Source organism: Epinephelus lanceolatus, chromosome 22, assembly GCF_041903045.1.
Source record: "Epinephelus lanceolatus isolate andai-2023 chromosome 22, ASM4190304v1, whole genome shotgun sequence".
Lineage (NCBI taxonomy): Eukaryota > Metazoa > Chordata > Actinopteri > Perciformes > Serranidae > Epinephelus > Epinephelus lanceolatus.
Genome location: NC_135755.1, coordinates 29,731,448 through 29,795,922, shown reverse-complemented (window position 1 = coordinate 29,795,922; position 64,475 = coordinate 29,731,448). Strand labels below are relative to the sequence as shown.

Below are 64,475 nucleotides of genomic sequence, written 5' to 3'. Positions count from 1 at the left end.
TAATATCTCAACAAAATACTTATTTTGTGAGTATCACACTCGCTTGTTTTCGGCACCCCCGAGGCATGGATACTAATGACGTCAGATTCTGGGTGAGTCGTTGATCTCTACTGATTGGTTAGGGAAAAATCAAATTCCCTCCCCCTTGTAAATCGCCTTCAATGGAAGCCATGTCAGACTGAAGGTTCTGGGAGCTTCAGTCTGACACTCAGGCTAAGAGGCAGCCTCTGTGTCTGAAAAATGAAGGCTATGCAGGAGTACCAAAAGCTGCAGCTCCTCTAATGGCCACTTGGGGCTGGCTCCAAGAGCGAGTCAATCCCCATAGACCTCCATGTTAAAATGTCCAACTTTACAGCAGAAATAAACATGTTTACAGCCTGATACAAAAAACAATTTTGGTCTCTATAGTTAATTTCCTTGTTCATGGCAGCTGTATGGGGGTTGAATTTTTATATAGCTCACCTGTTTAAATGTAGTTAAGGCTTAAAGTTATGTGAAATTAGCATGTGAGTGCTATCCGCTGATAAGTTGCTACCACAGCGACAACACCTTACCATGGTGTAACCCCAGATTCACAGAGTTTAGGCATAGCCGTACCTGTTGTTATTTCAGTGTATTTTCAGTTTGTGAAAGTTAATTGTAACATTTTGGTCGCCTAAAAATATTTTGTTCAGTGTTTAGTTGTACTAAAAGACCCTCTGAGGAGTTGGATTCAGTTTTTCTGGTAAGTACACGCTTGTTTTAGCTAGCTAAAATTAGCATTAGCATTCATATTATCACCAATAACTATAGTTGTAAATACACTATGCTAACAAAGCTAGCAGCTTTTAGCCCCTTTTCCACCGCAGGAACTTTTATCATTTACCCGGGATTTTGAAAAACCTCTGCACGTTTCCACCAAAATTACCCGGGTAAAAAACTTTCCCTCAACCCCAGACTTTTCCTGAAAAATGTACAGAGTAGGGGGGTAGGACTTTTCAGATTACCTGGAATTCCTGGGGGGGGCTGTTTCCTGAAGAATGCTGCACTTCCTGGCACGGGCAGCCGCTGCAAACTTTATTTCATTTCTACAGGCTTCATTTCGTTTGTGTTTTGATTAAGGATGGGTACCGAAACCCGGTACTACCTGGTAATTATCAAAGACCATAGTATTGATAAGCGCTAACAGTATCGGTTCTTTTGTGCCAGCTCTGAACTCCTCCACATACACACACATCCACACATGCACCGACGCGACACGGTAACCGGTGAACAGCTGAGTGGCCCCGGTGGAAACGAAATGAAGATAACTCGAAAATGACTCGAGCTGACGGCAGCTGAACATCATTACTGTAAGTGCAATTAAACCTTAGTGGGTAAGAAACCAATACTTCATCAATACATGTGTTCAGCGAGCATGAACATGTAAACATGTAGACAGTGATATTCAATATGCTCCGTCCACAGTCTCTCATCCACCGACACTAACGTTATGTCTTACACAAGGACAGCACGCTAGTTCAGCTGATAGTGAATTGTTACTAATAAGCTGAAATGAAGCTGTCTGTATGTAGACTAACTTAGTTTGACACTTATCTTAAAATACTTTTGAACTGAGCTGCTGGCTGAGACAAACAGCCCCAACTCTCTACCAGCATTGTTACCAGTAAACAAGCTTGCAGAGCTGAAGATAGGGCCCATGCTGAATCATCTATGTCATCTCGCTAATCTGAATACATTTTCTGGAACTTTGAGATGCGGTGGAAACGCAAACCACACAGACTACCAGGAATTCTTTTACCCAGGTAAATAAGTTCCTGGAAATACAAGTTCCTGGAAATGTTGGTGGAAAAGGGGCTATTGTTAGAGTTATCTCCCCCGTCTTATTCAAATATGGTCATTTCTGGCTCAAAAAACAAACCAAACAAACAAAACAATATGGCAACTGCTAAAATGCCAAACTCAAAGCTTCAAAATTGGATTCCACAAACCAATGGGTGATGACATGGTGGCTATCTCCATTATTTTATACAGTCTATGGCCTCCATCAACTCCTTAGAAAACATGTCTGACTGCTGTTTGTTGCTGAGTAGCTACCAAACAGCAGAGAAGTCCAGTGCCCTTACCCCCAAGTAAGTCAGCCTTAGCCTGGACCTGTTCCAGCCCTCAGATAGGGCATGTAGTAGAGAGTGGTGAGAGAATTGCTTGTCCTCACTGTTATCACTACAACGCCAGGCTCACTGGCACTGGCACACCGGAACTTGGCCTGGAAAGCTTACAGATTGTGGTAAACCACCACCACATGTGCTACATGCCATTTTCATAACTTTGCACTGCCCTTTCAACTCTCTGGCGCTGCCATGGGAAGGTATGCCTCATAGTTTCATAACCTCTACAATGATGATGATGATAATGATGCTCATACTCAAGGGATGAGGGTTATTATTCATTGTTGATCAGTAGGGAAATGGGCCGGTTAAATAGTTAGCAGTGAGCAGGTGGATGTGGGAGTCAGATGACTGGATCAGTTGAAAATGGCTTCATTGCTTACAATCATTGCTTTGTTATAATTACGTCTCTTTATGCTTCCTTTTAAATCACATTCATTATGAATTATTTCCAGTGGTGTAGTGGAGGGTATACACAGATATACAGGGTATACCTACCTCTTTTTCTGGTTGTTTACAGAATACCCACCTATCAGCCAAAAAGCCGTTGAAATATATAGGAGAGTATACCCACTTCCCTCTCGGTAACCTACCCATCTACCTAGAAGTACACACTTAACCTCATCATCTACCACTACACCAAGGAATATGTCTTTCATGAAGGCAGCATGATATTTGCTATACTATCAGCAGAGATGGGACCAAGTCATTGTTTTGCAAGTCGCAAGTGTGTCTCAAGTCTTTGCACTCAAGTCCCCAGTCAAAATTGGCAAGTCATTGCATGTACACCTGTAATTTTTGATTTTGGCGTACTGCAGTTCATTTTGTGTTGACAACCGTAGTTTTTGTGCACAAACAAAATTATCTTTGGTATTATTGTTTTTCAGATCATGCTGAATAACGATAGTTCTTCGTTGTTCTCTCCTGCAACTTGATTGGATGTGACTGTGGGATTGTTTTTAAAAATGAGCCCAGTTAGTGACCCTGACCCAGGGAACCCACTGGTTGTTACTGGCTGAGGACGTTAAATTGTTGGTACTGTAATATGAGGCTTTCTCTGGCATCAGAATTGCTTTCAGGATAAATAAAGTTTTATTGAATTGAATTAGGGCGGCACTGTGGTGTAGTGTTTAGCACTGTCGCCTCATAGCAAGAGGGTTCCTGGTTCAAGGAATTGAGTTTGCATGTTCTCCCCGTGTCAGCGTGGGTTTTCTCCGGGTACTCCGGCTTCCTCCCACAGTCCAAAGACATGCAGGTTGGGGATAGGTTAAATGATGACTCTATATTGCCCATAGGTGTGAATGGTTGTCTCTCTCTATGTGTTAGCCCTGTGATAGGCAGGCGACCTGTTCGACCTTATCCTCAAGAGGATAAGTGGTTACGAAAATGGATGGATCAATTGAATTAATTCAAGCAAAGGGTATAGAGAATTAAGTGTCAGTTTGTTGCGTTAATGTTAGTTTATTCAGGAAATGAACAGAAATGAAGAGATTTGTGGCACACTGTCAAAATAACATACTTTTTAAGCTTTGGGCTTGGTGGAAGGTATCAAGTATTTTTAAGTCAAAAGGCTCAAGTCCAGGCGAAGTCACAAGTCACTGGTGTTGATTTTGTCAAGTTGAGGCCAAAGTCATCAAGTTTGTGAGCCAAGTCTGACTTGAGTCCAAGTCATGTAACTCAAGTCTGCATTTCTGCTATTCAGCAAGATTTCTGACATAAAATATAATATTTGAAATTCTTATGGTATATCTGTGTTATCAGCAAGTTATTTAGATGTACTGATATACTGATATTATTTATTCTCAGTAGCCTGTAATATTATAGAGATGCTCATTCTGTCTTCAGATAACAGGGAACAGATTTGTCAGCCAGTTTTCTGTCACAGGTGAAACTTCAGCAATTAAAAGCTGAACAAAGAAGGTGGAACATTCACACCCACATAAGGATCGACACACCCACCCTGGCTGTGTGTCACAAAAATGGGAGAACACACACATTATTGGCTGTTACAATAGCATCAAATGAATGTATAGCATCGCTTGTAGAGAAGAGGAGTGTTACACAGTATATTGATTATTGGGATTTTAATGGAAAACCCTACAAAGAAAAGTCCAGGTGGTGAGCATCATGGCCAGCTCTGAGAGGGTGGTGGTGGGAGGGACAGAGAGGGAGAGGACTGAGAACTGCTGCTGTCTCCACTCTGCCTCTATCGACTTTAACAAGCAGAAAAAGAACATTTTAAAGAACACAGCTCTGTGATGATGGACAGAGAGGAGGAAACCGACTGCCATGTTGTGTCTGATGTGACACGCAAGCCTGAAGTAAGAGTGTGTGAGGGGACAGAGGGAGCCAAAAAAACTCAGCTGCCGTTCCATTCCATCTGAAGCCACAGAAGTTGACAGATCGATGAAGAAAAGCTGAGAATGTGAGTGTTGGTGAGTTGTTTTTGAAAGAGGAAAGCCAGGGGAGCGGGTGGGAGGAGGAGGAGGAGGAGGAGGAGGGAGAGGGCAAGGTTTGGAAGGGATTCCACACAAGGTTGTCATGGAGATAGAAACGGGAGACTAGAGCCTCACAATTCCCAATTAGTCACAAACACATGGCCACAAACACACACCTGCAGCATGCACACACACACACACACACACACACACACACACATCTGCATAATACACTCTCCAACTGACTTAGGAAAACTCACTCTTACTCACACTTCTGGTAAGATGTCGCGTGCGCACACACACACACACACACACACACACACCCACACCCCTCACCTTTTACTTGCTCACACATGCACAAATTCATGCATTTGTCAGCCAAGCGTTGGGAAATCGCACCTGTCTCATCTATTTATGTATGTGTGTGTGTGTGTGTGTGTGTGTGTGTGAGAGATTCTCATTTGTGCTCTGTCCTCTCTGTGTTGGAGGGCTGTGGCACTCCTTGCTACTCTCCCTATTTTTAAAAAATATACTTTATTCTGAGAAGCGTTAAACTTGATTTGTAGTTGTACTTTAAGTGTACTGTAGCTGTGGAGCTGACACATGTAACCGCCACTTGTTGGATACAACATGGGGTCCACACAAACTGTGATTGACTGCTTGTTTTCTCTCCTACGTGTTTCTGATGCAGGTACAGATGGCTGATAGTGAAGACAACATTAAAACACTATTCCTCCACTGTGACAGTGTTGAACTCGTGATGGACAGTTTGAAAAAGGGATCAAAATCTTTTCAAAATAAACTTAAACCTTGGTAAAACACCTCGTATTTCTGTTCATTTCCTTGTGCAACAAAACATCATGGTTTGGCTTGACATTTACACGGGAAGTGAACACTGGGCTTCTGGGTGAAAGTCCAGGGTCTGTAGAACCCATCCCCCATCATAATGAGAATGGGCTGGAAACCGGCACTATTCACATGAGTTGAGACTTTTCAACTTGCATGAGAAAATCATGTGACGCTGTGTTGCTAGATGCCTTTCAGCTTTGAGGTCAGGTTGAGATTCTCCTGACGTTACTGAAAATCACAAATGAAGGACAAAGTTATTGTCGCTGACTGCGGGGACCCAACTCTACCACTCAATGTCAGTACTGTACAGAGACAGAACAAAAAAGGGCTCGGAGAAAGTGAGTGAACACAGGACTACGTGGTAAATTCTGAAAATATGTATTTGTAACTTGTGTATGGTACTTTGATGAGTTATTTCATAGCAAAATGCTCTGAGTAATTAAAATCGGAAGGAGAGAAGTGGTAATGCACTGCTGGGGAGATTATAAAAACCAATAGAGTGTTGCTGTCTTGGTTCACGCTGGCTCAGCGCACGGAGCTCCCGTGTTTACAGTGTTCACATTACTTGATTCCAGCTAACGGTTATCTGTTATTACAAATCAAGTTAGCTGTTAGCTGCCTTCCCCAGATCATTAGCACAACCGAGGACAAATACTTGCCAGCTGCAAAATACTCCCAAACACTCCAGTGGGTGTATTAACGCAAGTCACTTGAGGCGAAAATGCGCTTTGCGTACAGTGTGAACACAGCATTACACTAGTAGCAGTTAATGTTGCTTGTAGCCTCCAGAGAAGAGGTGCTAATGATACACAACAGGTGGACGTAATATTTTCAGTAATGGATCCAATTACAAAGTTCTAAATCTTGCTTTTGACAGCATCTGCTTTCTAGAACATATTATGGTATGGTTAAAGTTAGGGAATATCATAGTTACGGCAAATAAACAATTCAGGTCCCAAGAAAGTACCACAGTAGCCAGAACTATAACTATAATATTATTACTTTCAATAATGTTGTTGTAAGCTACTGTCATTACCTGCATCTCTCTCTCTCTCTCTCTCTCTCTCTCTCTCTGTCTCATTGTGTCATGCGGATTACTGTTAATTTATTATGCTGATCTGTTCTGTACGACATCTATTGCACGTCTGTCCGTCCTGGAAGAGGGATCCCTCCTCAGTTGCTCTTCCTGAGGTTTCTACCGTTTTTTTCCCCGTTAAAGGTTTTTTTTGGGGAGTTTTTCCTTATCCACTGTGAGGGTCATAAGGACAGAGGGATGTCGTATGCTGTAAAGCCCTGTGAGGCAAATTGTGATTTGTGATATTGGGCTTTATAAATAAAATTGACTGATTGATTGATTGAAGAAAGTCTGAAAAGAGAGTGGTTAGCACTTTCACCTCACAGCAAGACGGTACTGGGATCAACCCACTGGCCAGCTGACAAATGAAAAAAAAATATACATAGCATCTTCTAGGTGTTGCCAAACAGACACACCCTGAGCCACAGGACCTCCTCTCCACCATGAAACTTGGAAAGTGGACAGACAGCACAAACCTTAGCAGTTGCACAGACCCAACTACTCACCTGAATGACTAAGAGCCATGGTTCACGCACATTTTCATAGACAAAATGTTAAAGCTTTTCCATGACTTTTCAAGGACCTATAAAATATATTCATTTATTTCTTGCTCCACTTGCCCAGCATTTTTCAAACATATCAGATTCAAACTCTATTCAAACATACTTTCAGTTAGTTGGCATACATGATATTTATATCCATGGGAATTACCATGAAAGATTACTGTAACAATTTCATTACACACAACAAAATCCCCAGACTTTTCCAAAACTTTCAATATTCTTTACTAATTCCATGACTTTTCCAGGCCTTGGAAAAGTGATTGTAAAATTCCATGACTTTTTCAGGTTTTCCATGAATGTGGGAACCCTGTAAAGCACTTTATTTGGCAACCCAATCAGCAACATAACAACCACTTTTCGTGCCACTATCTTGGCAAGAAATGCAGCAATGTCTTGGTAAAAAACAACCATTTTTTATGGCATAATGCCTGGCAGAAAATGTAAAAATGTCAAGGTAAAGAAACATCTGCTTTTGGTAGCACTTTCCTGGGTGGAAACACATCAACAGGTCGCTGAAGACACCCATGATTGTGACTAAAAAGCCGCTAAAAAACACAGCAATGACTCACTGATAAACAACCAGTTTTGTTGTTTGTTGGTCTCAAACAGTGGTCTGCAGCTTGGCAGCCATCTTAACTAGGTGTCACACCAACCACCGCCTGATAACAGCCAGCTTGTATACTACTTCATTTTAGAAACGCTGATATTATCATATCATATGAAATGTACATATTTAATGTATATATGGTTTGATGAAACGTACAATGTCAACATTTTCTGCTGGCCATTGACATGCACACAGACACAATTACACAAACGCAACACTATCTTAGATTTTGTAGTTTTTTTAAAATGAGATTTTCATTATTGCAGTTTTGTACTTTGTTGCATATTCATTGTGAATGTTTAACCACACAACAAAGCCGAGGTCATATTGTGCATTGTACTGAGGGCGGGAGGAGTGGGGGAGTTATTGATGAGTTAGTAATGGGGCCCACTGGCTCATTTCAGCCATGTGCATTATTCCATGGTAGAGCTGACAAGTGATGTAATGGTAAAGATTATATTTGAGCTCCTATGTGATCATCATGAGGCAAACAACTACAAAATATTTTATTGTAGATTCAGGAAACACTGCTTCTTTATTAATAATTAACTAATAATTCTCTCTAATATTTAGGCCTAAATTATACGGTTTACACGCTGTATGACTTAACATGGCAGGTTACACGGATGGATCTATCTACTACGTCACTGAAGCCAACTTCGGAAGGAGCTGAGTGGACTTGGAGACAGCGTGGTCCCTGTACTTTCAGGGAACACTGCTGTCTACAAAGACTCTGGAGGACAGCAAAAGAAGAGGTCTATATCTCCAGACCAACAAAGATCTTCCTCATTCTCCCGCAGCTCTAAAGTAATTCTGTGTGCCATTGTGGCTGAATCAATACCCGTGTATAGGGACATGTCTTCAGCACAATCCTCTCAAAAGAGGGTCGGGTGTCTGAAAAGCTTGGCTTTAAAGAAGAGACAACAAGCATTTCATTTGCCTTTAGTTGGACAAATAATAATGTTGTGGTTTTTGATTGAGTCAGCTAGTTCACTCTGTAAATGGAGGAGGGATAAGTTGTAAAAAGTAGTTGCGATGTATTTGCATACTTATAAAGTAAATAAAGTGATGACAAATGTAATGCATTATACAAAGACAGGAGAACTATGAAATATGCCAGTCATGGATGCATATAGAGAACTAGATACATTGTTGGAGGCAGGGCCTTAGTTGTGCATTTCTTGGATATAAAATTACCCAGATCTTCCAATGCACTAGAGATGCTCGCTGCCTGAGTAGCTAACTTTTGGTTTAGACCTCAGCTAACCTAAACAGGATAAAATTATTTAATTGTGCGGCTCTTCTAGATTTTTGAAATGTTATCGGATAGAATGGATCAGATTCCAACAGGAAAACAAATCATTTCATGGGGGTTCTGATATTCAAAAAAATGTATCCACTGATTCACAGACATGTCTTCTCAATGTAAGTCTATTAAAAAAAGGTATTGTTGGGCCCCATGGCATCATGTGATGGACCTTGACATTGTAATTCCACAGTTTGGCCACTATGCCAAAATGCAGCCTGGTCTCATCGAAATATGTGAAATGGACATAACAGTGGTGGGCACAAAATGTGTTAAAATGATGCGCTGGCAACTAGAAAACAGGGCCAATACAAAGTCAATTTTGTGGTGAAGACTGCAATAAAGCCACTGTTGGTGAATGATACCTGAATGCCTTGCTATCCTTCCTTCAGTGGAGTGGTTTGGCCTGCTAGAAGCTAGTTACCAGCTAATAATGAGTCAAGCTAAAATTAACGCAAATAAGCTTGAGTGCTCCCAAGTACAATTAGATAGCCGATAAGCTGTCACTGAGAGAGGTAACACTTGTCATGGCTGATACATGAGTTAAGCATAAAGAGCCAGAAAGTCTGTGTAGGGCAGGTGGAAGGGTGGTGGAAAGGTCAAACAAACATGGACTTTCAACCAGGAAGATGCTGTTCATGTCCCGTGTGAAACCAAAAGTCAAAATAGTTACATGACTTTACAGACTTCACGTAACTATGAAAAGTACATAAGTTTATGTTACTTACATCTTGTATAGTTATTTTAAGCAAAACCACAATCATTTCCTAAACTCCAATTTTTTTTTGTTTTCTAAAGCAAACCAAGTGTTTTCCCTTACCATAAACCGACCCAAACTGCAGCCAAACTGCAGCTTTTCACTCTGTTGTCATACACACACAGGCCCAAAATACACACACATGTACAAACAGGACAGAGCGAGGTGGCAGCCTTTGGACAGGCGCCCTGAGCAGTTGGGGGTTCCAAGGCTTGGTCAAGGGCACCTCGGCAGTGCCCAGGGGGTGAACTGGCAACTCTCCAGCTACCGGTCCAGACTGGTCCAGACGGCAACTTGAACCACTGACCCTCCAGTTCCTAAGTCAAGCTACTGTAGACTACACAATAAACTTGGCATTGTTTTCGCAGTGCCAGCACATGATTTAAACCCATTTCGTGCTCACCACCATGTAAGGCACTGTTAAGAAGTCGTGTCCATTTAAAATTTTCTGTAAAACTGTGTTGCAAATTGGCTTTAAAGACCGGCGTTGTTCTTACGGGCTTGATGACAGTGAACCAAGGTATGCCCCACCATTATAAACACAAGGCCTAAAATGGTAGCTTCCTTTTTAGATTACGACCCAAGCAAAATGGGAAACTGTAGAGAGGCATTATGTCAAAATGTACTTTTAAAACATTTAAACTGGCTGAATTCTGGGCCACTAGGCACAAATGTAAAGTAGGCAGCAGGCCGCACTGTACCTGATGGGCTCTTAATCACAATAGGATACACACACAATGCAGAATTGGAGGAAGTTGAGGTCAACAGGAGCCCTGAAGGGGTTACTCTGGCCTCATTATAAAGACAACTGTTTGCTTTTGTAATGGTCTACATTACATTTAAGTTTTAATCACTGTTTTTTTTTTAATTCTTATTTTAAGCTTGCTTTCTATGGAAATGTATATTTGCAATAAATGGAAAATCCACAGACTTTCATCCACAGACAAAAATTGGATTCTCCAAATGCCTTTAATTGCAAAATACAATGTGATTTTATTAATGACGGAAGTGATATAAATGTTATATTACTTTCTATATATTTTGTTGTTTCAACTTATTTTTTTTAATGTAGCTTAGTTAATTTATATATTTAACTAGAACTTGTGTTTTGTTTGTCTGATGCAGTACAGCAACAGAATAAATATATTTGGTTAAATAAAAGCAGTGATTTTTTAAAAACACGCTCTGTTGGTGGAGAACTTTGATTAAATGTGAGCCGTCTCATCAGGTAGTTGATGATAATTGAATGTTAAGACACTTGTCTCCCAGGAATGCCTCCCCTCTCTCCACCACCGTCATCAACAAGTGTCTCGCGCACCCTCGGAGCCTTTTCAGTTGCAAATGCATGCGCACACACACACACACACCGCAGCTCTGCGCTCTCCCATTGGTCCACAGCCGGCTGACTGCACGAGAATAGGGGAACTTTTGGAGTGAACGGGCAGATGAGTTCAGTGTGTGAGTTGGCCGACTGACAACAAGTGGTTTTCCGCTGAGAACTATTTCACAGCTCGGAGGAGAGGCAGCTGCTCAGTGTCTTCAGTGTGTTTCACTAACAAAGTAATGACTGACACTACCGCGCTCAGCTTTTAAGAGAAACCTGCTCGTCCGCTGCGGTGTTTGTGTGTCCCGGATGAGTCGTGAGTAATTAGTTGATTTGCATCACCCGGCGCTCCCGGTTCAATCTGCAGGGAAACCTGGCCACAAGTCGCCAGGTGGACGGCGACAAAGGCTGCTGAGTGCTCAGCGTTTCAACTTCTCTCTAACTCACCATAACTTTCCTACACCTGTCCAACATGTACAGCATGATGGAGCACGAGCTGAAGCCGACCGGCCAGCCACCTTCTCACCAAACCACCCAGGGAATGTCACCGGTCACGGGCAACATGACCGGGAGCATGGGCAGCAACGGCAACTCTCACCCGAGCTCCAAAACGGCGTGCGCACCTGGAGTGGACCCCATGGATAAAGTCAAGCGGCCCATGAACGCGTTTATGGTGTGGTCCAGGGGACAGAGGCGCAAAATGGCTCAAGAAAACCCCAAAATGCACAACTCAGAGATCAGCAAGCGGCTCGGAGCGGAGTGGAAACTCCTAACCGACGCCGAGAAGCGGCCTTTCATCGACGAGGCCAAGCGGCTCCGCGCGGTCCACATGAAGGAGTACCCCGACTACAAGTACAAGCCGCGCCGCAAGACAAAGCCCCTGCTCAAGAAGGACACTCAGGTGGGCAAGTACCCGCTGTCAGCCGGGAACCTGCTGGCGGCGGCGCAAGGCCAAGGTGGCAGCCCGAGGATGGACAGCTACGGCTGGGGTCCCACCGGCGGGTACGCCGGCATGCAGGGCGAGGCGCTCGGCTACACGCAGCAGCTCCACCGGTATGACCTGTCAGCTCTCCAGTACCCACCTGCGATGACGGCGGCGCAGACGTACATGAACGGAGCCAACTCCTACAGGTGAGTGTGTGGGGGCCACAGGAAGTTTTGCGGACAGGTGTAGCCTATAATAGTGTCCACTTTAAAACTAAGATTTGCGTAAAAACTTATATGGAGTTGACGCATTTGGCACCTTTTTAATAACGCTACTATGGAGGCCAATAAAAGGCCAACACTGCTGAATTTGATTGTGGTTTTCATGTATTTAATTTCATTGTTTAATAGGCTTGCCAATTTTGATTAAATCTTACTAGGCCTAGATGCCTAATAAAAAGAGATTAAAAATCCCGAACAAGGTCTCCAACATGTACCAGCACATCCACCTGCGTCACACACAATCTGGCGCAAATTTTTAAAACAAATTCTATTAAAATGTACCGTCTGAACACAAGGCACCAGTAATTCATTGACCTGAAGATGGCTTCCTCAATAAAATGAAACGGATAAAAATAGTGTCTGTGCTTTTAAATGACAATCAGAGAGAGCATGCGCAGAGATGAAATACCAGTGAAGTTTATTTTATTTTTCCAAGCCACTGCCTCTGCAGTGAAGTCAAGAGCAGTTCAAAATGCAGAACCCTTTTCTACTTCCTTAATGAACATTCACACAATTGTTTTTTAGTTTTTAGCCAAAGTTTGTGACTTGATGGTTAGTTCACAAACTAAAAAGCAACAATAAAGCTTTCACTTCTTTAATTCTTTGTTTTTTTTGACAATATCTGATTAGAGTTTGGACAAATGTGAAATAACACAAACTAAAGTGATCAGAAACGGTCTAAAAATCCACCCTCAGTCTACAGAGTGGCTGATGTGAGATGGCACTCAGAAGTGAGACTTTAATCAGGTGGAAATGTTGAGATAAAGTACATTCAGTCCCATTGAGTCACTGAGGAACACGGCCTACGATGGAACAAGAGGCTTCAGTCTGCTGCCTACTTGTTATGCGTGTGACGCTCTGCTCTGGGCTGGGTCCTGCCCGGAATGTTGATCAGGATGACTTGACGGTAGGAAGGACGGCTCTGTGTGTGGTCCTCTACCCACAATCCCCCATTCCTGCTAAAGCATTGTCCCACTTACACTTCTGGGGTCTTTGCCTCCTGCCTTCAGGTCTCCTACCCCCCCCCCCCCCCCTCCCCATCCCCAGAAAGTACAAAGACTTTGACAAATGTGAGGATGGATGGAATTTTTTTCCAGTATCTGATCATTGGGTCCATTTTTGACTGATGACTCTACTTCAGTGTGAACGTTTCAGACATCTTTGTTCTCCAGCAGGTGGAATCCTTTAGAGCTTCCCCTGAGAGATGTTTTGATGCGTGTTATCAGCTCGTCAGGAGCTTTGAGCCATGTTTGGAGGCCAAACTTGTCGATGCCCGTCCCGTCCTGTACTGAACAGTAACAAACAATATTAGCAAGTTTTTTAAGTGAGAAAGAGATCGGTCAGAATCTCTTGTCAGCTGAGACTCAGAAAACTTGGATTGTGAGTTTGAGGTCATGGCACAACAACTTTTAAATTCAAATAGTATTTTTTAAACAAATTTCACTTTTTTTGTTTTTATATAATATAAAACTCAGGGCAGGGCCATATGGAGAAAATCAAATATCGCAACATTTTTATCAAATACCTCGATAGCAATATTGTGACGATATTTTAGGATAGACTATCGGTGCTTTCACAGAATATTTCCACAATGAGACTTTTGATAATTAACCATCAGTAATGTGGATATGATGACTAAGTGGCTAGAGGCAATTAATAAAGCAGTCCAGAAAATTACAGCACTTTACTGTAATTCCTTTAAAACCAGTAAAAGACAACACTCAAGATATGCCAATATCACAAATCTAAGATTATTTCTAGTCTATCAGGATATTAATAAAATATCGACATATTAAGACCATCTGAATTGGATGGGATGTTGTGTGTTGGCAGGTGTCTCCACAGCAACACTAAAGTGACACATCTCCATGACTCTCCCCTCAGTCATTTGGGCATAATGAAGTCCTGTTCTCCCATTGTGTCTCCTGTTGTCCTGACTCTGTGTTGACCACATGAACGATTTTATTTTGGCTGTCTGATGTCATTTTTTTGGTCCTAAATATGAGGATGTAGCTGACATGCTCCAAGGCTCTATTACTCCGAGCATGTTTCAAGTATTCAAGTAGAATCATCCCTCCACCCATGTTTGAGTGTCTGGTCCTGGTCATATTGTGGTGGTAGTAGAGCAGCTCTAATGTCCTGTTCTCCTATATTGGTTTATTTCTCTCAGTTAGCCTTTAAGTTCTTATTCTTAAGACTTGTGTAAATGTTTTCATCACCTGATGATGTTTTGTCAAGACTCATCACTGTACCCAACGATGAATTCACTTGTCCTGTGGCAAACTAAAGTTTTTGTGCTCAGACTGGTGAAAAGCAGAGGTGCCTGACTGTCATAGTATTGTGGTGGTGGAAAAAAGTACGATTACAAAATACGAATAGTGAGTGATACACAAATGACTTGAAATTGTACTCAAGTAGATGCAACTTTCCTTAACGTTTGAGAGAAACTTAAGATTCTGCTTCAGTTTAGATTAGGATGTTGATGACAGTGATTTTACATCAAAAAAGTAGCTTCAGTGTTGTTTCATTTAGATACGGTTACAGATCGATGTGTTTAGCCTGTTGTTTTGGCCAAAGCACTCAGAGCTTCCTTCCCCTTAGTTCATTAGTTTAATGCTGCTGATTTGGGACAGTGGTTGTCTTCTTGAGGATTTAAATATTTAGTCTATATTTTCAAGTTTATTTTAATCTCATAAAACAAAACCAGGTGTCAAAAATTGGAAATGAGTTTTGACCTGCTTCAGCATTTATACTTGCAGCACATTAGAGATCCACTGCACATGGCACATTCTCTACTGCAAAAGCGCAGGACAGGGGCTTGATATTGTGTGACTTAAGTGCAGCAAGATGAAAGACAACTTATTACTGCAGCAGAGTATCATAGAAATCGAAAGTCATGGGAGAAGTTTTTGAGATAAGTCTGACTTCTACATTTATATGGTGCATGTATGGTCTGATTTCTCCCGTTAATCAGGCGTCTAGATTTCAATTTTAACTCGTGTCATCTTCTCTCCTGCAGCCCCATGTCATACAGCAGCAGTCCCCAGCAGCCCAGCCCCGTCACCATGTCCATGGTGAAAGCAGAACCAGTGTCCCACTCGCCTCCGACGGGAACGCCCAACCACCACCGCGGCCCTTTGCAGGGCGACCTCAGGGACATGATCAGCATGTACATTCCCGGACCAGGAGGGGACGCCGGCGACCCCACGGCAGCACAGAGGGGCTACACCAGTGTCCAGCAGCACTACCTCACCGGAACCGTCCCACTCACACACATCTAGGACTGGAAGTGGGAGTCGTGGGGGCGGGAGGGTTATCTGAGTGGGAGGAACAGAAATGCTCACGATGCACAGCTGGCGGGACGGGAGATGGAGTCAGGTGTTGGGATGGGGGGGGGGGGGGGGGGGGGGGTACTTCAGACTGGCAAAGCAAAGAGACAGAAAACGTGAAGGAAAAACCACTTTTCCCCGCATTCAGTAGTCTTACAGTCCCAAAAAGCTGTTCTTCTACCTCTTTGGTGCCACATGAGTTACACACACCCACCACCACACGTACAGAGCGGAAACTCCTCCCTGCCCTCCACCCTCCAGCAGACTTCTCTCCATGATGGCTGCAGTGAAGACAGGGGCCACGTCTGTTTATTGTGTACATATAAGGAAATGTCTTTCTGTCTTTTTTTTTGTATTTTAGAACTTATCCATAATGAGTCAAAAGACCCCTTTAATACCACTCTAAACACTTGCGACACTGGCACTCATGACACTTCCGCCATACCCAGTAGGTGCCGGCAGACTGGTCCAGTTAGCAGGTTTAGTCTTCCACAGAGCCAGTGCCCGCCGCCAACACAGATGACCTGCTAACCTGGTCGACGGATCACAATCTCTCAGCCGGTGACGGACGAATCACCTGAGCTGAATCGCTCGTCGTCGTCCTGATGTGCGAGCGGAGCTGGAGAGCAGCTGGGTGCCGGTGGGGATCATGGGAAGGAAATGCACAACATGAACGACAGAGCTGTTTTTTTTTTATAAAATGAACTCTTTGTGCCTTGACTTTGGTTTAGTACTCTTGTGTTTTTTATATTTTATTTTTAACTGATGAAATCTTGTTGGATGACACGGGAAACACCTGTTGGACAATCAGCACCGCATCCACGGGAGACAAACAGAGCACACTGGCTTCTTTGATCCGTGGTGTCGCTAAGAACGGAGAACCATGCTGGTACATTTCAGCAGGTCTAGTGTCCTCGGCCACACCACGTCACTGCTGTTTCTGCTGCCTGTATGAGTTTTATTCGCTATATTTAGTTTTAGATTTGATCTTTTGATGTAAATGATGCGTTGTTCTGGCAGCATCCTGAGTTGTCACTTTGCTCTAGGCAAGATATTGTTTTTAGGCTCTTTTTTTCCAGTAAGTGAATGAAATTATATATGAAATGCTACATTTCAATTGTTTTATTCCAAATAGCAGATTAAGACTTGCAAGTGACGTCTTCCACAAAGTGAACTGGATTGACAAAAGCCTGTCCAGGCATGTTTTTTTTAATGACCTGTTAATTCTTTGTGTTTATACTACCAGTAAAGAGAATGTATCAAAGTGAGTTTCACATTCCAGCTTTTACCTGTGGGTAACTCTATCATTATATAAAGTAACAAGTGCTTTTAATCGTGGTTCTCTCAATCTGACAGTGCTGTCATTTGTCTATTTTTCTGTCTTAGCCTGCTGTCTGGTTACTAGTGCTGCTATGGACCTAAAGGGAACTTTTATTTTCAGCCTACAGAAACTGTGAATATTGAATGTGGTAGATGATTCAGACAGTTTTAACTTTGAAGCATTCCATTACTAACTCGACATGCACTGGAAACAGATGCCTGACTTATTTTTTTTTAATGGAAAAAAAGGGAGAGCAGTTTTATTAAAGTAATGCGTGAATGTTTACATTGTTACCCAAGTGTTTAACTTTTATACTGACTCGTATCTCTATTTTTTAGAATGAATTCTCTTGTATGTAAATGCTGCCATATGCTAGAGTTACTGTATGTAGCATTCATGTAAATAATGTATACATTTTTAGGCTCTTATACTAAGAGTCTTGATTCCTTTTTTATTAAAAAAAATCTTTTGTTATGGCATTCATGACAATATTAATAAAAAGTACAAATCCTTTTTTCATTAATGATGTCACGGTAAATGTTTGTGTACTTTTAGTTCAGCTGAAGAGTGAAAAACCTTCTCACACCACAACAAAAATACATTAATTGGCCACTTTATTAGGTACACTTGTGCAAATTAATTCAACAGCTTTGCCACAAATGTGGCCTTTTCAAAGCTTAGAATCATTTGACAAAAAATCTAAGTCCACATCCACTCAATAGTTTTTATCTGAAGCTTTCATCAGCTGATGGTGTCTAATAATCTGAATAATGTTCAGTTGTTCAACTCTAAGTTGTCTATTTGTGGTCTACAGGTCATAATACAGGTACATGCATTATATCGAGAGGTGTTTTGTGCATTCACAGGGTGTCTGCAGGTCTTTAAAAAAGTCTTTAAGTGTCTTAAATTCAATTAGTATTGGGCCTTAAAAATCATTCAGTAGTCTTGAATTTGAATTTGTGACTGCTTAATTGCCACAAACATCTGATCTTTTTTCATTTATAAATCTAATTTTGTTTTGTCAGAATTAGTCAAGCTGTTCTGTGTCAAAGTCCATATCTCTAAAATTACAAATCCTTAAACCTAACACTGCAATCTGATACCCATATTCCTATATAAAACTGACCTTCTCATGGAACCACATATACTTGTTAGCCTTATACATACCTGCAATGCTTGAATAAGTAATGATTTGTCCAAAAATGTATCTTTATCTTCTTTTGTTTTATTAGAAATTATCTTAAAAAGGTCTTAAAGGGCATTGAATTGAAGTGTCTGACACCTGTTGACACACTGAGTCATTAACATACATGAGGAGGCAGAATATTAGAAACAACTTTAAGCACACACAGAATGCAGTCCATCCTGCAATACTCACTACAAACTCAATAACACAGAGTTGACAGCATCCATCAAAACTGAACATTATAATTTTTATAAAGATACAATTTATGGCTGAGCCATTGTATCACAGGTGGACCTAATAAAGTGGCCACTGAGTTTAAGTTGTGCATATTTGTTGGCTATACCATTATTGTTAGTTTTATCCCATGAAAAAGCATTTAGTTGACGCAAAGGATTTGACAAACCAGGCTGTTGTTTCAGATCTGAATTAATTCTTAGCATTGCATTAATTCAATTGACAACTACTTCTGCAAACTTTCAGCTACAGAAACCATTCAGATGTCAAAACATTATGCCTTTTGAAGACAATTATGCTTGTGTTCAATGTTTTTCTACTTTTTATTCTATTTAAAGTATGGAGCATTTCAATTTGGCTTCTTATTCTGCCAGTTTTACATTTTAACTCCATGTTTTTCAACAGTGAAGTCAGTGTGTTTGAGCTTTCATGTCTTTCACTTTGTTTAATCTTTCTGCCTTTTCAGCAGTGCCTTTAGATTCAGCTGTCAGCGTTCACACGCATTTCAGCAGGAAATGCTTTTCCCAACTTCCGTGTGATATAAAAATAAGTTACAAAACTTTTTTGCTACAAATGTTTAAATCATCCCAACAAACATCAAATGTGCTATATATATATATATATATATATATATATATATATATATATATATATTTATTTATTTATTTTTTTTATTTTTTTTTTTTTTTTTTTTTTGCTAAATTGTGATTATTAGTGCATGGTATCCACTTGGAAGTGCAGGTTGATTTGAAAAGATGAATGCAGACTTGTGTGGTTAATTACAAGACAGTTTTTACATCCCACAGAAATGAATGAAAGTCAATAGTAGGGCAACTATTTAAAATTCTAAATCAGATCAAGATGAGGATCAAACTGATTAATGTAGGGCTAAAGTATACATGGTTTTGAGTACATTTCTCCATATAGTCTATTTATTGTTTTTAAATTAAATGGGCAAATTGAAGATGTATTTTTTCTGATATATTTCTCACAGTTTATTATTATTGATCCTATTAGCCTAATCTGCCCATTCTCAATCTAACAACGGGCTTTACAATCTCCTCAGGTTATGTGCGTGTCACCAGATGAGTTTTGCTGTTTCTCAGCTGTTGCTTCAAACATGACCTCACCCATCCGCATCATTACAGAAAATAAGAATGGCATACCAGCAATCAAAACCGACCTTTTTTTTCACTTTCACAGCGTCTTCACAGGCGGAGCCGTCAGCTCTGCCCGGGGCCGCTCAGAATAAACCTGCGGACAAAAGTGAACATTAGCGGGGGAACACGGGTGTCTTGCCGGGGTGGGAAGATGTGATGTGTGAGGGTGAATGGGGGGCGGCAGTCTATAGTGCCTGGAATGATTTAAAGCTCGATTATTTACTTTCTTATCTTTGCCCTCTTTTAAAATTCACTTTCCCTGTCGCCCCCTCCTCCTCCCTTTCACTCCCCTCCTCCCCCACGTCTCTCCACAGAGAAAGCGGGTGGATGGCCCATTCGTAATTGGCCGTGTCGGAGGCGCATTGTCCGAGGCTTTTCAGGCCGCAGGTGCATATAGTAAAGCCGGAGTCTCCGCTCCTCCCCCGGGCGTCTTTGTTCCCTCTCCCCGCTTCCCCCACTCCCCCGCCGGGCAGAAAATTAGGGCTGCTTTTTGGGGCTTCGTCCTCTGGCTTAACCCTTTCACCGACCGCCGCCTTTCTCATGGAAATGGGAGAGAACCCCGCACCGGCTAATCGGTCACTGAGGGGAGGGGATAGGAGGGAGAGGAGGGGGAGAAAAGATGAGGGCACCAGGATCAACCGGAGGAGGAGGAGAACAGATGCAGGGGGGTCGCTGTAAAACCAGTAGCTTCTCAAACTATCTCTGAATGTGATCAGAGTTCACAGGTTATGATGATGATACGGTACATTTTAGTTAGGTTAGTATTTCATTATGAAACTTGTCTACAGATGGGATAGTCATGTGTGTATGTTAGGATGATAACCCAGCTGGCATTGTCGTGTTTATTCACAGTTGGATCAATGTAATACACCATGTTGAATTACTGTTAATTATGTTCTGATTCTGAAAGATGACTCAACATTGATTTCACAATGTTGTTCTATAAACTTTAAATGTTGTTTCAAAATTCTTTCTGAAATTTCAGTGCTGATTCATGAGAATTTTGCGAACTTTTTTTTTTAGAAACATCACAATTAAACATTGTTTCAATATTGCTTTAATGCTGAGACAACAACTGACATAATTTCTACCACATTTCAGCGTTGAGGATCGGTCATGTGTGGAAATTATGGTAAAATCATAGTTTTACTTTTATCCAGGCCTGTTACAACACAGTCTCACAGAAATATATGTAATGGAGACGACCTCTTAACATTAACATTACATGGTAGTGGGCATGAAATGTGATAAAATATTGTGCTGAAAGCACAAAAACAATGCAAAAGTTTGTAGAGAACTGTCAGTTTTGTTGCAAAACATTTCCAGTTACGTCAGGTTACGAAGAAAGAAAGTTGCTTGGTTGGGTTTAGAGAACCAAAAAAACATAGTTAACTTTAGGAAAACATCATGGGTAGGGTCAAAATAACTACGTAGGGATCTTAAGTGACGTAAACCCTTTTTCTTGCGCAGTTACACAAAGTACCCACGTAAAGTAGCTACTTTGCGTAGTTACGTAAAGTCTGTAGAGTTGTGTAACTACATTGAGTTTTGGTTTCATGGGAAACATGAACAGCAGTCTCCGGGTGGTGGTGGGACTGAGAATGAAATATGTTACAATTACTTGCTGAAAACACAAGAACAATGCCAAGTCTATTACGAATAGTTACAGTTTTGTTGTGAAACAGCTGCAGATATGAGAGGTTTAGGAAAAAAAACACTTGGTTGGGTTTGGAGAACAAAAAACAGACTAGCTATTTTTAGGAAAAGATCATGGTTTTTGTGAAAATAATTATGCAGGAGTCTTAAGTGAGGTAAACCTATTTACTTAAGTACTTGCATACTTGCATAGTTATGTAAAGTACCCACGTAAAGTATTTTGCATAGTAAAGTAAAGTCTGTAGAGTTGCCTAACTACGTTGAGTTTTGGTTTCACTCGGGACATGATAATGAGCTGACAACACAAAAACAATGCCAAGTCTATTACATACAGTTACAGTGTGTTGTGAAATGGTTGCAGTTATGTCAGGTTTAGGGAAAGAAGGAACACTTGGTTGGATTGAAAAACAAAAACATTACTTGGTTAAGTTTAGAGAAAACATTGTGGTTTCGGTTAAAATAACTGTATGGGCTATAAGTACCTTGTAAAGTACTTTGCGTAGTTATGTGAAGTCTTTACAGTCATGTACCTATGTGACTTTTGGATTCACACGGGGCACAGACAGCGGTCTCCTGATTGAAAGTCCATGTTTGTTTGACCCATCCACCACCCCTCCCACCTGCCCATATGCTGACTTTCTCACTGTTTATACTCAATTCCTGTGTCAACCATGAAAAATAGATCCTCATTGACTTTGCATTGGCATTGTTTACTGGTCACCATGTCATGCAGTGTTCGGACTTTGTGCTCATTTCATGTTTTTCTTAAGAGACCAGGCTCACTATTAGATATACTATTCCTTCCTGGACCCCCAGAACCTCTTATGGAACTTCCTGAGTCCCTCAAGAATCCCTTAAACCTCATTAGGAGCCTTTGAAACAATTTCAAGGACTCATGAACCATATTGACACAAAGAAGGGTTCTTCAAAAAAAGTTTTAACTGGGGAATCAATGTAAACCAACTTAAAACCAATCTTTGCAAAGAACCAGCGTGGGTGCAGTTGATTTGATTTTGTTGTAGAATTATTTTTTTTAGATTGTACTAAAGCATGGAGATATGTGGAACATGTACTTTGTCAATAATTAAAAGTTCTAACAGCATCCTTTAACCTGTTTTGGTGTACAGCGTATTTAAATACAGGTTGAATTTGGCAGAGTCCCAAAGCAACGCTTCTCGCCCTGTAACGGAAGTTAGTGCGTATATGTGGGTTGTTTTGGCTGCGGTCCATGGGTGGGGAGGGATGGGGTAGGGAGAGGAGTGGGTGGAGATGGGGGTGGAGGGAGTGTCAATGGAGGGATTTTCTGGTCCAATACATCCCATCACTTAGCAACAAGCAGTGAGGCTTCAACAAGTGGTTGCCATGGATTTCCTGAGAGTGACTTAAAAGTCTCCACAAAGAGCTGTGGTCAGCCCGTGTGTGTGTGTGTATGTGTGTGTGTGTGTGTGTGTGTGAGTGTATGCCTGAGAATCAGGTGGTGGTTACCAACAGGGTTTTTTAAGGGCCAGTCGGCATTTACTGTGGTGACACACAATCTAGTCATAACCTCCATGTTTCTGCAGCGATTGGATTTGAATCCCTGCTCCGCTCCTGCGAAGTTAATTTATGCTCGCTCACTGGCAGGTCAAGCTCTCATTCACTGGCTGCTGTTGTCTCTTTCTTCAATGAACATTCCAACAAGTAAGAGGAGGAATTAGGAATTATATCAACACAAAAAGACAGGAATGAGTTTGGCAACACTGCTCCAGGAAACCACCACTTCAAAAGCAGTCATGGAAACGCTGTCTGGATTTTAATGTATAGTACCTGCTGCATTCCTGCAGGAGCCCAGACACAACTCTTATCTGCATGCATAGCAGGGCCAACACCCTCTTATATACATACTCATTCACATAGAGATGTAAATATGTGAACTAAAGTGGTTTGGATTGTAAAAATGGAAAAAAAAAAAAAAAGCTATCAAAAACCTAAAGTAGTCTCAGTAGATGCCCATGTAGAGCTGTTCATACACACCCATTTGTATTTTATCCTCGTCATTGTTGCATGTATTTGCATGGTTCTTACATAAACTTGTTACCTCACAACTGGGAACTCAAATCCTGCACCCTTCCAACCCATCCCTTTACAGTTATTTGATGCTGAACAAAGTATGCAAGAGCAAGCCAATTTGCAAAGATATACCAGCCTCCAGTTATGGGTGTCCACAGGAGGAGTTATAGTTGTTGACAAATACATTAATAAACACATATGTGAGGCATAAACCATTTATTAATCAATCATATACCTCTTATACTGTACATGTTAAATGGGGGCATAAAGTAAAATGTCAGAGTCTGTTGTAAAAGGTAAATAGACAAGGTTTTTGTTTTCAGTTATGAAGTAAATGTTGATTGCATATTGTAGTGGCAATAGAATAATGACATCATCAGTGTTTAGATTGGTTCCCTATAAGCCTCACTTTCACTCTGCAATTCTCTTTGCCACTGAGTACGATCTCTCGGAAAATGAACGCTCGAGTTATGGCATTAACATTTGTGAAGTCTAGAACAGTGGTTCCCAACTGGTAGGTCGCAGGTCCATTCAGAATGTTCATAACAAACACGCATTATTTTTAAGAACAGCAAATTTCCCAATCAGAGCTTTTATTCTGAAGTGTCATTTCCTATAATATAATGGTGGTCATCAGCTTATCATGCTGACATTTAATGCATTTAAGGACTGCTTTTTTCATCAGTGTCTGAACCCGGAAGTCACTGCCCAAGAGCCGGATTTCGACTACTTCAGAGTGAGACCCAGTTGCATGGCCAAACGCAAACATGACGCCTTAAGTTATTAAATTGTGTGGACTTTGAACTAATGATTAAGGAGAAATCTGGATCCCGTGGCTGGACCAGTTGGGAACCACTGGTCTAGAAGAGCTGCAACATTAAATCATTTTATCCCTATTCAAGTTGGTAAAGCTTATAGTTAGGGCTGGCTCAGACTTGCCTTGGACCAGCCCCTAGTTAGGCTGATACAGGCCTAGTCTGCTGGGTGACCCTTCTACAATACACTGAGAGCCTTCTCGTCTTCTCTCTCTGTATGTCACTAACTTGCCTTTTTTTTCGGAGCCTTTGTGCTCCGCCGTCTCGCAGGTTCCCTCAAATCACGGCTACACCTGGATCGTGTGTCGTGGTTACGCTGCTGCTGTGGTCCTGCCTGATGTCTCCTACTACTGCTATTATTATGATCATACTTATACTATTATTATGTAAATGAGTTATGTAAAAATTCACCCCCCATGCAGTTGTCTTAAATGAGGAAATAAACTGTAGAGACCAAAACCATTTTTTCGACCAGGCTGTAAACATGTTAATTACTGCCTCAAGTTACCATTAGAGGAACTGCAGTTTTTGGCACTTCCACACTGGCTTCATTTTTCAGCCTCGGGGGTTGCCGCTTGGTAGCCATCCACAGTCACCAAAGAGTATCAAATTTTGTCTGTTTCCACTTTAAAACAATAGTCAGGTGTCCATGTGAACATTTAAACAGGCTTTGCTTGCTGTAATTATTCCTCCCATACTGGACATTAAAAGATCCATTATTCCTAAAGCTTCCAAAGGTCAGCTGAAGTTTACATGAGGCCTAAGCAGAGTGAGTCACACAAAGTGAGTGGGTGTCGTCCAAAGTTACAGCCTTTTTAGCACTTAATTCCCTCTTTTGTTACTATCCTTAAACTGCAGCTCAACAGGAAAACACTGCCCTGGGAAAGAAAGAGTGCTAGCTATTAATATAATAGCATATGTTTGTTTTTTGTATGTGGGTACATTTAGAGCTACTGGAAACCAAAGTCAAATTCCTGGTGTGCCCAAACATACTTGGCTAAAAAAGGATTTGGAATCATAAACCTCAGATCAAAATGCTCTCAGATCTGAAGGCTTTTCCCATCGTCCTGTCTTTGTGAGGACACGTGGCCCTCATACATACACTCAGAAACATGCACACCCTCCTCCACAAGTGGTTGGGTGAGCTACAGTGCTGTTTACTGGCACGCAGGTGAAGAGGTGGGTGGCTGCTGTTTTGGCAGCTTGCCACGTCAGTTGTAATGAACGTCACCCTGAACACGAGATCAACTACATTTTTGAGCGTGCAGCTGGTGGCATGCAATACCTGGGTGGGACTGAGAGGGCACGCACACGCACAGAGCGAGGCTGAGCGGTGCTAAAGGTACGATAAGGATCATTGTTTTGACTAAAAAAGCAGAAGTCACATCCTCCAACAGAGGAGGGAGGATATGCACAAACAACAATCTTCTACTAAAAATACATATTTTGTTCGAGTAGACTTTCAACCACAGAAATTTTTACTGAAAAATGTGTTAGAGTGAGCAGTGGGCCACAAAAGACAACACACTTTGGGGTGAGATTCAAAACTGAACCACTCTTTTTAGAAATGGGAGTTTCCTCACATCAGTCTCTGATTCAGACAGACCACCATGATGGCCAGCAGGGCTGTCAGCACATACAGGCCGACTGCCACTAATAGAGGGAAGTGTTTGCTAAGCCATGAAAGACTGACTGACAGGTAACTCTAATGAGGTGTGTGTGTGTGTGTGTGTGTGTGTGTGTGTGTGTGTGTGTGTGTGTGTGAGTGCAGAAGGTGTGGAGAGGCACACCCTGAGGTGAAGAGAAGGTGGATATGTGGGAGGAGAGGCTGAGTAAAGAAGCAGGAAAGCCTGTGTTTTCTATATTTGTGTAATTAAATATTTAACCAAATATAATTAATGTGACCATGGGTGTTTGCTACGTTCATGAGGATCCACAGAGACAGAGAGTAGTAGCATTAGTATACATGGCGGTTTTGAATTAACAGAAACCCAAAAACGTTCCCTGTGGTCTAACAAACACACAGCATTTCCTCTGATGGCAGGGTTTTTTATCGTTGGTTTGATTGGAGTAGCAGCAAAAAGCAAGCAGACCTACTACCACAAGTACAGTTTGTAAGTACCTGTCCTTTATTTGAGTATTCATAATTTATATTACTTCATATTTCTGGTCCACTTCATTTCAGAAGGAAATATTACACAGAATGAGAATCAGAAATGGTTTGTTGCTCAGTATGTTTCCACATACCAGGAATTTAACTTTGTAATTCGGGGCATAACGGTTAACACGGCACAAAAGAATAAAGACATAACACCAAAGAAAAAAAAAAAAAAAAAAGTACAATAAATTATGAAAAAATACAAGAATATGTAAAAAAATATGTCTGTTATTAAAGTGTCTATTACAGTTTTACAGTGTACATTTATGCAGTAACGTGCGAATTATTGTCCAGGGGATGTTGTTGATAGTTTAAGTACAAGTCAGAAAATATGTGCAAGAGAGGATGAGATAGCATAGCCTGGTCTTCACTATGTGATTTTGGGTTGACTCAAACGAAACAAGGCCAATGTGAAAGAAACGTGTCAATATCTTTCGTCGTGGCTCTAAAATGGTGGCTCAGGGGTGGCCATTGTTATGGTCTTGCCATCAAAGACAGCCTGGGATAAAATTCTGACAGTGTCAAAAATATGGGATGCTCATCTCATAGTGTGACTGCTGTTACGATCTATGTCTACGAACCAACCAATAGAAATGCAGCATGAAATGACACACTGGCGCTAAACCCAAACAAACAGAAAGCAACTTGCTAAGGAGCGCTAAAAGAAATGCGTGGCTTTCCAGCAAAGAGGAAAACTCTGTGGAGTTGTGGCAGCAGAGGCCTTACCTGTATGATGTGTCCTCCAGCTCTTACCATGATCCCATAAAGAAGGACAAAGCATGGAGGGAAGTGCAGCTGCCAGATGAGCAACCTAGCAGCTAGCAAACACACCCACAGACACACCCTAGTATACAGTGCCCACAAAACTTTAGGCTATTTAATAATGTTGTGCTTCACCGTTGGAGAAGTAATAACCCATGCAGCATCCTTGCGCACTCAGTATGGGAAGCTATCATATGATGTAGACTGTGATTCAGTAGGCACTGTCATCATACAGCCTCCATACATCAAACCTGATGCCATACCCAAGTTTATTAGATCCATGTCGCACAGTGTAGCTTGCACTAAACTTATATGATTGATAAAATCTCACAGTCTGTAGGAGGCTTAAGAAGTAAGGGTAGCTGCGTGAGGCGAAAGATTTTGGTCCTGATGGGCTGCAGCTTTCTGCCAGAGGGGAGTGTTTCAAAGCATATGTATCTGTGGCTGCAATCTTTCCCGCTCATCTCAGGGTCCTGGAGGCATACAGGTCCTGGAGGGTCGGCAGATTGCAGCCAATCACCTTCTGTGTAAACAGAATGATAGGCTACAGTCTGCCCTTGTCCTTGGCAGTGGCAGCAGTGTACCAGATGATGGTGGAAGTGAGGATAGACTCATTGACGGCAGTGTACTTTATACTTCATTACATTTATCTGAAAGCGGTAATTACTAGTTACTTTTTATTTTAAGATTTGATCTAAAATTATATATGATAATATATAAAAAGTACAAGAAATTTTAAACCAGATATTCCCAACCTTTTTGGCTTGTAACCAATGGCAGGCATGTGGACGGATAGACCCCAGGTGGTGCTCAAGCATCTGCCATCTTGCTCTCTGTCTAGATAAGTGCAAGACATGTTTTTCTGTTTCCTTCAATAATTTTATATTTAGTTTATAAATTTGGCCCATGGCACCAATTCTCAACTGCACCTTAATGAACAGCCAGGTAACAACAGCTAAACAACAAGTAAGCTAGTCTGGTGTAAAACCACAACGTCTCCCTCCAACTCTCTGTCAGAGTCAGGTTCACCAGCTGCCCGGTGTGAGCGGAGACAAACACCTAATTGCTGTCCCTCTCTTGCATATCTTTATAAACCAAAACTCAAACAATAAATAAATAAATAAATAAATTGAAATGAAGTTTACGTCTCCCACACAATAATTATCCATTTAAACATGCGGTTTGGTTCTGCTTTAACATGCTGTCCGCAAAGAGCGTAAAGGTGGAGAGGAAGAGCGTGGAGCTGCAGCTGCTGCACGTGTCTGTTCCCTGGAATTCTTTAAGAATATTCAAAGCTTATTTAGGAGATAGTTATCAGAATTAGAGCATGACTATTTGAAAAGAGTAAAGGAAATGATTTGAAAATAAAGTGAGGAGGAGAACAGGACGCATTTAGCCTGATTATTACATAGACCTACTTTGTAGTTTTGGAGGGTAGTTTGGTTGGTTCATTATTTTTTAATATAGAGAACAGTGTTTTTCAAATTTATGTAAAGATTTGTTGATTGTTTTGGTTATTTATTTTATAGAGCACTAAATATAGAAAGTGAATGTGTAAGTGTAGTAGCTGTTAGGTGTATATAGTATAGATCTTGAGACACCTCACATGTAACCTTGACAGACATCTCTTCTGCTCATTACTATGCACAAATGCACAGTATGTACTGAGACCTCAAGCAACCCTCTGGTGCTGACAGATTGAAACCTCCCAGCAGGATGTACGTTGAATGCAAACAATTTTTTTTGTACCAGCACTTCGTGTAGAAAATAAATAAATAAATTGTGGAAGAGATCCCCTCTTTCCCCACTTGAGCACCTGCCCATCAAAATGTCTGTGCACGGCACTGACCAGTGTTGTAGTGGTAGTAGATGAATGGGTAGTAACCCATCTTGGTAGATAGATGGGTTACTGAAAAGTAAGTGGGTATACTCTCCTATGTTTTTTTGGCTGATAGGTGGGTATGCTGTAAACAGCCAGAAAAAGAACCCCACATACCTGCATATACCCTTCACTACACCACTGCTTGTAACTCTACAAAATAGCCCCCTCAGCCTCACATTTAAATAACTGTTTGAGGGCCTGAGGGGTAAAACAATCCACTATTTCACAAAAAAAAAAAAAAACCCAAAAGGACACAGAAAAAAATCCACCAAAATGAATACACATGATATTCTAATGAGAAGAATAATAAGCTCCTGCCTTTAGGAAATATATTAGGCCTATATAATAAACTATATAATATATTAGGCCTAATATCAAATTTCCCATTGTGGCTTGGAGTTGGTTAAATAAGCCACATCTCATGCTCACTGATGGAGTGAGTGTTTCTCCTTATAATTCCGTCAGCTGTTGGAGGTACATGTTATTTTATCTGGAGGCTGGTGGATCTCACACACACACACTGCTATAACACACCACTATGAAATAAAAAAGGGGGCAAGCAGAGCAGAAAGCCACAGGGGTTTATGGGAAACGTGGTCTCTAATTGGAGAAGCTTGCATTAAGAGCAGTACAGTGAGATTAGTTATATCCAACTTTTTGTCATAGTTTTAATAAACAGACCAAGATATCATAATTCTAGGGACAGTTATATACTCAAACTGGAAATAAATACAGACCAGTGCAGTAGTGGTACAATGGTTGGGGGCAGAAGTACTGTTATCAGTACTGGCTGTCAAGCCTTTCCGTGGCGTGCATGGCTGTTATTTGTGACACAGAAACACCCTGCATTTCTAGATGCTTTGATAAACAAATGTTTACCACACTTACCATGAACCACAGTGATTAAGCCTTATGAGCAGATGAAAGCAGTGTCGGCACACTTCATCTTCATCAGTGTTTCCATTCTCTGTCACCCAACCCCAACCCCTTCACTTTGGTGTATTCAGCATGTGTTTTGCAGGTAGCCTGAGATGGGATATGCAGCATGTTGATGACTCCGATATGAACAGCCCACACATGAAACTGATTACAGGTGCGATAAAGATATAAAACAGGCACTATACAGTCCCTCAAAGCCAAACAACAGTAACTCTTACATCATTTCTAAAGTTAGTCATAGATGCCTCAAACGTCTGAACAAGCCTTAACCTTCCCTCCAAGTTTTAGATTTGAAAGATACAAACATTTTGCCCCCATGTTTAAGTGTGGTGACAGCTCTCCTCATGCAGTATAAACAGGTAGCCGAAACTGTTTCATTCTATCTAGTTTACTTCACTCAAACTTGTTTTGTTCCTGTTTTTGCCCTGTTCCATTTCTAGTTTCAGGACAGAGTAGACCTGCTTATTCACAAATGAAAATAAGACATTATTTGGGTCATATTTTAGTTTGAAGATTGGTCCTCAAGTTCAGGTACATAAACAATAAAAAATAATGTTTTCTACAGTCCCACCAAAGATCTTGTTGTCCTTGTTGTGACTTACAAGTTGCTACTTGCAGGGTCGTTTCCGCCCATTTTGCTGCCCTTGGCCCTCTGGTTCCCTTGAGGGATTCAGTTTTTAGAAAACATTTAAATCGTTTAATATTTTAGTTAAGTTTAACATGACTCAACTTAAACCAGCTTCTAATATGGGTCTCAACAAGTCTGTCAATAAGCACCTTTAAATGCATACTGATAGTTTTTAACAGAGCAGAAGTAGACATGTATAGCTGTTATCCCCTGACAAAAACATCAGGATAGCCAGTACCAGTAGCCACTAAACATGCCTGGATTGGTCCTGATCTGGGATCTGTAAACTGAGTCGGGACATAGTTTCATTTCAGGTTGAATTTCATCATTTATTCTTTATCATTTCGTTAACTAACTACCATGTAAGTCCAGTTTAGAATGTTGTGATCTTATGATAGGTCGTCCGTAGCTTATCTACCTAAAACCAGCCCTGGCAACTTGCATTCGTTTTGCAATGTTTTGTGATAAAGTGGCAGGTGAATGTACTTTACACAACATTACAACACACTCAAACATCTGAGAATTGTGAACTCTGAGCGAATTTGTGTTCCAAACTCTGCTATGGTGCGTTACAGCAGAACAGCAGAGGAGTGGCGAGCCTGGTCTGGAGCAGGAGGGAAGAAGGACCTCCCAAGATGAAAAGTGGCAGGTGATCGAGCCTAACAAACACACCAATCTGTACCATCTCTGCTTCACAATCAGATATGAGCCAGCCTGCGGCTACTCTGCCCTCCACCCCCAACACCCCCCCTCCCCCCTTACCCCATCGCTCTCATTAAAAGCAGTTTTCCTTTCTTTTCTTTTTCACGAAATGCTGTTGTTGATCCCAGGCAACCAACCTGCTCTGGCCCTTCCCTGAACTCTGGCACGCACCCATTAGGATGGTGAAGAAATGGTTGTTAAACGGCAAGTAAAATAGTCATGCAGGTGATGTAAGACACCCTCTGGCATCCACATTGAAAGCCCTAATCAACCAGCTCCCTACGATTTGCAAATTGTAGGGAGCTGGTTCATCTCCATCTTTTCCTAACGTCACCCAAATGTTGTGTTTATCTAAACAGACCCACACAAAAGTTGGATCATGCTTTAGTTGCTATGAGTGGATATTGTATTGCAGAAGTGGATATTGATGGGAAAAGTGCACTTCACTGCCAGGTAGACTTCTATGCTCACAACGCCAAAACAAAAGCCATGATGGGAGAAATGGAAAGTGACAACACTTGTAGGTCTCAGATTTTTAAACTGTTAGATGCAGCAGAAATAGCTGAAAACAATGATACTAAAAATGTACACAGTGTTTAAATTAAGGAAGAAGCAGTGTATGAATTTGAGTGTGTTCCCAGTCAACAGCAACAGCAGCCTCTGCTGTCACAAGTGGTAATTACACTTATCTTGTTGAAGTGGTGAAGGGTACCACGCTATTCTGACTGGAAGGAAACACTGTTTGAAGGGGAACAGACTGGGACAGGGAGGAAAGGAGACATGTCAAGCGAGGTGAATAGACTTCCCTTGTCGTGCACATGGCCAATCTGATTACCGTGACCGAAAACATCTGAACCCACAGCGCACTCATCAAAAGCCCACTGACTGAGTGACTGGCAACAGGTAAGGGTCTCGTCTTGGCAGGGGTGACGGGTCAAGCCGTGGCAACAGGCAGTTAGTGAGTGACGTGTGAATATGTCCCCCTGACGTTACCATCCACATCATCTTCTCACACCGTGGAAAATACAGTCTGATGGCCAGGGTAAACCAGCTGAATCTTTTCTTCAGCAGCTTTGACGGTGGGGGCCCTGTTCTACCCTCCCCCAGCTCTTCAACCATCTGCCCCCCTGTCCTACTGTCCCTCCTCCCCCGTCTATTCTCTGTCACAGCACCAAGCTTGTTTTCTCCCCAACAACAGTACAACCACCCAGGCAAGGCTACAGGTTCAGACAGCGTCAGCCCAAGAGTACTCAAAGCCTGTGCCAGCTGTTAGAAGGCTACGCCTGGAGAGAGCAGACATAGTGCTGATATCCTGCCTGGTTCCAGTCCCTAAGAAAGGACACCCAAGCACCTCCAATGACTACAAACCAGTGGTGCTGACTTCCCATCTGATTAAGTTCATGGAGAGGCTGATCCTGTCACACCTTTGGCACCTTGTTAAAACAATACTGGAGCCCCTTAAGTTTGCCTACCGGCAAGAGATGGGGTGGAATCCCCATCTTCCTTCTTCACCTTGTCAATGCTCACCTGGATAGGTTAGGTAGCACTGTCAAAGTCATGTTCTCCAGTTTCTCTAGTTCATTCAACACTATCCGGCCTGCCCTGCTAAGGAGCAAGGTTGTCCCTGGTTTCCTGGATTGACACTGACTGACACTGTGGTGAGCAACACAGAGGTCCCACAGGAGACAGTCCTGGTACCCTTTCTGCTCACCCTAGAGCTACATCTTAAACATGTATAACTCCAAGTCCTGCCACCTGTGGAAGTTCTCAGACGATTGGAAAGGGGAAGAAGGCTAAGTAAAAGGGCATAGTGGACTCCCTCATTAAGTGATGTGAGCTGAACCATGTGCAGCATAACACTGGTAAGAGGAAGGAGTTGGTAGGCTAGAAACACCCCCCATACCTATTTCCATTCAGGGGGTGGATGTGAACAATGCTCTGAACTACAAGCACCTGGGACCTGGCCAAGCTAGACTGAGTGAAGAACACAGGCTGTGTACAAGGGGGGCCAGAGTCGGCTCTACTTCCTGCAGAGGCTCCAGTCATTCAGTCAGCAGTACCATGCCGAGGACATTTTTCCTGTCTGTGGTAGCTGGTTCTATCTTCTTTGCTGTCATGATGGGGACTGTCAGTGGAAACAGAATCAACAAGTTCATCGGGAAGGCCGTCTCTAGCCTGGAGATGGAGGTTGATTCTTTGGTGGTGGTGGAGTCTGTTGACACACAGTAGCACCTTTAGCAGCTGACTACTACCATCACAGAACATCACAGGATGTTATTTCTTGTGGTAATCAGACTACATCCACACTAATACATTTTTGTTTTGTTCTATGTTGACGTCTAGCATCCACACTACTCTGACATTTTGCTCCCTGTACCACTAATTTGATGCTGTATTTGTTGACTCTCAATCTATTTTTCACCTCCTTGACCACTTTATACTCATGTTACTTTCAGTAACACTTCCTCGTCGTCGTCAGTTCAAGCAAAGAAATCTTTGGTATTACTTTTTTGTCAGCTCTGTTTTCTTTTTGGTAACTAAGCAACCAATCACAAAGGAGACAATCTGCCTCCTGTTCACATAGGCACATGCATGCCTAGTGAAGGTGAATGGTTATGTGATATGTATTTTCAGGTATGTTCGTATAGCCAGAGATTCTTTCTGAAATGGTGTTGAAATACTCGTGTGTAAAGAGATTGTTTTTGTTTTAAAATGCTGTTATAAAATGAAAACATTTAAGTGTGGATGTGTCCTCAGACTTTACAATTAATCTACTTCCAGCAGACACATGGACAGCAGAGATTGTGCTTGCTCCAGCCTCTGTTTCGGCTTTGTTCTGTTTCTCTCAATCACAATCAATGCAACTCTAATCTATGGAACATAATGTGCAATATTATGGATAACATGAACACTTCAAATTGACCAGCCACACGAACCACTACTTCAGACTTCATATATTACATGTATAGCTAAGTCACTTCTCATAGGCTACATAACTGCACTGAATATGAATATGAATATGAATATCTACACTGAATATCCAACCAATCAAGAATGATCCTTACCTTTAACCTATTTATGTTTTTGCCATTGCGTATATTTTGGATTTACACCTTATTGATATTGTATATTTATACTCTCTCCTGCTTTCTACTGCAACTGCTGTTCAACAATTTCCCTTGTGGTTAAGTTGTATCTTATCACACTGTTTTAATGCAAAGTCTTAACTTTCAATCTGCACTCATCTGCAGAAACAAACACTGCAAACTAGCTCCTGATAAGCACTGCAGTATCATCTGCTCCCAAAAGTATCTAGTACAAGTTGATTTAGCTGTTAGTAAGGAGTGTCTTGCATCCAGTAATGTTCTGTTGCTGTTGGTATTATTATCTGATGTTCTTGGAACATATTTATGGACTACATTAATCTACACTGAGAAATAGACAAGAAGCAGCATGAAGCAGCAGGGGCAATCTACTAAAGCATGCAGGCAGCATGCTATCATTTTAATGGCTGTAGTTACAGTTATGGGTGTTGCTGGTGTAATTATGGCAATGGTCTTAACCATTAGAGCTGTGGTTGTTATGTTTACTGAAACTGTGACACATTGGTTTTTATGGGTGTAACACTAATTACATGAACATGCAGGTGTTGTAGACAGATTTGTCAAAAGGTGTGGACTGAATTACTCGCAGCTCAACACAAGAAAGAAAAAGGATGTGGAGGTGGCTGAGGACAAGTACCTGGATCTGCCATTGCCTCAGCTGTACTTTGTGTTAAGTGCATATTAGCAAATGTTAGCATGCTAAGATGCTAAAACAATTTAGACAATTTCCCCCCGGGAATTAATAAAGTATTCTGAATCTGAATCTGAATAAACTAAGATGGTGACCATTGTAAACATCACACCTGCAAACATCAGTATGTTAGCATGGTGTCATTGCGAGCATGCTGCCATGTTTGTGTTAGCATTAAGCTCAAAGCACCGCTGTAGACACATGGTCTTGTATTCATTTATATTTTCATGCTTTAAGTTAGTAACATGAAACATAGTGTAAATATTGTAATATTGCAACATGGATGTTTCTTTTTCATTGCTTATAATTTATTACACACTAACAGGTACCCTGAAAATGAATACAGTTCTAGCCAACCTTGTTTTACCTGCAGTAGTTGTGCAGGTGGTAACCAAGTGGAAACCTTCGGTGCTGAAAAATGAGGCCGTCATGGAAGTGTCAGAATTGCAGGCTGTCAACATGTTTACAGCTTGGTACAAAAAAAGTTTTGGTCACTATATTTCTTCGTTCATGACAACTGTATGGGTGATTATATTATTAAGGTTTAAAGTAATGCGAAATTAAAGGTGTGGCTTATCTAAGTGAAAGGTGGGTGCCAGCCACTGACAAGCTGCTGCAACATCGACAGTGTTGGTTAGGTAATGAAGCATTTCGAAACCCCAGATTTGCATAGTATAGGCATAGCCGTAGTTGTTGCTATTTGAGTGCGTTTTCAGTTCATCAAAGCTGGTTTTAATGTTTTTGTCACCAAAAAAAGTCTTCAGCATTTGGTTGCACTGAAAGACTCTAAGGATATTTAGTTTTTCTGTTAAGCCTGTTTAGCTAGCTCTAAGCTTTATGTAGCTAGCCAAAATTAGAATTAACATTAGCATTATCATGGGTAACCACAGTTGTAGACGCACCGTGCAAACCAAGCAGCGGCTAGAGTTACAGTTATCTCTACCCTCTCATCTGGTCACTTCTGGCTCCAATAATCCAAGATGGTGAAGGCCATTATGCCAAACTTGAGTCTTCAACATGAAATCCGCAGCACAGTAGATGATGTCACGGTGGCTACATCTATTATTTTCTAGTCCATGGTGGTAACAAATCGGACATACAAAGAAGCAATCCTTGGACCTCATTTAACCACTGCATACACACAAAATGGGAACTAAAAGACGAAGGTGCCCCTTTTCAAGCAGAAGTCAGGATTTCTAAAGTAAAATCGATGACAGATGGAGAGCGTGAGTAGGGGAGACCAGGGATGGTTGTAATATGGGTTAGTTGTAACACTTTCAATTTATCCAATCAGGAACAAGTTACAAATCATCTGATTCACTCTGCACATGCTCAGTTTAGTCCTTACTCCACATGTGAGGAAGTAGCACCTTGTGGCAAACACAGCTAATTTTAGAGGGAAACAACTAATTTTGAGGTAAGAAAGTATTTTTTTCCGCTTCATTTCTTTTTGTAATACCATTGCCTCCTTTGTACATAAACTCATCAAACTTAAATCATGTTAATTATGTGTTTGTTTAGATATTTTCCATGCAAGTTGTTAGTGATAATGTTTTAGTTGTTGGTCTGTAAGACAAGTGAGTTCATGGCTACAACAGTCTGGGTTAGTTGTAACAACATCAGTATGGGTCAAGAAACAAGACAAATCAACTCGCACAAACCAACAACGACCCAGGCTGTCAAAGAAAACATCAGGAAAGAAAAAACAGAAAATGCGTAACATCGTGCCACAGGACACAGATTCCTCAGATGATGATGACACTTTTTGCATTGTGTGCATGGAACACTTGAAAAACTCAAAACCAAAAGAAGTTTGGGTTCAGTGTACAGCCTGTAGTCTGTGGGCCCACGAAGCCTGCACTCCAGGAGGGCCATACATTTGTCACCACTGTGACTCCAATGGTGATAGTGACTAAAATACTTGGCGCGCGCGTGCACACACACACACACACACACACACACACACACACACAATGTTCACTTGTTGATTCTGTTGCATATTTGTGCATTTTGTTCAGTTTTATAGCTGTGTATAAATGCTAGTGTAAGACACAGAGAGACATGTTCAAGTTTTGAAGCTGGAACACATTTGCAGAATTTGTTTAGTTTTAATATTATGTTCAAATATTGGTGTAACACACGCACACACACACACACACACACACACACACACACACACACACCAATTATGTAAGTGTTAAATACAAAGTTTTCAGTATCTTAAGTTCTTGTCATACCCTCTTTTCATAATGTTACATTTCACCCCATGGTCCGTTACAACTAACCCAGACCCCAGGGTAGATTGTAACATTTCACTCCTTGTGTTTGAGACTAAACCATGGATTTTCTGTTTGTGTTGCAGAGACAACAACTACACCATTTAATAGCTGACACATGTAACTAGTTTGTATCACATTTTGAATGCACTGGCTTAAAAGAGACCCGAGTTACAGACAGAAATGTCAAAAATGTTACAACCATCCCCGGTCTCCCCTACCTGTAGGGAAACTCTGACTCAGGCATACCAACATATTGGAGACTGGAGAAATTGGCAACACAGATGGCGAAGTAAAAAACTGAAGCCAGAGTTCAGTATGACCTCTCATACATTTAATTCCTCTTCATATCAAATAATTAATCATATATCCATAATGTCATAAACATTCAGACTAGCTGCCTACCTTTCTGGAAATTTTACGCTTTTCTTTTTTAGGTTAAAATACTATTAATAAGCTGATGGCACACTACAATGTAAGTGGATTCCACCAGAGATAAAAACTCGTAATTGTACCATTCTCATATGGTTCTAAGAAAACTCCGACCGCAATGACTGGCCAAGTGTCCTGTCTGTCTTCCCCACATGGAGTCCTCTGATTGATGTAACCACTCGCGTAGCGTAACGTTAGCGTAACGTTGGCCTACTGTGAGCGTAGCCTCTGAAACATTAACGTTATCTTCCTTGTGTGTCATCACTGACTCCGGTTGAGTTTTAAAACTCCGGAGTTGCGTTTGACTGTCTTGGTTGTAACATTACACTCGCTCTCCTCTTCTGTGTATCTGACGTTACCTTGCCAACGCCTATATCTATCATAAGCCCCTTTTCCACTGCAGGAACTTTTTTCAATTACCTGGGATTTTGAAAAACCTCCACGAGTTTCCACTGAAATTACCCGGGTAAAAAACTTTCCCTCAACCTGAACTCCTCCACATACACACACACGCCTACACGACACGGTAACCTGTGAACGGCTGAGCTGCCGCAGTGGAAACTAAGTGAACATAACACGAAAATGACTCGAGTTGACGGCAGCTACACTCATTACTGTAAGTGAAATTAGCCCCTAGTGAGTAAGAAGCCAATACTTTATCAATACATGTGTTCAGCGAGCATGAACATGTAAACATGTAGACAGTGATATTCAATATGCTCCGTCCACAGTCTCTCATCCACCGACACTAACGTTATGTCTTACACAAGGACAGCACGCTAGTTCAGCTGATAGTGAATTGTTACTAATAAGCTGAAATGAAGCTGTCTGTATGTAGACTAACTTAGTTTGACACTTATCTTAAAAAACTTTTAAACTTAGCTGCTGGCTGAGACAAACAGCCCCAACTCTCTACCAGCATGTAAACAGCCAAGCTGGCAGAGCCAAATACAGGGCACACGCCGAATCATCGATGTCATCACGCTAATATGGATACATTTTCCGGAACTTTGAGGTGCGGTGGAAATGCCAACCACACAGATTACCAGGAATTCTTTTACCCAGGTAAATAAATCGCTGGTAATAAAAGTTCCTGGAAATGTTGGTGGAGTGCTGTGTGAAATGCAAGAAAGGTAAGAGTTGCTTTAAGTTTTGTGATATGCCTTGTTTGGATCTCATCTAGCTCCTGGGATTTCCCATTCTCACCCCATTTCCACAAACATGAAACAGGTTACGTTTCAGGTGGCACACCTATATTTGAACTGTTCGAAACAATTCAACTAAACCAACCAACCGCCCAAAATAGCAGGTTCTCCTTGACCTGAAGCACAAACCATGATGACATCAGTGGGCGTGCCATGTTCTACATGTTGTAAAGAGAGGATGAATTTTGTCATGTAATAGTCTTCTACATCTTGTTGACAATAATAGCTGCTTCATGCTTGGTTTTTGAATACAAAGGAACATCTGTATTATCAGAACAAAAGCTCACGATGCAATCTGCCATGTTGCAGATATTGTGTACTTCCCATTGTGATGGTACAGCGCCCTTTGTTAATGACACATCCTTGATTACTTCCACTCATCTTAGCTTGGTGTATCTCTCCATACCTGGTTGACTCACATAAAGGGTGTGCTCCACCACACATAACAGGCGGTTTCAGGACAAACAGGTTCTGCTACAGCAGAGGGAGTGAAGGGTGACAGAGGAACATGTAACATGTTACACGTTGACTCTCAGGACATAGTATTGTCATGGAGGGGGTGAGAGGAAGCTGTGGTGTTTATGGGAAACATGGGCAGCATCAGAAATCTGTCAAATAATCAGATTAGTGTTAATTCTGTGTAAAAGGGGATTTGTAAACTCTCTTTTAGATGACGTTCCTTGGTTTCCATGGAAATTTGTATCGTATTGTGCAAATTTGGCAAATGTGATTCTTCATGGTAGCATCAATGTCACCCCCTGGTGTCACCTCTGATACCATATAAGACCATCCAGACCATAAAACAGACCTTGCAGTTATAAAGGGGAGTGTGGAATTCTGTTTATGTGAAATGATAAAAACAAATCATTCTTTACATGTGTCCAAGGTCCAAACTGTTTTAAATCATTTCAACAAAATATGAATGGCAATCAGAGAACCTGAAAAATCAATGGGAAAGTACACAAACTGTTTCCAAATTTTTTAACACACTGGTGTGAACACAGCCTGACAGTACTGAGGAAAACTGGATCAAGAGGAATGTAATAACAGTGTAGTGCACAGCGGGGGTCTGGAGCCAGCAGCCCTGCTCACAGCTAAACACCACCAACATATCCAGCTAACTGTGGACCCACATGGAAGATCTGCTTGGCATGTTATGTTCACATTCTTACTTCAAAGTCAAGTGTTTGTCCAGCAGATCAATGTCCCACACTTGCCAGTGGCTCTGTACATGCATTTCAATAGTCAATTAGTTCAAGTTTTAAAGACACCTCTTTGAGAATGTCTTAAGTCGGGCATGGAAAGAAAAGTGTTGCTCTATCAAAGAAGTTTAGCGGCTGTCCTTTTTACTCGCTCTTCTTTTTCTTCTTCTTCTTGCGATCTGGAGAGCTGTTCCAATAGTAGAGGACCTGCAGAGCGATGATGCCGTTACAGGCGGAGGATATGACGTAGGTGAGGGCCATCAGCGAGTCTCCAGTTTCCTGTAGAGAGTCAAAATTATGGCTCAAAACAATACACTTATGTGACATGTGAACACAGGCTAATTAGAAACACACACACACAGTCCTCTTACTTGTAGTGAGGTGAAGATGCGGGCGAGGGATCCAGCGAACAGCAGGAAGACGGAGATGGCAGACAGCTGGCCAGTGTGCCCATTACGGTAGTTAGCGGCTGCCTGGATCAGCTGAGACAACCACACACACTGTCAGTCTCTCCCGTGTTGTGTGTTTGCACATGCACATTAGGAACTTTCTTTATTTTTAGTATGTATCGTGTTACATTTGAGTGAATCTGCAACATGGAAAGTCATGCTGCATTACTTCCTTTTTGTTCTGTGACCATGGAAACAGGCAGCAATGACTGTTAATACTGATGAAAATGTCTGGATGTCATGAATATACAGAGCCCCAAAAGGTGATTTTATTTTCTTGTGGGAACAAAACTTAACTACTGTAATGCCTTTCTCTCTGGCATCAACCAAAAGTCACTCGCGCCTCTCGTTGAGAATGCAGCGGCTAGGCTTCTTACTGGTTTCAACAGGTGACATCACACCCAATCCTGGTTTGTCTTCATTGGCTTCCTCTTTGTTTTAGAATTCATTTTAGGATTTTACTCATCACTTTTAAAGCTCGTCTGGATCTGGCCCCAAGCTACATATCAGAATTGTTGACTCCATATGAGCCAGTTTGGAGCCTTAGATTAGAGCTTTGAATGAAATCACTCTGACTGGCAGTTCAGTTTAGCGCACGTGAAGAGAAATGACAGGGTGGAAAGCAAACAAAGAGCTAACGTCAAGAGGGAGTGAAATCAAAACACGCTTGTTACATAAGGCAAGATTACTTTTCTTTAGCCCTTGAGCTCTTTAGCAGAAACACTTCATAATGGTTTGTCTATTGCCTTCTGAGTATCCTGCTTTTGCTTGTCATTCACTTTGTAAACTCAGTTTTCCAAGGTGCAGTGTAAATAAAGTTATTATTACTAAGTAGTTTTAAGTTATTATCTTGTGCACACAATTTAATTATCTTGTGGGAACAGTCTTGTGTTACCGCCACCTACCCTGCCGATGATGATGGCCGGCATGTTAGATGCCTGTAAAGAGGTGATCACAGACACAGGAGTCACAGGAGACAGCAGGAGGACCAGCAGGCCGGAATACACAACCAGAAACAGGAGACCTGGGAGACAAGAAACACACACTGGTGATTATCTGAGGGTTGACGTCAAAGGATTTTGTTTACCCTGAGTCTGCCATTGAGGTTTTCTGGGTTTTCACTTTGATTTCTCTTGTCCAATTAGGACATTCCAATAAAATACAATGCAATCAAACTGATTTTGTTGCTGACACTCACTCACGTTCCATTCAGTTATTACTATTATAAACAGAACATTAAGCCGTGTATTAAAGGCCATGTGTCAAACACACATGATAAAAACATTTAGACTCTGTACAGTCAAGTCATGAATGAACCAGAGCATTGAACCTCAGCATTTACACTTGTTACAATAACACGGCGCCACCCACAGGAAATGCAACCACATTGTAACACAGTACTTCACACTTGAAATAACGAGCCCCCCCTCCAGTGTGCAGATTTGAGTGTGGGTTTTACTATAGTGACAACAAAAATGAATTGATGATTGTGTGATGTTGCAGACATTTAATGTTTGGTGGAATACACATTTTGTCAATATTCATATCGGTATGAAACGTTTGGATGCAAAAAATTCCGCAACAAATATTCTGTATTATTTTTACTTATTTATTTTGTCCCCCGTGTGAAAAGAATTTTAACATGTTTATATACATAACCAGTTCTTTTTTTCTGTGCACACACATGCAGTGTTAGACTAAGAGACATAGTAAAGGAAATAATTCAGTAAGAGATTTGTCGGCTGCTGAGTTTATTGAATGTATTTTACCAACATGTAACTAAATCCAAAAAGACAAAATAGCATTCATCTCTAGCACACGCTAAATAATGGCTTAAAATCTAATTTCCATTCAAGTTTACTCTTCAAAATTGCCATCTTGTCTGAGATCATCATCTCTAATAACACTTGTTTCAGTACTTATCTATGCTTCAGGGGCCAAATATCAGTACTGGTCTTATAAGTGAAGCTTTTTTTCTGATCATGAGTGTTTGTTGAGTGTGGGTGACAGTTGTACCTCTGCTGGTTCTTCCTCCATAGTGCTGAATGAGGAAGCCAATGACAACTGTCTGCAGCATGAGGAAGAGAGCCTCGCCCCAGGAACTGTGGAAACATCCACCACATCTGACTCAATACATGAAACAAAAGGTGGACAGCTGTATCTAAATCAACACACAGTGCAGTTCTACAGTGTTTGCAATAGCACGGCTGTAGATATCAGAGTGCTCCATGTAGAGGTTTACATCACAGAGTGGATTTGAATATGGCCCAACCTGAAAGGGAACTTGTTGATGATACTGTAGGCCATTGTTCCTGTGATGGCCAGCAGCTCCAGCAGCACGGTCTTGAAGCTCAGCCCTTCAGCGCTCTTTGCCCCCAGCAGCTTGAAGATCTGAGGCAGCTTCACTGTGAACATTTCACATCATTCAAATATTAAAATGAAAAAAAAAGAAGCAAAAAGCAAAATAAAACTTTAGCTGTCAAAACCAAATTTTAACTAGTATATTTTAGAATATTTACTATCTTTTATATATGTAAATAAAATATCCTACTTTGAGCAATGTAACATAATGCTACAGCACAGTTACAACTTTAAAGCTGCTGATGATTAGCATAAAACAACATGAATCAAATATAACTAAATCTTATATACTCTTACTGACCAAAACTTACTAAACTGTCTTTAGCTCTATCGTCCAAACCTTGACTGAAACAATTATGTCTAAAATTGGATTAAAATATATCTAAATTTTAGACTTTAACTATATAATGTGTCCAAATGACAGTTATGAGAGCGAAGGTGAGGTGTTTTACCCATCACTGATCCCAGAATGATGCCGAGCCCCAGGCATTTGCTCAGCACAATCTTCAGACATGGTACTGGAAAAAAATTTATACCAAAAAAAAAAAAAAAAAAAAGATTAGCTGGCTGACACATTAAAGCACACACACATACACCAAACCAGTAATCAAGCAGAGAATCTAAGGTAAGAGAGGACTAGAAGAGAAAGGAGGAAGACTGCAGAGAGAAGCTACACATAACTCATATATAGCTACAGTAAATGTTTAAAATAAAAACTCAGTAATTTTCGTAAATATCTGAACACTTTAGCTTTTAACAAACATTACACAAACTGGAGAAAATAGTGGTGTTGTTGAGGACTACTTTCAGGGTCGGATTAATCCACACTTGGTGCTGAGGCTGCAGGACGGTTATATGAGTTAAACTACAGTGTGTGTGTGTTTATGGTAATGAATGACATGTCAACCACCAGTACACACTGACTGTAACAAACTGAGCTGACAGGAGCTGAGACATGAATAACACATCCTGGACTTTCCAGCGGACATAAACAGCTCAGGTACAAACGCTTCGATATAAACAAAGCTGGAAAAACCGAGGATATTTTGTAAACGTATCTTAAGTTTGATCAGGTTTACTGTCAGTATGACGTTACATCCCCCTACAGTCTCTTCTGTCTCTCTTCTGTCACTGAGCTCGCGCTGTTGAACTAAAATGAGCCACTCACCGTCCAGGAAGTTGAAGTTAAGAAAGAACTCGTCGTAACATGTTTCTGGCATAATATATGACAACAGAAGTCCTTTAAAGGGATCCATAAAGGATGACCCTTTATCCAAAACCCTTTCCTCCGCCATTGTGGAGCTATACAATACAAGTGACGTTGACTTAAATGTGTAACACTTAAAGAGCCCCGACAGCTCCAACGACAATACAAAGGTTCCGCTGGTTGGGCACTGCTACAGTTGAGCTCTTGGCTAACAACAACAACAACAACAACAACAACAATAAAATAATGCCAAATAGGTTTGCACATGCAAGGAATTTGTCTCTGACGTAACAATAAACACAAAGATTTGAGATATTATTTGTCCATAGAGAGGACATTGTCTAAGGGCAACAATAAAAAGCAATGGAATGAGGGATAGACGGACACTTATGAGGCTGTAAAAGACTAATAATTAAATAAATAAATAAATAAATGCATCTTTAAAAGGATATGGATGGCATGGCTGGGAAGGACATACAGGACACAGAACTAATATAATGTGTGTTTTTGTGTGTTTGTGGATGTGGTGTTTGTGGTGGAGTGGGGGTTGGGATGAGAGGTGACATAAATGAATATGGTATGAATATATATGTGTCTTGGGTCTTAGGTCTGGTGTATGTAAATATATTGATGTTTTGATGTTAGCCTGACACCTTCCTATTTTAGGAAATTATATACTATCTGATACTTTAAGGTAGCCTACCGTATATAAGTTTGTTGAAAGGAGACTGTAAGCAAAACCCCATAGTGGAGAGCATGAAGTCATAAATTACTATACAGTTACTAGGGACAACCCTCACAATTCCATGGTTACCACTGTCCTGTCACAGAAAGAGGCTCCTGGGTCCTTGTTGACAGAAGTAACTTACAAGATCTACACTGGGAGCTCTGGTTTCCTCCCACAGGTCATACTGGGAAAATTGTGTGTAGATAAGACTGTGATCGTGACTCTGTCTGTCTGTATGTGTCAGCTCTGTAGTAGACTGGTGACCTCCTGTCCAGGGTGTTCTCTGCCCCACAACTGAGGCCTCAGCACTCTGAGACCTAAGATAATACCTTGGATGTTATGTTACAGAATAACATTGAGAATGTGTGGAACTGTGTCAGTGTCTTTCTGTAAAACAAGATGGATAAAACACAAACACAAAATTTTTGACATCATTGCTTTAATGTAATAAACTGCAGACATTGGCAAGTGCAAATCAGAAAGAAATACACAAGATGCATATCATTGGGTTTAAATCTCTGTACATTGCATATACCCTTAATTATTTTATTCTGAATACTGTGAATCTTTGTACATACCCCAGAACAGTGAAATGCAGCTGATAGGGTGCTGGGTGGCCCGCCAACCATTTTCTTATTCACAATGACAATAAAATGATTCACACTGGGAATAAATTTCCTACTTTGAATGTGTATTATATGGCAGGATGCATAAAAAAACATGAAAATACAACTTGTTCATGAAAAAAGTGCCAGTGGAGGATGCCCTGAATGTCCTCAAATCTGCATATACCTGACCTATGCAGGGCTACTGCGACTGGATTTACCTCTGGTCAAAGATGAGCGAGGACAGCAAATGACAAAAGGTTGAAAACAGACAATTCATTCATTATATAGACTGATAAATATTAATAATGTTTGTTCACTAACTGCCCCAGGTCTCCTGTCATTTCGCAAAAGTTGAGTAGTTAAGTGTCCTAATATATATTTTGCACATTCCTCCCTAGCTGTTTCATTTTAAGAGGTTATGTTTGTACATTTTTAAAGTATCTTTTAATATTTTTATTGTATTTTTTTCCATATTTACATGTCTTGTAGTTTCTTACAATAAACTGGATTCCAGTGAATGATATAAAAAAGTCATCCAGGTAATTATTCAGAAATGTAAATGAATCCATTAGATCTCAGTTACTCATTAGTTTAAAGCACTGAAGTGATCCATATTTTTACTCTACAACCAACATGTCTGATCTACTCTTTTTGGCCTCTATGCTGGTTTGATTTTAAGGACCGTGCGTCCGTCCAGGCAGCCAAACATAGGGATCAGACTGTGCTTGAAAGTATCAGAGAAAGTATAAATGTGAACCCTCCGATCAACATCATAAAAAGACACTTGACCCTCTCCAACATCCACATACACCCCGATCAGTCGGGGCACAGTCGCCCTCTGCAGCCTAGTGGGCTCGTCTGTGCAGGCCCACATACTGGGGCCCTTCCACAGGACCCAGTATCCTTTTCTGGGTGACATGGTGGGCTTTTTATTCCTGGGAGTAGACTCTGATATCACACCTACTCTCCAGCTACCATCAGGGGACACCTCCACCTCCCAGTAGTGTCTCCCTGCAGTGATGATGGTGTCACCCAGCACGCAGGGCCACTCAGTAAAATGCTGGCTGTTGTTTGAGAGAGGAGGGGGGCGCACTGATGCCTCCCGCACCTGCAGGCGGTCTAAGGACACAGAAAGCCAGGGATGGCTGGTGCTGGCGTCCAACCGGACAGACACTAGGATTCAAGTACAGGAATATTGTTTGTTGCAAAAGTGCTGGAAGCAGCTAGCAGTTGTAATTCTTTAGCCAAATTCTTCATTCACAATGGAAGGAAATAAGTGAGGTAAATCTGATTACCTGAAGCACTCTGAATCCACTGCCACACTGAAAAACAATAAAATATTATCATAAGTATTCAGCATTTATTTTCTTGAGTTCCACCACCAGTCTATTATTGTCATTTTGCACATTATCAGCCATAACGCTGTGATTCTACAGTACATGTTTGTATTCAGACATCTAAAAGCACACATGGAAATGGTTATTCCATCCTATCCTATTAAGCTGTGTACTTTTACTGGCTGCTTGGCCAAAAGGCACCTCTGCAGAGCACGTCCAGCTGTATTAATCCAAATTCCCATTCCCACTGAACAACATATTCGAAGGTTTCTTCATCACATAGTAATCTAATGTATTTCAAGGATTTGTCATAGCAAAGGAAGCAGCTGAGTCACCTGAGTGGGGTATGTATTTGGGGCTTCCAGTTCCTGTCTTCCAGGCCTTTTGTTTGGTCGGCAGCCACCGCATCGATACAGCCTCCTGCAGAGTCATATTCATCAGTATGGATTCACTTGAACAACACCGTGTGCTTGTGTCATTAGAGAAACAGTTAATGCTTTGTTAATGCAACAAGCCTGGATTAGCTGTGACTCGGTACACGCATGCATCTACACAAAATTTCACAAACACTTGTCACTGGTATAATGATGCCTCCCTATGAAATCCTATTCATAGGTTATGAAAGGGGACATGGCATAATGCTGTGTGTGTGTGTATATATATGTATGTCTGCGTGTGTGTCTTTCTACACAGTTTAGTCTATTTTCTGCCGACCATGAATATATTACATTTGTATGTTTCATACATATAATATCAATGTTTCTAAAGTAACATATGAGCTGACTTTGTCATCAGGAGGTGGAGGAAGTGATGGATGGCGCAACACCTACACAAGACACCTGTCAAGCTGCAGACCACTGTACACCATTGTTCAAGACCAACAAACAAGGTTGCGTTTTAGTGAGTCATCCCTACGTTTCCAATGACTTTTTAGCTGCCAAACGTGGGTGTTTTTTTGGTGACCTGTCACTGTGTTTCCACCGGGAATAACACCATGAAAAATGCTTGTTTTGTATCAAGACATCGCTGTGTTCCCAGCTGGAATAGTGCCACAAGAACTGGGTATTTTAAGCCAAGACATGACCAAAAACAAAGTGTTTTATGTGCCTGAACCTAACCACCAGTTAACCACAGGCTTGGTAAATGTGGAGAAATGTAAAGTTTTAGTGTAGTTCCTCTACATAATAACGCACAAGTGTGTATGAATGTCTGCAAACTATGGACAAACCTGTCCCCCCCTTGCAAAAATTGTGGCTGCCAAAGGGTGGCTGAATTTATGTGGACTGACCGACCAACAGAACGAGCTGTAGAGCTGCTGGTCTCAGCTAAAAATACTCACTTCACTATGTTTTCCAAAAAGTTCTGTATTACATGCACATAATTATCAAAAATATTCCTCACTTTTAGCAGTAGCTTGACTTAATGGGTAGGACAGTTTCTTTTTTCAGGTTAAAGGAGTACGAGGAGTAACATAGGAAGGTTTCAACTGTGGACACTGCGTCCTGAGTTTGTTAAACATCCTAGAATCTGTCCAGGAGTCATACGCAAAGTAAAAATACCCCTAGAAATCTTGCTCATTGCTCCATGGATGCCTAAAGCATAAACCTGCACACACACACACACACACACACACACACACACACACCTCAGTATCCTCTGATAACAGAGACCAAGCCACAAACTCCAGCAGTGGAAGGATGGCAGCCATCCTCGACTCCTTTGCTCCTCTGGGATACAGCAGCTTCTTCAGTTCCTCATCAGACACGCCGTTAGCCTGGCAACACACACACACACACACACACACACACACACACACACGGAGACAGAGTGTTTTCAGGAGTGAGCTTCGGTTTGAAAGAAGTTTGATTTCTGCTTGTCTTACACACACACACACACACACACACACACACACACACCTCTGTGAGATTCTTCAACTCCATTGCCCACTGCTGAAGCCTTTCATTGTGTTTTTCCACCTCTGTTTCAGCTTTCTTTCCTGGATCATCTCTTCTTGTCTTCTTATCTGCCGACTTGGTTTCCTTCTTCACCTGAGAATAGAGAGGGGCAGTCATTTGGAGGCAGTTTACTGAATGTGCATCTTGTGTGACATTAACAGTGGAGATGAAGCTCAAGAGCTCATTTATTATACAGAATGCAAGTTTAAATAGAGTTTAAAAGCCCTTTGCGAATGCTCTATGAGGTAGGAAACACATGAACATGCTTGAGGATACACACAATACTTGTTGAGAAATGCTTAATGTAAAAAATATAGATACAGGTAAGAGGAAGAATTAAAGATGAAGGAAACAGGAAAGGGAGTTAATGAATAACCATGTTTTGTTCCAGCTCCTTGGCCCATCGGAGGATCAGTGTCCTGCTGGTCTCCAGGCTGCCTGGCTCTTTGGTACCCTCCTCTGGTTCAGTCTTCTTACTGCCACACTTCACCAAATTACAGTAGGTGAAAAAGGAAATGGATGTGAATAATGTTTTTCATAATCTAATCTAAATTTTAGAATTGAAGGTAGTCCCGCTTTGCGAGACAGGAGCTTGAAATCAGAAATAAGCCAGTATTATCTGTCTTCAATATGGGTGCATGCTTTTCCCTCTGTACAGTAAGGAAGTGTATGTTCACATAAATATTTATGACTTTTGACTTTTTTAGTAACTAAATTGGTGATAGCAACAATAAGTAAAATACTGCCAGCCATAACCTCCAGTAATAGGGTCTGTTTTAATAAACACTGCTGATGTTAACAAACTACACTGTAAAATGTGACAAGTTGAAAAGAAAACAAAATGTAGGAGACCAGTTGCTAAGTAAATGTAACTGTTACTCTTATGTCATACTTACTTAATGTCTTTCTTACTTACTTTCTAATTGTTGATAACTTACAATTTAGTTGTATTTACTTAGGCCATATCCACACGAAGACGGAACCAATTTCGTTTTTTAAAAGTTTTCCATTAACACGGAATCATCTCAAGATACACGTATGTACACATGAAGCCATTGAAAACACTGTAGTATGCAAGGCCTGTAAGTGGCGCTGCAGTGCTGCCACAAAGTACACCAAAAACAGAGAATAAGAAATGGAGCATGCGCATTAAACTCGTTGTACAAACACGAAGAAGAAGATGGCGGAAAATACAAAAGCCAGAGCAACCCACTTTGTATGGACTGACAATGAGGTAGAGCTGCTACTTAGGGTCACACTTGATTACAAAACTACAAAACTGCAGGAGAATGTTGACTAGGACTGCGCAGTCAGCCATTGTTGTTGTGGCGCCTTTACGCCGAGCGCAAGAGGGTTAAGGGAGAGGTAGGGTTATGGCGTCATCGCTTCAGAAAAGAGGCGTACTGTGTTGTAAATACGGAAATGCGAAGGTGGCGTCTTCAGATTTTTTCAATCTGGGACCCGGTTTCAAAAGTTGGTGTATTTGGGCTCCTAAAACTCTGGTTCCGTATTTACGAAAGGTCTATACAATAAAAGACCAACTTGTTCTTTTAAGTGTTAGCAACATAAAACTGCCCCTTCAGTCTGGTGAGGGGGACCGCGCACTTTGGTGTTACGTGAACTGCACATCTAGCCTCATGAAGTTCTGGGTCAGGTTGATATTTTTGGATATTTCACCTCCTAGCTTGGAGCATGACGTTAGGTTGCAGTACACCTAGTTGCAGTGGTGTAGTGGTAGTTGATGAGGTGGGTGTACTACTATGTAGATAGGTAGGTTACAGAGAAGGAAGTGGGTATATTCTCCAAGATAGTCCAATGGCATTTTGGCTGATAGGTGGGTATACTGTATATGACCGGAAAAAAGGTGGGCATACTCGATATAAATGCGTATACCCTCCACTACATCACTGCCTGGCTGGGTGGTGCTCAGTGGCTTGACCACTTCACCTATTTAAAGCCCACCATTAATATATTGTGGCCTAATAGTAAAGCACAAGAAAAAGTCTTAAAGGGGACTGATTGCTTTAATTAGCTACAAACAGGAGTGTAGTGGGATCTAGTGCGTACCTGGCTGATGTTGTTGACCTCCTCTGCCAGTTGCTGAAGAAGCTGTAGGCACTCTGTCAGAGTCTGCATTGGCTTTAGATCAGGCTGAAAAGAAGTAAAGGTATTCCTGTGGGTCCATTCAGTGTCGTTCTTCCTTCTTTTACACTTTCACAATCTTCCACACATTTACACATTGTAACTACTTGCTTACCTTTGTTGTAGAGGGACCGGTCTTAAGTGGAAAAGTGTGTGACGATTCCTCCAAACCCTTAGGAGCAGAATCAAAAGACACATTCTCAGGGACAACTGGAAAGTTTATGCATTCATCAACAGGGGCGAAGCATTCTGGACCCTATGCATCAGCGATCTCTGTGGGCCCTCTGCCCTTCCTCTCTTGATCCATGTTTCTCTCACATTTTAATTCAGTTTGCATTCTCTCCCTTGCCTTTCTTTCTTTCATTTCTGTCTTTTATTGGAACCCACATGTCCCTTTCTTAGTGAAAAACACGACAATGTACGTTGGCGCTCCTGCAGCATAAGCAGTCACTCACTTGGCTCTGGCTGCGTTAGTGCAGGGGCGGACTAAACCATTTTGCACCTTTAACAGGTGAGGAGAACCTCAGAGAGCTTCCACTATTTTTTTAAACAAAGTTCAGTCTTTCAATCGACTTATTCCCCAATTTTAATTTGGTTATGGAACTAATTACTTAGAAATAAAAAGTTGCAAACAAGTTCAAACTTTTAATTCTTTTGATCAATCCTCATGTCATCAACATGTTATAGGATGTTAGTTCACCTGGATTTCACTGAAGGATGGTTTATCCAATGGTATTGATGAGCTGGCATTATTCTATGTATGCAGAAAAAAAATACAACATTCGATTATTGCAGATCAATCCACAGATATGCAGAGTGTGCTGTAAATTTACCTTGAATTCACTGAGGGTGGGTTTATTCCATGGTGCCGAGCTGGATGAAGAGCTTTTCTCCAGGGCTTTAATCTATGTATGCAGAAGAGAATACAACCTTTGGTTAATACAAAGCCATCCACAGATGTACAGAGTAAACACCATAAAAGCACCAAATGTGCAATGAAATATAATATTTATTCACATACCTAACATGAAAGACCACAGACTAAGCTTACTGGGTAGTGAGAAATGCTTTTATAGCATAAACGGCAACCTCCAGGGCTTAAAAATGAAGCCATTGGCCAAGTGCTAAAAACTGCAGTTCCTCGTGTGGCCACTTGGTCTCTATAGCTAATTTCCTCCTTCATGACAACAGAACAGGGGATGAATTTTTTTACACCTCACCTGTTTTAATGTTATTAAGGCTTAAAATTATACTTTTTTTAAATTATACACAAGTATACTGTCAGATATTAATACATACTTTCAACATATTGTACCACAGTAGCCAGAACTATAACTATAATATTATTACTTTCATTAATGTTGTTGTAAGCTACTGTCATTACCTGCATCTCTCTCTCTCTCTCTCTCTCTCTCTCTCTGTCTCATTGTGTCATATGGATTACTGTTAATTTATTATGCTGATCTGTTCTGTATGACATCTATTGCACGTCTGTCCGTCCTGGAAGAGGGATCCCTCCTCAGTTGCTCTTCCTGAGGTTTCTACCGTTTTTTTTCCCCCGTTAAAGGGGTTTTTTTTTTTTTTTGGGGAGTTTTTCCTTATCCGCTGTGAGGGTCTTAAGGACAGAGGGATGTCGTATGCTGTAAAGCCCTGTGAGGCAAATTGTGATTTGTGATATTGGGCTTTATAAATAAAATTGAATTGAATTGAATTGAAAATTATGCATAACTAAAGGTGTGGCCACTTTAAGTGACAGGTGGGTGCTGCCCGTTAACAATTTGCTACCACAGGGACAACGTTGGTTAGGTAACGTCACTATAGGGCAGATTCACAGAGGATCAGCATAGCCACAGCTTACACTATTTCAGTGTGGTTTTACTTCATGAAATTTAAAGATAACGTTTTGATGTCCTAAAAAAGTCTTGTTCAGCATTTGGTTGTACTGAAAGACCCACTAAGTGGTCAGATGTTTAATTTTTTCGGTAAGTACATTTTGTTTTTAGCTAGAAAATTTTTTTCATTAGCATTATCACAGCTAACAATAGTTGTAAATGCACCGTGCTAACCAAGCTAGCTGCTGGCGTTAGGGTTAGCTTAATCCTCTTGTCCAAATATGGTCACTTCTGGCTCCAAAAATCCAAAATAGTGACGGCCAAAATGCCAAACTCAAAGCTTAAAAAATGAGAGTCCACAGACCAGTGGGTGATGTCACAGTGGCTATGTCCACTATTTTATACAGTGTGTGAATGTATTTGTAGCCCCCACTTGATTGCAAAGTCTGATCTCCTAATAATATTTACTTACTACCATGTAGTCAGAGCTGCTGGTATAGAAGTAACAATTCCATTGGTACCTTGTAATGTACACAGTAATTGAGGGCTGTACTTTAAAGTGTGATATATTTTTCTTTAAACTCTTGTCAGAGGTGTTGATTTAACTCTAAGGTCATTCTTGCCACTTTGGCTTGCGGCAATGTTGTATTGCTTGCATTAATCGTGGAGACATGTATTAAGGTGCCCATCAGACAAGAATACCTGCTTCTTGGTGAGTGTGGATTTAGCCTTGGTCTCTGCAGGGGTTAGTGGTTTCGTCGCCATCCTCCATCCAGAGTCAGCTGAGAGATACACAGCAGGCAAAAACATGTAACAACATTAAACAGATGCCAGCATATAACAAACAATGACCCTAATGATGGCAATAAAGGAAAGAGTTATCTATGCCATTGCAGGAAGTGGGAACTTGGGGGGCCATGCGTCTATCAATTTCTTTTTAACATTTACATTTTCAAAACAGACAACAAACACTTCACGCAGTGGTTGGTCAAGTTTTTGGAGGTGAGAAAGCTGTCAGGGTTTAAACTCCTCTCTCAAACTCTTTTTAAAATTCCATACACTACAATTTCGGTAACTTTTCATGTAAACAACCAAGTGCAACACTATGAATGTCTTTGAGGAGAAAACCATGCGCTGTTATCCTCGTGATTTAACGGATCATCACATGAAGCTGCGTACTATCACAGGTTGGCAGAAAGAAAGGAAAAATGGCAGAATTTGAAAATACACCCTCCTCCTGCAGCTACCTGCTCCCCTGACCCCAGACAACCACGGGCATATGCATGCACTTCATACAGTTACACAGTGTTTCCTGTACATTGATTTATTTATTCTTATTTTGTTGTAGAGCTGCACACAGATCATTCGTTCAGCCTCTTCTTGCCCTGCTCTTTTTCTCTCCGTTCATCAAAATACAAATCAGATAAGAATTAGCTAGCCACCCCATGTTCTCTGCCCTGTGCTCCCTATCGCTGTGGACTGCTCCCTAGGAGGAGGGTGGGAGGCAACTCAGGAGACAAATCTTCAATCAGTGGCTGAAGCAACTCAATTTTGGCCAGCACAAACCCCCCGACGCCGGGCAGCAGCAACAAGTCTAACCTGTGTAACAGCAGCAATAGAAAGTTTGCTGTTCTGGTGGGGAGTCAAGACTGTCTGGTCCCCTGGTTCTGGGATTTGTGCTGGATGCATTCGGGTTGCTGTGGCCGCTGATTGTGGGTCAGTCTCCAGAGATGCTGCCCACTCTTCTCCTAGCGAGATGGTCTGTAGCGGCGGGGAGTGAGGCAGAGGACACACTGTGATTTGAGACTCTGACTAGAATTAGCTACATAAACATGAACTTGAATCCACATGAGCCTTTAGGTCTGATTAGTAGAAGGCTAAACTGTTAGCAACATTTTCTCTCCATCTTTAAAACAAGTCAAGTCAGTTGCATTTATATGGCACATTTAAAAAACAACAGCTGACACAAGGTGCTTTCCAGGATCTGCCTCAATGCAGGTAAAAGCAATAAAAGGTACAAAAGGGCAATGGTGAGAAAAGACAGGACAAAAAGTGGAAACCTAAAACAATTTACATGATAAAGTCAAAATCAAATTATCATACCACACTAATGCAGAGAGAAACAATTTAACACAGTTACATACATGTCTGATAAACAGCTCATAGAAACAGACAATTGGAAGAAACAGACAATAGGAAGGTCTTCTTCAGCTCAGATGGACTTCATTAATACCATTAGACCAGTCAGACGCAGTTAAAACGCATTAAAATAATCTCTCAGTTACACATTAATTCTCTGACTAACAAATTCACGTTGGCACAAATCAAAAGACATTTTACAAGACATAGTTTTGGACTTGAATACGAATTTATCTGCTTTCAAACACTTACCAAAGGAGCAGAGATAAATACTTTCAACCCAAAAATGAAAAATAAAAATCAAATCCAATCAAAAACAGTGAAATGTGATCTAATGATCAAAATAACTCACTTACTGTCAGAGCTGTGTTCCTTGTTTACCTGTAAAGCGATAACATGATCACCTCATTCGTGGCTGAACGGCTGAACTTGAGACTTTGGCCTCCAGGATATATTTTTATTACTGAATTTACGGTCACCACCCAACCCACTGTGACGACTGAATGTCTATCTGTAGTTACAACTAAACTCGCTTGCTGCCTCCAACAATAAGAACTTTTTGAAACAAGGAACTATTACAGATTTACAGCAGTTAATTCTTTACAGAATATTTATGGGGACAGGGCTGCAGATAAAGATAAAGAGGTCATATCTTGAGTTGTTTCTGGGAATGAACACAAACATGCCCTTTGTGTTCTGAAGGCTGATTTTTGAATATAAATGATGAGTAAATAATAGCGGAGTACATATCTATACATTTGCCTTGGGGCAAAGGCTATATATTAAATCCAAACATCATACTGGGAATTTCTTTACCAGAATTATGTTTCCAGGAAAGAGGGAGAGGCTTTGACAGGGCATTACGACCATCAAATTTAAAGAATACGATAAAATAGTGGAACAAAAGAAAAGAAAAAAAATCAGATGATGACTAGAGTCAAAAAGTTTTGGGGAATTTGGACTCATGAGCTCAGATTCAGCTCTGCACAAAGGTGATATGTTATCACATAATAAACTGCAAGTACTGCAAGAGTTACACAAAGTTTATTGGATACAGTTTGACTCAGTACAACCCTGCATAGCCCTGCAATAAACTTCTGAATCTTTATGAAGCTTATAATAAGGTCAGGCACAAAAACTACTTTCTTTTGCTATGATTATGGTTTGGGGTTGAAACACTTGCGGCCCACCAATATCCGCTAAATATGTATTTCAACAACAGCCGACAAAACAATCTCACCACATGTCAGCTAATACACAGACCTGGTGGTGAGACTGTTCTGTCGAATTGGGTTTACGAGGTCAAGGATTAACTTTCTGTCTCAGCAAAGCATAGACGAGAAGATGAGACCAGAAAGTGCTATAAAAAAGGAAACATCTACAGTTTTACAAAAATTAAGAACGATCCAAGCTCTACAACTAATTATTACCTAAATACTTTTTTGTCAAAATTGTGACTCTGAAAAGGAGTTCAACCAGTCTCTCATTTGTCAGGTCATCATTAATGATTCATGATGTATTTTATCAAGTACAACTAGATCTCCTTTGGTAATTTTTTTTTTTTTTTAAATTTAGGAAGCAATTTTGTATCAGTGGACATGTTTGGATTATACATTAGTCTTTACTTGGAAAACAAATGAATTTAAAGATGCATGGAAGAGGATTAAAGATACTAGGTTATAGGGGTGTTCAGAGCCAGGTGTTACTCAAGATAATCCACAGACCTTGTTGTGAGCAATTTCATGTTGGAACTATTTTCTTTCTAACGAACTACACCCACCAACCGTATCACTGCGCTGAAGGAAGCATGCATCTACTGCTAGCTCACCTAGCACCACTGAGCTAACTTATGTTACAGGTCAGGCAAGGAGGACGCCATTAATGTTTAAATCTCGAGTAACTGGGTCATGATTTCTGGAAAGAGACATTGCTGTTGAGTTTTTCAAATGTGTTTTTTTGGCGCTTTGAGCACCACAAGCCAAGTGCCATCTAGTTCCATTATACTGGATAGAAGGCAGACATAAGTAAGGTCGATATCTTCAACACTCAGCAACTCACACCAAAACAAACTAAACTGATAAATAACACTACAGGTAAGAGGAAAAATATCTATTTTTAATGTTGGGGTGAACTGTCCCTTTAAGTCACTCTGCTGGCAGCATAAATAACACAACTTTCCACTGCTCTCTCTCTCTCTCTGTTTCTTCTGTTGGGTCATCAGAGTCCAGATTTGGTGAATGAAAGTATTTACAGTCTCACATCAAACCCAGCTGAGTTGGTGAGAAGAAATAAAATAATTCACTGATAACTTACTTGGAGTGATTCCAGCACATTTTAAACCAGAAAACCTAAAATAATAAAATTGTCCCTTAATTCAACCTCAATCTTAATACCATTTTAAAATCTGATTTACCTCACTCTAATGTGTATTCTGTTCTTCATTAGCAGCTATAGCACTGGTTCTCAGACTGTGGTGTACCACTATTGGTATGGGAGCTCCCTCTAGTGGTACATAGGGGAATTGTTAAATTATGGGAAAAAAAATTAAATCAATTGATTTCAATATACTGTATATATGATGTTATCAAAAAAAAAAGAGGATAAAATTAATGTTTTCAAGGCAATTGTGGCTCAAAATGGAACTATTAGGAAGAGAAGTTTAGATAAGGAGGAGAATATTTTATAGACAGTATCTTCTGTGGCTGAACAGGGAAGGCCTATGCTACTGTATTTTAACTATGGCCATAATGTGGTGGGTCTTAGGGAACCAAATATTTTCTGAGGTAATATGGTGTAAAAAGTTTAAGAACTACTGAGGTAAAAGACAAAGAAAAAAATACATCTCCATCCCTAAAAACATTGTTAATGTAATCTGCCAAAGAGGAAGTTTGAATTTGTCCAGCATATTGAGAAACAGCTTTCAACGACTACCTGTCTGAAGTTTACCATCTAAGGTTTGCCATTTAAGCTAGTTGGTAACTTTTATTGAAAAAAATAACCTTTGTCATATTTACAACTGTCCGCATATTAACAAAGCACTAAATGAGACACATCATCTGTGGAAGAAAATCATATTGAAGCTGTGCTCAAATAGTCTCTGATAGTTTGTGCTTCACTTCAGACCTTGTTTCAGAGTTATCAGGCCTGATGACTTTCACCGCAGGCCTAACCTCTTCCTGTCAAACAAGTGATGCACTCACTCACTCCTCCACTGCTGCAGACCTCATCTAACCCTTGCTATAAGAGACTGCGGACAGGCTCGTCCTCTATCAAACACCAATTATATACTTTGGTTCTCAAATTTGAGCTCAAAGGCAAGTCAGAGCGAGACAGAGAAAAGAAGACACAGGTTAGAGATGAAGTGACTGTAACCCACAGCCACCCCTACAAAGCACAGCAGCAGGTTAACATGACAAAGCATCAGCTCAGCTTTGAGCTGCAGTTCCAGCTGCTTCCTAAATCATGTCGGGTGGCAGTGTAACTAACACTTGGCTCCACTTCTCTCTCTGATGCAGAACTCCTGATGCTTTTTGTTGTTTGGTGGCCTCTTCCAACATGATAATAATGATCAGGGCTTTTGCCGCTCAGGATCACATACATGACATTACAGACCTTTAATCTAATAAGCCTCATGATGTCATGATGTTCAACTCAGTTGTGTTCAGGGGCGGAAATCCCGGGGGGGACAGGGGGGACATGACTCCCCCTTCAGTAAAGCTGTACCCCCCTAGAATAATTTGAGACACAATTAATAATTTTTGAACAATGCAGTAGTATTTATTGAAAGCAGAATGTAAGCTGTGCTCATTATAATCGCGCAATAATGTGCTATTTAAATCTTAAAAGATTGAGTCCCCCCCTCCCATTCCTAGTAGTGGTATATCCCACACTCTTTCCAACGGGCGGGGCTGCTTGCAGTGTTGCCAACTTAGCGACTTTGTCACTATATTTAGCGACTTTTCAGACCCCTCTAGTGACTCTTTTTCAAAAAAGCGACTAGCGACAAATCCAGCGACTTTTTCTGATGTTATTGAAGACTTCTGGAGACTCTGTTGTGAGAGCACGTATCATTCTTATTCTTCTCAACGAGCAGCGGATGCTGCCGTGAGCTCCTCTCTCGCCCCAAAGCACTCACAGACGGCCCAGTCCTCCCTCCCAGCTGCAGTCAGAGCAGGAGATGTTAACCCCTCCACGTCCAGACTGCAAGTGAATCGTGCATGTGGGGAACCGCCGCTGGCTGATCCCGTCCTGGTTTACAGTCAGGGCGGGATGTAAATGTAAAATCTTTGTCTAATATAAATCACTGAAAGAAGGTTCATTTGTAGTTCTAAACATATTCAGGGTGTTTTTTTACTCAGTTTTTGTCTCTCCTACGATGTTATTCCTCTCTCCTACAGCAGCCATTACAATTACATGCATATGGACAATTATGCAAATTGGGCGATGACGTCATTTAGCGACTTCTAGCGACTTTTAGGACAGCCAATAGCTACTTTTCTTACTGAGGAGTTGGCAACAGTGGCTGCTTGGCAGCAGTAGCAGCGTGTGGCTGGAACCGCTGCCCACATCGCGCATCGCAGGGTAAGATGTTCACTCACACAGACACAGTTTAACTTACACAAGTTACAACACATCCCATTTACTGTTAAAACAAGCCCCAGGCCCAGGCTGATAATATAAACTGTCTGCAACATTTCTCCTGCATTGTTCAAAAGCCTACTCAATTACGAGTGCTGCTAAGCTAAAAGCTAATGATTAAGCTCAGAGTTTAGTGATAGAGAGGACAGGAGAGAAAGAAGAGGGAGAGGACAGGACAAGAGCAGTCAGTGGCGGAGCAATGGGTACCTGTCTGTAGGCTCTCCACCTGTCAGTGAGACAAACATGAGAGTCGTGCAGTCTAACTGACGAGGAGCGGTCATTATGCACGACTATTACGCACGGTTGTGAGGTGCGCAGCGGCAGATCTCACAGCACACTGTTTATAAACCAGTTTACCAGTTTAATTGCAGGAAATGTGTAGTTTTAGTTTTAGTTTAGTTAGTATAGACATTCACTTTGCCTGTTGGAGAGATAGAGAGAAGATTAAAGCGTCAAATTGCGGTAAAAGATGCTGTATAAAAGCCAGGCTACAACTTTTTTTCCTTGTCCCCCCCTGGAATTATTCTCGAAAATTTTACTGTTTATTGTCCCCCCCAACTATGAAATGGGATTTTCACCCCTGGTTGTGTTCAAAGCACATTGTGCTGTCTCTTCCTGTCAAACAAGTGAGGTGTTACTATTTTTATATGAGATAGAGTATTTCATTCAGCTGTCTTTTTATGATTGAAGTAAGAGCTAAACTGAATCCCCATTTCCTTCTACCAAGGTAGCAACAACTCTTCCTGGTGTCCACACATGTAAACATTACATCATTGTATAAAATAAATGTTTTATTAAAAATCCAAGGCAAAAGGGACAAAAAAAAAAAACTCAGGTGAACTACAAAAACAAAGAACAATAAATCAACGATAATAAAACTACTAATTACAATGATTATAACAATGACAACAAGTACCCACGCTATATCTAAATGGTTAGTAAAACATTTAATACAGTTCAGAAAATGATAGTAGCACTACCATGGATGGAGTACTGACCAGGTCTGCAGGAAACAGACCGAGGGGCCCAAAGTGTAAGCGGGCCCACTGGCCTTCACCTGCAAAATGGCACTCGAATTAAAATGTGCTGACCTGAAAAATACTCAAGATGACCACAAAGAGACACATAAAGACAACAAGGAGACAAAGGACCACAAAGACAAAGAGAGACAAACAACCAAACACACACACACACACACACAACCTCAAAAAAACTAAATGACCACAAGGAGATACAAAATTACCTCGAAGAGACAAAATGACTACAGAGAGATACAAAAAAACCAAAAACACACACAAAATGACCTCAAAGATTAAAAAATGACTACACAGAGACACAAAAAAGACCAAAAGAGAGACACAAAATGACCACACAAAAGACTAAAAAGAGACACACAAAAAAGGACCAGAAATACACAAAATGAGTTCAAAGAGACTACACTTCCACAAAGAGGCAGAAAAAAATCACAAGGAGACACAAAATGACGCTAAAGAGACAATGGCCAATGGCAAACCATTCAAGAATTGCATTCCTCTGAACATAACAACACATTGCCTTGCATTAGTTTTGAACACTCCTGTGTGTCGGGGCTCTGAAACACCAAGCTGATGGACTGCTGTTGGTCAGCATTAGGCTGTCAGTGAGCATCTGTTGCCCTAGTTTTGTGGTGTGCCCAGCACCATTGGCACTATCTGTCCCTTGTTGCCTGATTTTTGGTCAATTCAGCATGTTAAATAAGCATAGGAGCCAGAAGAGCCCGTCACTGAGAGATATTACTCTGATTGGCAGTTCAGTTCAGTGCATGAGTAGCGAAACAAAAGTGAGGAAAGCAAACAAACGGCTAAAGTCAAGAAGGAGTGAGATCCAAACAAATGTGTTATTAGCTAAGATTATTTTTTTAGCCATTAAGCTATTTAGCAGAAACAGTTAATAATTGTTTGTGTTATTGTTCACTGTTGCTTGGTAAATATGCTTTGTTATTTCAACAGTGGGTTGTGTTGCTAATGTACTAACTAGCTAACTAGCGTCTTTAATCTGTCTTGTCGGTCTTTTGTTTTTTCTATTTTTGAATGACGCTGCTATGGTGAGTTATTTCCTCTTACTCAGCTGCAGCTGTATGTGCTAGTCAGCTGTTGGCTGCAGTCTTTGTGGCATATTTAAATACCACTTTTTGGCTGAGACACCAGAGGTGAGGCAATGCAACGGTCTGCCTTTGTCGCCACTAGTTCTTTGCTGTTGTTTTAAAGTGTCTGGGCTTTAATATTCCTCTAAGGAGTTTGGTTTCCTTTACGTGTTCCACAGGCACTCCCTGCACAGACAACTTTAGCCATGGCTTATGTATAAGTCTGAAATTAGATCCAAACATGATACTTTTGTTTTTATAGATTAAGAGCAAACTTGTTATTCCAAGGCCACATTACAACCGATTGTAATTACCTTTTTCAAAGCACTTGACAATTTCCCCAGGTGATACTAATGGTAAATACAGTGTGGTATCATCTGCATATAAAAGTGCTCTTTGTTGAGAACAACAGGAATATCGAGAATAGCAATGGCCCCAGACAGCTTCCTTGTGGTACACCACATTGTAACTTGTTCACATATGATGCATTTTACTCCCCTGTGGGACTGAAATGTAAGTCAATCAAATGCATGACACACAGGTACAAATAAGGAAGTGCACAAGTATCCAAACTCAGCTTGAACAAGAATATTGTGCATAAGAATATAATATAACTTTGATAACCAGTGTATTAATAAGAAAACATCAGTTCCACTTTGAGCTGCAGTTTCAGGTGCTTCCTATCTGGTGGCTGAATAAATAGCATTTGACTTCACCTCTCTGTCTGGTGCAGGCTGGTGGTATCTTTTTGATTTTGGACGAAAGGTTACAGCTGCATAGTTCAGGTCATCTGAGCTCTGAGTCTGTGAATATAAATATTTTCAGTTACTCCTCTCATACAGCTGAGTGTATGAGAAATGAGAAAAAGACCCTATCCTTAACTAACAAATGACTTTTAGTGGTTTTAGCACTAAAATACAAAAATTTTAAAATGAAACTTAATAAACCTCACCTCTGTCTGTTGTGGATTCTGTTCTTCAACATGAGCTGAATGACAGAAATGATACGTGTGGTCAGTTTATTAACATTGGTTATAAATATTGCTGTTGATACATTTTGTTAAATGTGAAGTTATAAGACAGAATGATGTGAAAATACAGTAAATCTACATAAAACTACTTTTGTGAAGCTTTCTGATTTTAACAGCCAGACAAATGATGACCATAATGAGGAAAATAATCAGACCTCCCAGGATCACACTCGTCAACTTTGTTGTTCCATCAAACTCTTCAACAGGAAAGATTGTTAAATTAGACTTTCACTTTGCTATATTTAAATGGACAAATACGACAAACAGAATTTCAAAATTCAAAATTAGAACTGTCTGATGAATCTACAATCTAACATTTAAGTCTATATCATGAAGTTCGCCAAAAGACAGACCAAACTTTACAACAATCTTACCTTGAACCTCTAAATATGTTGCATCCACAATAAGCGGGTTTTTGCTTATGTAGTAGCCACAGAAATACAGCCCAGAGTCAGATGAATTCACTTGTTTGATTTTAAGAAAAACTGTGGAGATGTTGGAGCTCATTTCAAAATTTCCATTTTGAAATCCATGGCAGAGTGAAGCAGGCTCATGAGGCTTGAACATGAAGGAGACACAGTGGGGCTGGGATCTCCTGACCACTCTGAACCAAAATACCTGAGTGGGAGAACTTGAAAAGCTGGAGCACAGCAGTGTGACTTCTTCACCTGACTGAACCTCCACAGTCTCTGAGACTCAGAAAGTGAGACGCAGATCCAGCCTGAAACAGACAGACAGAATTATTAATCATTTGGCTGACAGTAATGTGATCAGTGTCTTTATATAATCTTATTAACAGTAAGCAATACAGTCAGTGCTGTGAAGTAATTCAGTGACAGTACTTACATAAGCTGCATAGAAGTAAAAGTGTGACCATGGTGAAGTTCCTCATTGTGTGTATGATCGTGTCAACGCAATGCGTCTCAACAACACTGAGTCCGTCCCCCACACACACACTGAAGGTGTGGTTTAAGAAGTTTATCATATGACACAAAGTTAAACCCATGTTGTTTGTAAATTTTATCTTGGTGTGGGGGTGAGTGGTGTGGAGAGTTTGTGGGCTTGCACAGATGCCTATCATGATGTGAACACCAGTCAGTCATATTCTTTAACTAACTCAGTGCTGTTTTAGGCAGAGAAAGAGAATGGAGCTATTCAAATGCTTTGAAAGTGCTGGTTAAAGCAAAATTTATACTTCTGTTTCAAATCGACGCCATACCTATGCCGTACCTACGCCGTACCTACGCCGTACCTATGCCGTACCTACGCCGTACCTACGCCCTACTTATGCTGTAAACTATGCCCTACCTACGCTGTAACCTACACCGTAGCCTATGCCGTAGCCTGACGTGCACCTCCCCAGAAATGTAACTACACCTTGCAGTGACACAGATTTCCTGCCTATCTTTGTAAGCTGAAACCATTTCCCTCAGTGGAAACGAAGCATTTATTTACTTTTATTTCACAGATAGAAAACAATTAATTGTGAAGACAATAAAGCCTCCACAGAATAGCATTTTATGTCTTGTGTGTGATTTATCCTGGCTTCATATGAGTAGAGGAAATCTCTGCTAGTCGCTAGTCTAATTTATACAATGTAAAATGCCATAGGCTTGCGCTAATAACGTTAGCATGTTGTATTTGTTTGGAAAACGTGTTTAGTATAAGACTGTTGTTTTGTCAGTGAACCTTGTGAGTTGGGTTGATCATCCATCCGTCTGTATGTTTGTCCCATTCTTGTGAACATGATATCTCAAGAACGCCTTGAGGGAATTTCTTCAATTTGGCACAAACGTCCACTTGGACCTAGTCAGTGATCTAGGCAGTTCAGCATTGGGTCCATGTGACCTCAAGAATTCATACACTTATTTGATCAAATTTGCCACAAATGTCTAATAGGATAAAATAATGAAGTGATGATATTT

At 40.9% G+C, this 64,475-nt stretch overlaps 3 protein-coding genes, 1 long non-coding RNA gene and 1 pseudogene across 7 annotated transcripts; 1 reads left to right on the top strand and 4 right to left on the bottom strand.

Moving 5' to 3' along the window:
- The first annotated feature begins 11,107 nt into the window (after positions 1-11,107).
- On the top strand, positions 11,108-17,445 carry LOC117272791 (transcription factor Sox-19b-like). The gene is made up of 2 exons (XM_033651851.2): positions 11,108-12,197; positions 15,292-17,445. Exons 1-2 carry the CDS (start codon positions 11,539-11,541, stop codon positions 15,551-15,553), a joined length of 921 nt encoding a protein of 306 aa, XP_033507742.1. The 5' UTR covers positions 11,108-11,538; the 3' UTR covers positions 15,554-17,445.
- LOC144459660 (uncharacterized) lies at positions 13,362-26,934 on the bottom strand. Its single transcript, XR_013488501.1, has 3 exons — positions 26,907-26,934; positions 19,526-19,596; positions 13,362-13,555 (listed from the first exon to the last, which is right to left on the bottom strand). It is a non-coding gene; the product is annotated as an uncharacterized LOC144459660 (long non-coding RNA).
- Positions 26,935-39,616: 12,682 nt separating this feature from the next.
- mpdu1b (mannose-P-dolichol utilization defect 1b) lies at positions 39,617-44,140 on the bottom strand. The gene is made up of 7 exons (XM_033651884.2): positions 43,982-44,140; positions 43,266-43,331; positions 42,725-42,857; positions 42,469-42,554; positions 41,358-41,476; positions 40,375-40,485; positions 39,617-40,282 (listed from the first exon to the last, which is right to left on the bottom strand). Exons 1-7 carry the CDS (start codon positions 44,106-44,108, stop codon positions 40,148-40,150), a joined length of 777 nt encoding a protein of 258 aa, XP_033507775.1. The 5' UTR covers positions 44,109-44,140; the 3' UTR covers positions 39,617-40,147.
- Positions 44,141-45,169: 1,029 nt separating this feature from the next.
- On the bottom strand, positions 45,170-55,161 carry LOC117272689 (nuclear factor 7, brain-like). 3 transcript variants are annotated; one of them, XM_078164331.1, is made up of 12 exons: positions 55,113-55,161; positions 53,324-53,403; positions 51,623-51,694; positions 51,490-51,543; positions 50,905-50,961; positions 50,715-50,798; positions 49,024-49,131; positions 48,609-48,740; positions 48,338-48,466; positions 47,028-47,112; positions 46,651-46,677; positions 45,170-46,528 (listed from the first exon to the last, which is right to left on the bottom strand). In XM_078164331.1, the coding sequence occupies exons 2-12, from the start codon at positions 53,384-53,386 to the stop codon at positions 46,014-46,016; spliced, it is 1,326 nt and encodes a 441-aa protein (XP_078020457.1). In that variant the 5' UTR covers positions 53,387-53,403; positions 55,113-55,161; the 3' UTR covers positions 45,170-46,013. The 3 variants fall into 3 exon arrangements, with proteins under 3 accessions (XP_078020457.1, XP_033507603.1, XP_078020458.1); XM_033651712.2 differs by lacking the exon at positions 55,113-55,161 and adding an exon at positions 55,013-55,078; XM_078164332.1 differs by lacking the exon at positions 55,113-55,161 and adding an exon at positions 54,221-54,360.
- Positions 55,162-55,295: 134 nt separating this feature from the next.
- Positions 55,296-64,047, bottom strand: LOC144459751 (uncharacterized; annotated as a pseudogene). The gene is made up of 5 exons (XR_013488559.1): positions 63,397-64,047; positions 62,925-63,271; positions 62,640-62,747; positions 62,473-62,507; positions 55,296-62,323 (listed from the first exon to the last, which is right to left on the bottom strand). The product of XR_013488559.1 is annotated as an uncharacterized LOC144459751 (transcript).
- Positions 64,048-64,475: the final 428 nt, after the last annotated feature.

Coding starts and splice junctions, on each gene's coding strand:
- LOC117272791 (XM_033651851.2), top strand. CDS start 11,539: ATGTACAGCATGATGGAGCACGAGCTGAAGCCGACCGGCCAGCCACCT. Junction 12,198..15,291: donor AACGGAGCCAACTCCTACAG/GTGAGTGTGTGG, acceptor TCTCTCCTGCAG/CCCCATGTCATACAGCAGCA.
- mpdu1b (XM_033651884.2), bottom strand. CDS start 44,108: ATGGCGGAGGAAAGGGTTTTGGATAAAGGGTCATCCTTTATGGATCCC. Junction 43,332..43,981: donor TAACTTCAACTTCCTGGACG/GTGAGTGGCTCA, acceptor ATTTTTTTCCAG/TACCATGTCTGAAGATTGTG. Junction 42,858..43,265: donor CATTCTGGGATCAGTGATGG/GTAAAACACCTC, acceptor AAATGTTCACAG/TGAAGCTGCCTCAGATCTTC.
- LOC117272689 (XM_078164331.1), bottom strand. CDS start 53,386: ATGGCGACGAAACCACTAACCCCTGCAGAGACCAAGGCTAAATCCACA. Junction 48,741..49,023: donor AGGAGCTGGAACAAAACATG/GTTATTCATTAA, acceptor CTCTATTCTCAG/GTGAAGAAGGAAACCAAGTC. Junction 46,678..47,027: donor CAAATACATACCCCACTCAG/GTGACTCAGCTG, acceptor ATTGTTTTTCAG/TGTGGCAGTGGATTCAGAGT.